Source organism: Argopecten irradians, chromosome 8 (genome assembly GCF_041381155.1).
Source record: "Argopecten irradians isolate NY chromosome 8, Ai_NY, whole genome shotgun sequence".
In the NCBI taxonomy this organism is placed as follows: Eukaryota; Metazoa; Mollusca; class Bivalvia; order Pectinida; family Pectinidae; genus Argopecten; species Argopecten irradians.
The window spans coordinates 18928530-19000618 of NC_091141.1; the positions used below are offsets into that span (position 1 = coordinate 18928530).

The following is a 72089-nucleotide window of genomic DNA, read 5'->3' on the forward strand; positions in this document are numbered from 1 at the left end:
TTATATCAATTATTATGTCGTTGCAATTTTTTAGGTATGAAATACAAATGTATTCTCCTGTTTGTCAAGTGTATATGGTTCCTAAATGGATGTTATTTATTGATTGTGTAGATTAAAAAAAGTATGTAAATTCATAAGAGGGTCATAGTACAATGTACCTGCATTTGATTAATTTGTTCGTTATGGAAACATTTACGTGTACTGTACATGTATACTTTATACATTCTAATTCATGTACAGATGAGAATGGGTTTGCATAGTATACAGTTAACGGTTTTCATGTTTGTACATTTAATTGCTGTATATGTATTAAACGTCAAAACCAAAATCACTGTCTTGGTCAGTGGCCATAATACAGTAAGCAAGCGATTCTAAATACTATATATTATTAGTAATTTTACATTTTTAAAACTCCTCTCCAGAAATCAATTGCAACCATAAAAAACTTCAAAGTTGAAAACATAGAAAAATACTTGTGCATTATGTGTGAGTTGTGAACGATTACATTCAAACAACGTTTGATGACGCCGCCATTTCCTTCTTTGTCTGTAGTAAAATGGCGTCATAAAAATTACATGTCTACACTTAAGATCGACTTATCGATAAATATGGCACGGAATATATTTTAGATAATATATATAGTATGCAAAAATGTTCTTAGTCAGTGCATAAAATCTTGTTACGATTGAATGTAAGACTACTTAATAGTATACAGAAACAAATTCACTTGCGTAGATCGTAACATGTACATTAATAGTATGTGGGGAGATAAATTGTACATTGTAGATACCTGTGGTAGACCATCAGTCGCCAGTGGTTATACAGCATACACATACACACATACCGGTACATATATATATAAATTACTGGTGAACATTGTTTATCGCATCATGCCTTCTGTTCATAGAACTCTTGAAAGTTGTTTTGAGGACATTTGATAAAGTTTACAAAGCCAATACTTACGAGAAACGTGCAATTCAGCATACACTTGCAATGTAAACGGAATAAAGTTTTGACACATGGCCTTGTTCCTAATAATGAGCTATGTATAAGATAAGTCACCAAACCAATTGACGTGACCTGCCATATACATATTGTATCCTTAGGAACGAGACCCTAAGATAATATTAACCGAGAAATAGACTTAAACAAACAAATTTTCTGAAAAGCATTTGGTCATTATGAAAGTAACGATGTAAATAAGTTTGAGATTGAAATTTTTCTCTACGATTTTTTTTAGACTGGAATTTCAATAAAAGGAGTTCTGCTAGCCTAATGGTGTGGTTGTACATCATTACTCAATGACAAAAATCTGATTTTGTGAATTCTAACTTACTGCTATTGCGTCCTTGCATATTATAGAGTTAGCTCCCTTGCGGGTAGGTAGCGATTGTTACGTCATTATTTTGTGAGCTCAATTCACGTCGTTTTCTCCGACAAAGTATGACGTTATGTTCTAAAGCTAGATATATATAAATATAAGTTCTGTTGTTTCTAATTAAGTTTCGCAAACGTACATAGTCATAAACCAAATAAATGTTAGTTAAGTACGTTTTGGCTTTAGTTGAATAAGGGGATAGCCTAGATTTGAACAATTAGGTGTTTTTTGTTTTAAAAAATCGGATTTTGTTGTCTGACCCGAAACATAATATATACAAATGTATACAGTGACATCACACACTGAACAGAATATTACTGTTTGCGAATGTCCTCATATATTTCCCATAGTAGTAAAAAGGAGTACACTATCTTTCGGTTTATGATTGAATCTTTTCCTCCGCATCAAAGAAGCGTCAGCTTGGTTCTCCCAAGTCATGCACAAAAATAAACCCTGTATTGTAAGATACTAACCATATATTCTCATTTATCTGTTTGATTTACCTGATTGATTTTACATCGTACTTGTAATTTTACGATACGCATCATACTTCACAGTATTAACAACTTAAAACGACAAAAAGTTTAAAAATTTTCTTTTCGAAATGTAAATGAAAGAAATCAGAGTGTGAATGTTTATATATAAATATTTACAATTTGCCACTAACGGGCGCTATTCTATTTATCTGCCACCCATATTGCACTTATATCTCCAATAAATGCAATCTTACAATCCTTTAATTGTTAATTAAAAATATTTTTTGAAGTCATCGGAGTTTTAAAACCAACAGAACTGTAGCCTGATACTGCAGGTGTACATATTGCTCACTGAAAACCAGCTTATTTTCACATGCGAGTAAACTTAAAGCATGTTTTGAGTAGGAAATACATGTAAATAAAATAAATATCCCGAAATGTTTCAAATGCGAATAAGTTAGTCGCCGTGAAAATAAACTGGTTTTCAGTGTATAATGAAGACGCCAATATTTCTTTGAAATTTATATTTGCTGCAATGCATTTATCGATATATTTTTCAAGCAATTAACTTTCCAAAAGTAGATATGAAATATATGATCAAACAAATATTGGCCTTTGGAATAAAGAAACAAAAACAACAACATGACATGTTAAAAAGTAATATTTATTGAAAATCATCTATATAAAACGAAATAAATATTTTACATAAATTACACAAAACCTAACGATAAAAAATATCATTGAATCTTCAGCAAATTAAAATATTTTTTAAAACCAACCATGAATAATACAAATGAAATATATAAATTGGAAGTCATGGCATGGGTCTAAAAGTATTACTAATTAAAAAACATTAAAAAACATTGAAACATTAACATGTAAGTAAGGAATATAACCATATATAAGATGATATAATGTATATACATGTTGTATGAACGGTACACATTAAAACAAGAGAGCTACAAAAGTTGTTTCCCCCACAACATTTTTTTTTCTAATTGAAAACGATCGAAAGCATCCGCTACACAAGATATTGACGTGTACCCAGGGCTCGGGAACGTGGACCCTGCTTTCAGGAGCCCCATTTGTTTTTATTTATTTATTTATTTATTCATTTATTTATTTATTTTATTTTGTAAAAGTTTTTTTTCTTTTTTTTTTCTTTGTAAAAGTTGTTACACCGCTAATTGATATTTTCAGTAACAAAGGTTATTTACTTTTACCATTACCAACGTTTGAGCTGATTTTACTTCAGAATACATGTATTTACAAAAATTAAATGGAATCCGAAAAAACATGGCGTGATGCCTTCAATGGAATAAGGTAATAATTGCCAAGACAACAAGAGCAAAACATTCTACATGTATTTCTGTGTTAATTAGACACTATTATGCACACTGTAAATTATCAAATTTACCCAAATATTTGTGATCTGTCGGCGGTGGAGCATCTTATTTATATATTTGATACTAACTGGAAACACATAATAAAACCATTTAAATGTACGAAAATAATTTACAAAAATAGCATATACATATGTACTTTATCTTTTTTAAAGTGAATAGTCGGGAAAGGGAAGGCTAAAGTCATTGAAAAAAGTTTTAAAATACAGTATAATTGCTTAGAAAAATAAAACTTCCTATCAAAATTGCTCTGAATACGAAGAAATTAATGTATGTTATAGGAATCCTAAAACGTCCTCTCTACTGGCTATGTCCACGTTTACATTTCCACACAGCCTTGTTTTTAAAGAGTTATGCGATTTTAAGAACTGTGTGCTAAAGTTTCACGAGGGTTTTCTATAATTTCAATATTCAAAATTGGACATTATAAGTAGAACTTGGCCGGTGTTTCGATATGTAAGGACTTTTGAAAGGCAAATGAATGCATGTAGACTGATTTTCTTTGCCCGACTATTCACTTTAATGTAAAGTAAGTATGTGAACACCTAAACTAAATACTTCTTTACATAAAAATCTACATGACAAACATTTCAAATGTAAGGTTTCAAAAAATAATAGTTGTCCTCTAAATATTTAAGTCCTCACAACTAATAGCTCACTTTCGCCGAAGAAACTCGTTTTTTTCGGAACAACTTGACATTTTCACATTTGATCATACTTCATTTCTGGATAGAAAAAGAGCACGTACCGTGTCAAGTAGCTTTTCCTTGTGGTGTGCAGTTCTTTTTTTTCTCAACACGCCACCTCCAAAGAATGAAAAGTGTTATTTTGCGTTGTCCGCCCTCACTAATTCTGGGTATAGAGTACGGCAAATGTTGTTTTTTTCAAAATTTCCAGGTCCGGAACTATGCCTCTGGATTCTTCCAAGTTCATCTAGGGATATACGAAACTGTGATGGAATGTCTCAAAATTCACTGTCCTCAGCATCATCATTGTCTTTGTACGCAAGACCGTTGTTTTCATTCGTTTCCATTGTTGGCATATGACGACGGGGAACAGGAAATATTTTAAGAAATCTATCTAGCTTGTTCTCGATCCTCGTCAAGGTGATTTCGATTTCGTCCTGCCTCCTATTAAGTGCGTCTAGCTACCTCCTCATGAATTCGTGAAGCCGTCTCTCACTTCGCACCGTGAAGAGTTGTCTTCGAAGTTTGGACCAGACAGCGAGAGTGTCTGGGTATTGTTACTGGTGAAATAGGCTGAGATAGAAGTGAAGTTGGGACGGCTTGGGTAGCAGAGGGTGAGTGCGAAGAGACTGAAGTTATGTGTGGTGTGGTTGGTCTGGTTGGTATGAAGAGAAAGAGGAGGTCGAGAAAGGAAGTAAGAAGCTGGCAAAGTAGCAAAGGTTATGGTAGGAAAGGATGAGGATAAGTGCGAAGAGGCTGTAGTTGTTACATAGTCTGGTTGGTTATAAGATTAGTATGGAGAGGAGGAGGTCGAGAACGGAAATGAAGAAATTGGAAGAGGATTGTGGGTAGTAGAGGATGTGTAGGAAGATGCATACACAATCCAAGTGCAAAATCACGTGCAGTTTGATTGACAGCTGGCGATCCGTCAAATGTGCCAGGGAAACCAGAATACCCGAAGCAAACGACTAATTTATGACCAGTACCTCGTAACAAATCCACGTATGATTCATTCTAAAAATCCACCGTGTGCAAACAAAATGACCAACAATCTACACGTACAGCGTACATATATGGAAGTGCAAATGTACAGGGGAATTCAATAAAATAAATTAGCTTCCTACAGCAAAACTTGACACAGCAGATTTCTCTATTAAGACATGGAAAACCATATTAAATAACAATTTTTAAAGCAATACGATTTTTTTTACTTTTAGGAACTTTCATTGCTTACCAAATGACTTAAATATAAAGAGAATCCAACTTTCCTTAATCAAACATAGTCAAACTTTGATGCATGTATAATTGATAACTGAGATAACTGAAAGTGGATATACATATGTATGCTTAAAACATTAAGGTTATTAAAAGGTTATGGGACCAGAGTTTATAATATATAATTATAATATTCCATAGACAGTGTACGTTTACCATCGCGGCAGATCAGAGTGTTAATTAGATTGCAATTAACAATATGATGTTAAATGATTCTAATCACCACCGAATCACAACCCCTCTATATAACGGGATACACCTACATACATAAGATGTTACTGTATAACCCGCGCCTTAATAAAGATCATTTTGAAAGTCGTAATTACGCCGTTTTCCTCGTAATAACGACTTTTAAAACTCGTAATAACTTTTTTTATCGTAATTTCGACTTTTTTCTCGTAATAACGACTTTTAAAACTCGTAATAACGACTTTGAAAACTCGTAATAACGACTTTGAAAACTCGTAATAACGACTTTGAAAACTCGTAATAACGACTTTTTTTCTCGTAATAACGACTTCTTTTCTCGTAATTACGACTTTTTTTCTCGTAATAACGACTTTTCTCCTCGTAATTACGACCTTTTTCTCGTAATAACGACTTTTTTCCCGTAATAACGAAAAATTAAAAAAAAATATGACGTAAGTATGATCCCAATCGGCTTTCGTACTACACCTAATAACTGCCAAATCATAAAAAGTTCATACATTATCAACAGGTGTAACATATAGGCTCTCCTGTGTACACAGCCTTTCCACGTCATGAAATTTTTATATCGAGAAGGATTTTTAGTAAGCTACCAATAAACCGACTTCTCTCAGAATATCAATACATCTGTACCAAATCTACCCTATCGTATCACACTCAATTGTCATTCTACCCAATAGTGTATTTGTGATCCCAGCCTATTTTAATCAATAATTAAATAGTTCATTATTTCCTTTATTTGTTGGCGTCCCATTAACACTCTATTTAAAGACGGTTTGTGGAGATTGTGGTATGTTCATGGCACGAGCGTAAAACAATTGAAACTCTCCACTTTGATATACCAATTTATGTTAAAACTATATTAAGTAACTTTCTTATTTCAAAAGGATCATGTGTATTATGACGTACTGCACAATGCTGGACTTAGTCACAGATGGACGCAATAGTTTACAGATACGGGGGAATCTTCTTGTGGTCAAACTTGTGGAATTAAAAAATCAATTTCAGTTTGAAAAATACTTAACTAGACCCATATATAGATTCTAAGTATAGTATGTCATTAACATTACGTAATTATCATCTATGTAGAAATAACTCGCAGAACTTATTTCAAAATGGCGGGATAACCTAATTGTAAAAGTGCAATAAAACGTCGATGTATGAGAGTAAAACATTCTTGCACCATAGGGATATTTTACCCTTATGGCACAAAATGCTGTGAAACATTCGGCAAGCCTTGGATTCACAACAGTTTGTGACCCTCGGGTAGAATATCCCTATCCTTTAGATCGACAGATATATAGAATCTTCCATCAGTATTCATTTCATATGAGATTTTATGAAACGAGTCTAAGAAGATTTTATTCAAATTTGTTTTTGTTCAATAGACATATAAATAACAATTATGTTCCTTTCACAGATAACTTGCACACAAATTTCCATATTTAAATAGATTGTTCTAATCTTGAACACAAACTTTAACCGCTTTCACATTGTTTACAAATATATTCATCACCTTTTATTTCACTATGAACGCGAAAATGCAGTCTGAAGATTTCCTCATAAGGTCGTTATCCGCCTGTCCAGTGAAACTATCTCATAAATTCCCTTGTAACAAATTTTGTATGCATTCATTCCACTCTCTGGTGATATTTTCCCATTGCAAATACAAGTAGGCTATCTCCGATAACTCTTTCATTAATCCAATCCAACAACTAAGCGAGGAATCACACTTTTTTTATCCAGCACTCGACTCTTGTTACGTATAATCCGCCATATTGTAATTGATGATGGGTACCTTTTTAGTATACCCGCCCTTACCCGATACTGCACTGGAATTCTGTACCCAGACTTTGTATAAAATTAAGTTTTATGGTTAAGGTTCTTAAACGTACCTTTATTTGAAATTAGACGTATCATTTAATTGAAGAATCTAACATATGTCGAGACTCTAATGTTTTACTTTACCGTTACCACAGCACATTAATATGTTTGTAGCTTTTAGTATACAGGCACTGTGTATATGGGGTTTCCAGTTCGGGTCCGGGTATGGGGTACAATATCCACTCAAACGTGTTTTAACCTAGATTTCAGTGGACAAGCAAAACGACAGTATACCAGGTAGTTAAATATTGCCATCAAATATGTCAGGTAAGGGGAGACAACTCTAATATAAAAAAAATCGTTAGAAGGGAGACTACTCCGTATCACCTATTCTGACATTCTATTACAAATTGATATAAATGCTTCCATACTTTTAATAATTTCAGTGGTACATATATTATGTAATGTTATTTGTTAATTGTTTTTTTTTTGTGTTTATACATTTTTAAATTTAACTTCTAATCAATCCATAATTAGTTTTAAGGAGTATGAAAAATCATCGTAGTTAGCTGACATATAGGGAATCTTATATAGTCTGCCATGCAAACAAGTATTAGGGTAGGACGAATATACCTTCCCGGCCTACTACACCTTTCGGTCGGGTACGAATTGGTCCTTATAGTGGAGCACTGCCTCCGGAAATCACTCGGGCACAGTTTTCTATACTTTTTTTTATGCGAATACATGCATTTACATATTATTTTTGTCCAAAACAAACATACCTACCCTTCTTAATATCTACCGTGCTGCTCACAATACGTCAAATTCACATTTGGTGTACTTACCGTATAAATTCCCTTCAGAAAGACCTTCATATGTATTATGTAAAAAAAATTATGCCTCGATGAGAATTCGATATTTTATGTGGTTCAGGTTCATTGCCTAGTAAGAAACGATATCAAACAAGTACGATAAAATGCAAACAAGTGTTTTATAATGGTTTGCTCCATTAGCAGTAATAGGCACCAATTGTAGCTCTAAAGACGACACCATTTTCTGTCAAAAAGTCTTTTGAGCTACAATATTGCAGCTATTATAACGGTTGTGTAATCTGTCAGTAGGGAATCACCCAATCACACTTCGCTCACCAATCAATTTATGTTGTTCATACCACTATGGTTAGTTAATCATTTATGTCACTACTTTTTAACTTTATCAGGGTATGAACGAAATTTTGTTTGCAAATTGTGTGAACCCGCGTAGCAAACAAAATTTATTTCATAACCCGATGAAGTTAAAAATAGTGACATCAATGCTTACAATTAATTTTTCGGACTACTTGATAAAATAAAATAGGTTTAAACGTACGATTCCATTGATTTTCCAATGGATTATTTTTCCAAATCGATACGCAACGTCGACGTTTCTATTTTGACGTCATGATAACGTCGGGTTTTCGCGCCTTTCTCTTATCATTTTCTTCATAGTAGTAAGATGAAAAAGAATCTGCCAAAGGATTTTTATGGAATTCATGAACTTTAAACTTCATGAATAATTTAGGAAAAATATTTCATGAACATTCATAAATCTTTTCATCCATGAACTCATGAACATTCATGAATCTCTTTTATTCATGAAATCATGAACATTCATGAACAACCCATTCATGAAAATTCATGAATATTTCACGAATATTTTAAGAATATTCATGAACTTAAAACCTTCATGAATTATCATGAATGTTTATTCGTGATAATTCATGAGGTATTCATGAACTACAACTGGCAGCAGTATGCACAAACAATTCATGAATATTTGTGAAACGTCATGAACTGAAACAATTCATGAATATTCATAAACTTGAGTCATGTTCATGAAGTTTAATGAATGCAAGTTGGAGTCAGTGGCATCTAAATTTCATGAACTCTATTGGGGGTCCAAAATTGAAATTTTCTATCAAACCAATGACAATTCTTTTGGAATCAATTCAATATTTGATGAAACAAATTATTAAGACAATAGGTATATCCTTATATTAATATACATGTATATCATCAGAATTTAACATGAAATCACCAACAGTTTTTTTTTGTTTTCAGTGATACGCAGCAATCAATTTCATAAAACATTCCAAGTAAATAAGTATATGTCCAAAATAAACCTATAGTTGTAAAGCATGATAGTTTATATGGGCAATTCAATTCAATAACATTTGACAAAATTTCACAAACCAATATCTATGCATAATCACTATAGCAATGTCAGTGTGCAACAATTTCGTGTTGAAAAAGAACTGCAGATAAATCAAAACTTACTGAAAGTGTTCATCTGTGTTTAAAGAAATCCAGGAATGGAATAATCTTAAACTTCCATTTTAAGATGAATAATGTTTCCCCTTCCACACGCCAGCAGATACAGCAGCCATTTTGGATTGTGACTGATTTGGCGGGAAATATATATAGAAGTCATGTGACACACGTAGTCATGTGACTTTAGTGAGTATTCATTAAAATTCATCAAAAGGAATTAAATAGAATGTCAAAAATCATTCATGAAGTTTTATGCATAAATGATATTCATTAAGATTGTTAAAAATAAATGAAACATTTTCATTAATTTTGAAGAATTTTAATGAATATCAGTCATGCATAAAACTTCATGGACAATTCTTGCTACATTGATCATGAACAATCATGAATTTTCATGGAATCATAAAACTTCATGAAGAGTTCATGAGAGTCATTTGAATCAATATTCATGAATTTTTTTCATGAACCACAATCTGCTGATATTCTTGATGTCATGAATACCATCTCGCAGGGGATGTTTATAATGGTTATATCATTCTATTTAATCCTCTACCACAGTATCTATCCTACAGGCCCATGATCATTCATCATTCTATTTAATCCTCTACCACAGTATCTATCCTACAGGCCCATGATCATTCATCATTCTATTTAATCCTCTACCTCAGTATCTATCCTACAGGCCCATGATCATTCATCATTCTATTTAATCCTCTACCTCAGTATCTATCCTACAGGCCCATGATCATTCATCATTCTATTTAATCCTCTACCTCAGTATCTATCCTACAGGCCCATGATCATTCATCATTCTATTTAATCCTCTACCTCAGTATCTATCCTACAGGCCCATGATCATTCATCATTCTATTTAATCCTCTACCACAGTATCTATCCTACAGGCCCATGATCATTCATCATTCTATTTAATCCTCTACCTCAGTATCTATCCTACAGGCCCATGATCATTCATCATTCTATTTAATCCTCTACCTCAGTATCTATCCTACAGGCCCATGATCATTCATCATTCTATTTAATCCTCTACCTCAGTATCTATCCTACAGGCCCATGATCATTCATCATTCTATTTAATCCTCTACCACAGTATCTATCCTACAGGCCCATGATCATTCATCATTCTATTTAATCCTCTACCTCAGTATCTATCCTACAGGTACATGATCATTCATCATTCTATTTAATCCTCTACCTCAGTATCTATCCTACAGGCCCATGATCATTCATCATTCTATTTAATCCTCTACCTCAGTATCTATCCTACAGGCCCATGATCATTCATCATTCTATTTAATCCTCTACCTCAGTATCTATTCTACAGGTACATGATCATTCATCATTCTATTTAATCCTCTACCTCAGTATCTATTCTACAGGTACATGATCATTCATCATTCTATTTAATCCTCTACCTCAGTATCTATCCTACAGGCCCATGATCATTCATCATTCTATTTAATCCTCTACCTCAGTATCTATCCTACAGGCCCATGATCATTCATCATTCTATTTAATCCTCTACCACAGTATCTATCCTACAGGCCCATGATCATTCATCATTCTATTTAATCCTCTACCTCAGTATCTATCCTACAGGCCCATGATCATTCATCATTCTATTTAATCCTCTACCACAGTATCTATCCTACAGGCCCATGATCATTCATCATTCTATTTAATCCTCTACCACAGTATCTATCCTACAGGCCCGTGATCATTCATCATTCTATTTAATCCTCTACCACAGTATCTATCCTACAGGCCCATGATCATTCATCATTCTATTTAATCCTCTACCACAGTATCTATCCTACAGGCCCATGATCATTCATCATTCTATTTAATCCTCTACCTCAGTATCTATCCTACAGGCCCATGATCATTCATCATTCTATTTAATCCTCTACCTCAGTATCTATCCTACAGGCCCATGATCATTCATCATTCTATTTAATCCTCTACCCTCAGTATCTATCCTACAGGCCCATGATCATTCATCATTCTATTTAATCCTCTACCTCAGTATCTATCCTACAGGCCCATGATCATTCATCATTCTATTTAATCCTCTACCTCAGTATCTATCCTACAGGTACATGATCATTCATCATTCTATTTAATCCTCTACCTCAGTATCTATCCTACAGGCCCATGATCATTCATCATTCTATTTAATCCTCTACCTCAGTATCTATCCTACAGGCCCATGATCATTCATCATTCTATTTAATCCTCTACCACAGTATCTATCCTACAGGCCATGATCATTCATCATTCTATTTAATCCTCTACCTCAGTATCTATCCTACAGGCCCATGATCATTCATCATTCTATTTAATCCTCTACCACAGTATCTATCCTACAGGCCCATGATCATTCATCATTCTATTTAATCCTCTACCACAGTATCTATCCTACAGGCCCATGATCATTCATCATTCTATTTAATCCTCTACCTCAGTATCTATCCTACAGGCCCATGATCATTCATCATTCTATTTAATCCTCTACCTCAGTATCTATCCTACAGGCCCATGATCATTCATCATTCTATTTAATCCTCTACCTCAGTATCTATCCTACAGGCCCATGATCATTCATCATTCTATTTAATCCTCTACCACAGTATCTATCCTACAGGCCCATGATCATTCATCATTCTATTTAATCCTCTACCCAGTATCTATCCTACAGGCCCATGATCATTCATCATTCTATTTAATCCTCTACCTCAGTATCTATCCTACAGGCCCATGATCATTCATCATTCTATTTAATCCTCTACCTCAGTATCTATCCTACAGGCCCATGATCATTCATCATTCTATTTAATCCTCTACCTCAGTATCTATCCTACAGGCCATGATCATTCATCATTCTATTTAATCCTCTACCTCAGTATCTATCCTACAGGCCATGATCATTCATCATTCTATTTAATCCTCTACCTCAGTATCTATCCTACAGGCCCATGATCATTCATCATTCTATTTAATCCTCTACCTCAGTATCTATCCTACAGGCCCATGATCATTCATCATTCTATTTAATCCTCTACCTCAGTATCTATCCTACAGGCCCATGATCATTCATCATTCTATTTAATCCTCTACCTCAGTATCTATCCTACAGGCCCATGATCATTCATCATTCTATTTAATCCTCTACCTCAGTATCTATCCTACAGGCCCATGATCATTCATCATTCTATTTAATCCTCTACCTCAGTATCTATCCTACAGGCCCATGATCATTCATCATTCTATTTAATCCTCTACCTCAGTATCTATCCTACAGGCCCATGATCATTCATCATTCTATTTAATCCTCTACCTCAGTATCTATCCTACAGGCCCATGATCATTCATCATTCTATTTAATCCTCTACCTCAGTATCTATCCTACAGGCCCATGATCATTCATCATTCTATTTAATCCTCTACCACAGTATCTATCCTACAGGCCCATGATCATTCATCATTCTATTTAATCCTCTACCACAGTATCTATCCTACAGGCCCATGATCATTCATCATTCTATTTAATCCTCTACCTCAGTATCTATCCTACAGGCCCATGATCATTCATCATTCTATTTAATCCTCTACCTCAGTATCTATCCTACAGGCCCATGATCATTCATCATTCTATTTAATCCTCTACCTCAGTATCAATCCTACAGGCCCATGATCATTCATCATTCTATTTAATCCTCTACCACAGTATCTATCCTACAGGCCCATGATCATTCATCATTCTATTTAATCCTCTACCTCAGTATCTATCCTACAGGCCCATGATCATTCATCATTCTATTTAATCCTCTACCTCAGTATCTATCCTACAGGCCCATGATCATTCATCATTCTATTTAATCCTCTACCCTCAGTATCTATCCTACAGGCCCATGATCATTCATCATTCTATTTAATCCTCTACCTCAGTATCTATCCTACAGGCCCATGATCATTCATCATTCTATTTAATCCTCTACCACAGTATCTATCCTACAGGCCCATGATCATTCATCATTCTATTTAATCCTCTACCTCAGTATCTATCCTACAGGCCCATGATCATTCATCATTCTATTTAATCCTCTACCTCAGTATCTATCCTACAGGCCCATGATCATTCATCATTCTATTTAATCCTCTACCACAGTATCTATCCTACAGGCCCATGATCATTCATCATTCTATTTAATCCTCTACCACAGTATCTATCCTACAGGCCCATGATCATTCATCATTCTATTTAATCCTCTACCTCAGTATCTATCCTACAGGCCCATGATCATTCATCATTCTATTTAATCCTCTACCACAGTATCTATCCTACAGGCCCATGATCATTCATCATTCTATTTAATCCTCTACCTCAGTATCTATCCTACAGGCCCATGATCATTCATCATTCTATTTAATCCTCTACCTCAGTATCTATCCTACAGGCCCATGATCATTCATCATTCTATTTAATCCTCTACCTCAGTATCTATCCTACAGGCCCATGATCATTCATCATTCTATTTAATCCTCTACCTCAGTATCTATCCTACAGGCCCATGATCATTCATCATTCTATTTAATCCTCTACCACAGTATCTATCCTACAGGCCCATGATCATTCATCATTCTATTTAATCCTCTACCACAGTATCTATCCTACAGGCCCGTGATCATTCATCATTCTATTTAATCCTCTACCACAGTATCTATCCTACAGGCCCATGATCATTCATCATTCTATTTAATCCTCTACCACAGTATCTATCCTACAGGCCCATGATCATTCATCATTCTATTTAATCCTCTACCTCAGTATCTATCCTACAGGCCCATGATCATTCATCATTCTATTTAATCCTCTACCTCAGTATCTATCCTACAGGCCCATGATCATTCATCATTCTATTTAATCCTCTACCTCAGTATCTATCCTACAGGCCCGTGATCATTCATCATTCTATTTAATCCTCTACCACAGTATCTATCCTACAGGCCCATGATCATTCATCATTCTATTTAATCCTCTACCACAGTATCTATCCTACAGGCCCATGATCATTCATCATTCTATTTAATCCTCTACCTCAGTATCTATCCTACAGGCCCATGATCATTCATCATTCTATTTAATCCTCTACCTCAGTATCTATCCTACAGGCCCATGATCATTCATCATTCTATTTAATCCTCTACCACAGTATCTATCCTACAGGCCCATGATCATTCATCATTCTATTTAATCCTCTACCTCAGTATCTATCCTACAGGCCCATGATCATTCATCATTCTATTTAATCCTCTACCTCAGTATCTATCCTACAGGCCATGATCATTCATCATTCTATTTAATCCTCTACCTCAGTATCTATCCTACAGGCCCATGATCATTCATCATTCTATTTAATCCTCTACCTCAGTATCTATCCTACAGGCCCATGATCATTCATCATTCTATTTAATCCTCTACCTCAGTATCTATCCTACAGGCCCATGATCATTCATCATTCTATTTAATCCTCTACCTCAGTATCTATCCTACAGGCCCATGATCATTCATCATTCTATTTAATCCTCTACCTCAGTATCTATCCTACAGGCCCATGATCATTCATCATTCTATTTAATCCTCTACCTCAGTATCTATCCTACAGGCCCATGATCATTCATCATTCTATTTAATCCTCTACCTCAGTATCTATCCTACAGGCCCATGATCATTCATCATTCTATTTAATCCTCTACCTCAGTATCTATCCTACAGGCCCATGATCATTCATCATTCTATTTAATCCTCTACCACAGTATCTATCCTACAGGCCCATGATCATTCATCATTCTATTTAATCCTCTACCTCAGTATCTATCCTACAGGCCCATGATCATTCATCATTCTATTTAATCCTCTACCTCAGTATCTATCCTACAGGCCCATGATCATTCATCATTCTATTTAATCCTCTACCACAGTATCTATCCTACAGGCCCATGATCATTCATCATTCTATTTAATCCTCTACCTCAGTATCTATCCTACAGGCCCATGATCATTCATCATTCTATTTAATCCTCTACCTCAGTATCTATCCTACAGGCCCATGATCATTCATCATTCTATTTAATCCTCTACCTCAGTATCTATCCTACAGGCCCATCTGATCATTCATCATTCTATTTAATCCTCTACCTCAGTATCTATCCTACAGGCCCATGATCATTCATCATTCTATTTAATCCTCTACCTCAGTATCTATCCTACAGGCCCATGATCATTCATCATTCTATTTAATCCTCTACCACAGTATCTATCCTACAGGCCCATGATCATTCATCATTCTATTTAATCCTCTACCTCAGTATCTATCCTACAGGCCCATGATCATTCATCATTCTATTTAATCCTCTACCTCAGTATCTATCCTACAGGCCCATGATCATTCATCATTCTATTTAATCCTCTACCACAGTATCTATCCTACAGGCCCATGATCATTCATCATTCTATTTAATCCTCTACCACAGTATCTATCCTACAGGCCCATGATCATTCATCATTCTATTTAATCCTCTACCACAGTATCTATCCTACAGGCCCATGATCATTCATCATTCTATTTAATCCTCTACCTCAGTATCTATCCTACAGGCCCATGATCATTCATCATTCTATTTAATCCTCTACCTCAGTATCTATCCTACAGGCCCATGATCATTCATCATTCTATTTAATCCTCTACCTCAGTATCTATCCTACAGGCCCATGATCATTCATCATTCTATTTAATCCTCTACCTCAGTATCTATCCTACAGGCCCATGATCATTCATCATTCTATTTAATCCTCTACCACAGTATCTATCCTACAGGCCCGTGATCATTCATCATTCTATTTAATCCTCTACCTCAGTATCTATCCTACAGGCCCATGATCATTCATCATTCTATTTAATCCTCTACCTCAGTATCTATCCTACAGGCCCATGATCATTCATCATTCTATTTAATCCTCTACCACAGTATCTATCCTACAGGCCCATGATCATTCATCATTCTATTTAATCCTCTACCACAGTATCTATCCTACAGGCCCATGATCATTCATCATTCTATTTAATCCTCTACCTCAGTATCTATCCTACAGGCCCATGATCATTCATCATTCTATTTAATCCACTACCACAGTATCTATCCTACAGGCCCATGATCATTCATCATTCTATTTAATCCTCTACCACAGTATCTATCCTACAGGCCCATGATCATTCATCATTCTATTTAATCCTCTACCTCAGTATCTATCCTACAGGCGACATGATCATTCATCATTCTATTTAATCCTCTACCACAGTATCTATCCTACAGGCCCATGATCATTCATCATTCTATTTAATCCTCTACCACAGTATCTATCCTACAGGCCCATGATCATTCATCATTCTATTTAATCCTCTACCACAGTATCTATCCTACAGGCCCGTGATCATTCATCATTCTATTTAATCCTCTACCACAGTATCTATCCTACAGGCCCATGATCATTCATCATTCTATTTAATCCTCTACCTCAGTATCTATCCTACAGGCCCATGATCATTCATCATTCTATTTAATCCTCTACCTCAGTATCTATCCTACAGGCCCATGATCATTCATCATTCTATTTAATCCTCTACCACAGTATCTATCCTACAGGCCCATGATCATTCATCATTCTATTTAATCCTCTACCACAGTATCTATCCTACAGGCCCATGATCATTCATCATTCTATTTAATCCTCTACCTCAGTATCTATCCTACAGGCCCATGATCATTCATCATTCTATTTAATCCTCTACCTCAGTATCTATCCTACAGGCCCATGATCATTCATCATTCTATTTAATCCTCTACCTCAGTATCTATCCTACAGGCCCATGATCATTCATCATTCTATTTAATCCTCTACCACAGTATCTATCCTACAGGCCCATGATCATTCATCATTCTATTTAATCCTCTACCTCAGTATCTATCCTACAGGCCCATGATCATTCATCATTCTATTTAATCCTCTACCTCAGTATCTATCCTACAGGCCCATGATCATTCATCATTCTATTTAATCCTCTACCTCAGTATCTATCCTACAGGCCCATGATCATTCATCATTCTATTTAATCCTCTACCTCAGTATCTATCCTACAGGCCCGTGATCATTCATCATTCTATTTAATCCTCTACCACAGTATCTATCCTACAGGCCCATGATCATTCATCATTCTATTTAATCCTCTACCTCAGTATCTATCCTACAGGCCCATGATCATTCATCATTCTATTTAATCCTCTACCTCAGTATCTATCCTACAGGCCCATGATCATTCATCATTCTATTTAATCCTCTACCCAGTATCTATCCTACAGGCCCATGATCATTTCATTATTTAATCCTCTACCTCAGTATCTATCCTACAGCCCATGATCATTCATCATTCTATTTAATCCTCTACCTCAGTATCTATCCTACAGGCCCATGATCATTCATTCATCATTCTATTTAATCCTCTACCACAGTATCTATCCTACAGGCCCATGATCATTCATCATTCTATTTAATCCTCTACCACAGTATCTATCCTACAGGCCCATGATCATTCATCATTCTATTTAATCCTCTACCTCAGTATCTATCCTACAGGCCCATGATCATTCATCATTCTATTTAATCCTCTACCACAGTATCTATCCTACAGGCCCATGATCATTCATCATTCTATTTAATCCTCTACCACAGTATCTATCCTACAGGCCCGTGATCATTCATCATTCTATTTAATCCTCTACCTCAGTATCTATCCTACAGGCCCGTGATCATTCATCATTCTATTTAATCCTCTACCACAGTATCTATCCTACAGGCCCATGATCATTCATCATTCTATTTAATCCTCTACCTCAGTATCTATCCTACAGGCCCATCATCATTCATCATTCTATTTAATCCACTACCTCAGTATCTATCCTACAGGCCCATGATCATTCATCATTCTATTTAATCCACTACCACAGTATCTATCCTACAGGCCCATGATCATTCATCATTCTATTTAATCCTCTACCACAGTATCTATCCTACAGGCCCATGATCATTCATCATTCTATTTAATCCACTACCTCAGTACTATCCTACAGGTATGATCATCATCATTTCGGATTTTAATCTCTACCTATTGTATAATTCGCTTTAATTCTCCATCCAGGAGGATTCTCCAATCATCTATTGAAGAATTTGTAGCATGGTGGTACAACTGCATATTTCAGTGACAATAAGAGGATTCAAACACATTTAACCTCTTTTCTATTCCTTATTGTATCCATATAAAATGATTATGGATCTTCATTTTCGTGTATGTATAAATTAAGTTAGACCAAAGGAAAAAGTATTATTACGGTGGTTTTTTTTATAAATGATCTGGTTCGGTTAGTAAATAATGGAGATGTTGCTAGATAGGACAAAAACAAACAAACAATTGCAGGTGATGTATGACCTTGAGACCAGGACTATTGTGCATAAATGCCAGGCAATTGTACATGATGTATACAGTTCATGTATATTTGAGTTGTTTGAAAATAAAGATAAAAAGTAGTACCAAGTCCTAGCGTCGTTCCGACTGGAAGATCGGTCTCTACAGACTCTACATATTAACAGCCCGAAGTCACGGGTGTTGGAGATATCAAAAGTACAAAGCCGTTACCGCATTCGAATGTGTCCAACCATTCAGCTTTATATTACCAACAATACCTAAATGATACAGGAATTAGGCATTATCAAACAAATCTACGACAAAAACCGAGGATCTCCTGTAGACGACAACTTCACCTGATGAAAATTTAATTAGAGTTTGTAGCTATCACCCATTTGATCATCGTCACACACAATGAAGCAATCTATATGTACTAATCCCCAGTACGTCTTATCTCACCATGTGGTCTTACATATCGGAACATATGTGAATTTTTCTGTTTTACAAAACCCTCTGTTGACGTCATCCATCAGCCTTTATTGGGGCTTTTCACTTATAGGTGATTTCGGAAATGACATTAGATACGTTTATTAACATGTCACCATTTTTACGGAGTTGAAGGTATGACAGCAGCATTTTTATGTTAGTCAAAATCAAATAATGCCGCTATAACTTCACTTCCGGATAAAACTTACGGCAATATCTCGTTCACAGTTTCACAGTTCACAGTGGAAGCCGCACTCCGCTAGTAGACACCCTAATTTGATAAAGGCCAATTCCTCACGGGTGCTCGACCTCAGCAAAATCATCTAAATAACTGAGGATTTGAAAACCTTCTTGTAGGATCAAGAAAGAATTCACTTATGTGACTCTTTAACAAATATAGGCTTCTGAACGTAGAAGGTTAAGAGGTCGACCAGCTGCTTTGAAGGAATGTTTATTTGTTTAGTTTTACGTCCTATTAACAGCCAGGGTCATGTAAGGACGTGCCAGGTTTGTTGGTGGAGGAAAGCAGCATCCCAGAGGTGGAGGGTTTGTGGTAATATGTCGGGACATCTTAACCACTAGGCCACCGCGGCCAATGAATGTTGTGTTATAGATAATGAGTATTACTTCAAAAAGAAACACTGCTTATAACTGTAAATGATTTACTCACGTTTTAAATGGTTAATAAGCAAAATTTCCAATCGTAATGGCCGCCATTTTGGGTAATTGTACAAAGTAATTGCTTGATCCGGATTGGTATACATTTTCAGGATTTCACTAATAATCATGTTTAAAAAAGGGAAGGGGGTATTTTTCCAGAAAATTGGTTTAGACAAAATATTAATTTAATAATAAAATCAATTATAGTAAATTATAAATTTAGATAAATAAAATTTCAATGAAACTTTACTTTTCTCTCTCTCTCTCAGATTAGATTTTTTCAGTTACATTTTGATTATTTTAACTGTAACAGGTCTTAAACTATTTTCTGAAATTAGTACATGAATGTACTTATGTTGTTTTGAAAATTAAGTACATCGCTTCATTATTCATAATTGTAAAACATGTTAAACTAATTTAATTAAGCCTAGTTTTTTGAGAATTTGTTCAATGCACTGAAATACTCTGCAGCTTTGAAGATAAATAAGCAGAAGACAACAAGTGTTTTGATTTGTTATATTTTAATTGCTGTGAAAACATGTAAATGTCGATAAAATGACGCCGCGCAAAATCTCCAACTTTGAACAAAGCCTCAGTGGGAGATCTCTGGAGGGTGGCAGCCCGGGCCTATGACCCTCCTTTTGGAACGGATTTCAAATGAGAAATAACTGAAGGCAGAAGAAAAGGGTTAACTTCGAAAGGACCTAAAGTTGATTCACTGGCCAATTGGGAATGCGAACTCTAAAAACTTCAGAACATCTTTGTCTTAGCCTTCATGTAAGGTATATTGAAGTAGGAATTTTCTGTGAGTCAAAGTTAAAAATGGGTTATCCTGTGACAACTCCTGAAGTCCTGAACCTACCTTGTGAGATTGTCGAAATTCTAGCAATAGACGGAAAGGACACATAGTCAATATCTTGCCCCTCTAAACTAGCTGCAATTTTGTTAAACTTATAATCTACATACTCAGGACCCCCCGACCTGAGAGACTCGACTCGCCCCTGATCTAACACAGGGGTCGAATAGGCATAAAAAGCAATGGGACATATCTGCGCTGACTCTGTGTGTGTTGTCTTTTAACCTCAACTTTCTGAAACAGATATGCTGCAAATGTCTTTTTGACACCTCGAATGTCCCCGTCATGATTTCCTTTTTTACTACAACGGTTCTTTTGATACATTACACAAAAACAGACCCTACCTGTGTCAGGCTTGGTCAGGGACACAACAACTTTGATTATCATTTTTAGCTGTTAAAACACGTTTGGCTAAATCTGGAACCTCGATACTCGAGGGATCATCTCCTCAACATCTTTCTATCAACTCTATCCTTCGAAGCTCACTCATCAATGCCGATATAATATGCAATCTTCTGAAAGAAGAGATAGTTCCTCCCTATTTCGTCTGAAGCGGCAGCGATGTCCTTATAATCCTAAGCTCTACCGGCCACAAATAGCTTTAAAATTAATATCATGGACGTTAAGGTTTCGACTAAACATATTCTATTTCGCAGGAAGCTGCATGCTTTTTCCCCCTGTGAGTCTCCGTCACTATCGGATCCTGTGGAGTTCGGATTCACGCATGACATCTTCCTATTCGATCTGCCGACCGGCTGACCATTTCCCTTAATTTGCTTAAAAGTCGATGTCAACTGGCATACCTGCACTCGAAACAACATGTTGAGGAGAAACCGGTCGACAGTTTCGCTCCGCTTACATTCCTCCAAATGTTATCGTAATTCCTCTCTTCTTTCCTTGTCACTTGGCAAGTCTTAATAATTCTCTCTCAAGTAAAACAATTTCATGGTCGGTTTCCTCCAGACGCTTATCAATATCCCCTATACTTAGAAGTGGCATGCAAACGTCCTGGTGACTCTGACCGGAACGAGGAATGGTCGATTTACATTCTCGTCTCACTCGAAAAGTCGAGGTCCTCTGGACGTGAAACATCAAACGAAATGTCTGGAGGATCAACGTCAGATGACTCAAATACACTGTCGTTCTGCGTCCCTTCGTGTAACGAGCGCTAGTTAATTCTGGGCTGGGACCTCAAATTCCTTAGCATGGCCCACGCCTGGATTGTTCAAACACAGGTTAGTCGCTGAGGACACAGATGTTGTGCAAACCGATAGTGCCGCAAATACAGGTCAGTCGCTCAGCATACAAATGTTGTGCTAAGTCCACAATTGAAAGGTTTGGACGTATATTCTTTCCACAGAACAATAAAAGGTTGTATTATTGTCCAAAAATTCGTATAATCGTAAATCTACAGAGAGAGTCACTTTTTCGAGTCGTATTACAAATAACATATTTGTATAAAGTAGTGGAATATATTCGGTCGTAGCGCCCCGCTAGCACTCCGAATCTCCTAAACCAGAATAAAAAGTCTTGCTGGTGAGCAGAACATTTCAAACTGACACGCACAAAAAAAACTTGCCTATCCGGGCTGGGACCAGGGAAAGAGTGATAAAGGCGATTGGTCAAGGCAGGTGAGTACAACTTAGCCTGCTTTAGACCAAACTTAGGCCCTGTGAGGACCCCTAGGCTAACGGGAATACCATTTATATCAATTTCACCATCGTTCCATATGAGGTAATACCATGATCCAGACCACTGGTGGTCTCCCATCTGTGACGAGCCACCTCACACAAGTCGGGGATGTTCTGTTGTAGAAACTAAAGACGGTCTGTAGTTGATTCCTTATATTTGTTAAAATTAATACTTTTTTTTTAAGAAATTGAAAAAAAGATCAACTTCCGTGGAAGCGTCCGTGTGATCTGGTACACATTAAAACATATAACGTACTTCTGTTTGCTGTGCGGATTGAAGGAGTGTGACGCCACTACGGAGCCAGGAGGTGAGGTTTTTATCACTAATATAACGAATGATAGATATTTGTATTAATCTGTATTTCTGCTGCCATCTTTGCATAACGTAAACGTATTTGAGTTCGGCATGTTTTGAAAAAGGGACGGGGATTGCCTCGAAGTTTGACATTGTTGAAATTACCTCCTTGTCCTATAATTAACAACTAAAGTAGTTATTATCCAACATGTTTGTAAATGTTATAAAAGAATGGGGAAATTAATTAATGCACTGTGACTAACTATTGTCTAAATGGCAGAAGCAATCTGTCTTTTTTTATCAAATTAATGTCACGTGATAATAACATAAAGGAGAAACCGGCAGTTAAATACTCGTACACAAGTAGCTAAATACTTGTACACAAGTAGCTAAATACTCGTACACAAATAGCTAAATACTCGTACACAAATAGCTAAATACTCGTACACAAATAGCTAAATACTCGTACACAAATAGCTAAATACTCGTACACAAGTAGCTAAATACTTGTACACAAGTAGCTAAATACTCGTACACAAATAGCTAAATACTCGTACACAAATAGCTAAATACTCGTACACAAGTAGCTAAATACTCGTACACAAGTAGCTAAATACTCGTACACAAGTAGCTAAATACTCGTACACAAGTAGCTAAATACTTGTACACAAATAGCTAAATACTCGTACACAAATAGCTAAATACTCGTACACAAATAGCTAAATACTCGTACACAAGTAGCTAAATACTCGTACACAAATAGCTAAATACTCGTACACAAATAGCTAAATACTCGTACACAAGTAGCTAAATACTCGTACACAAGTAGCTAAATACTTGTACACAAGTACTAAATATAGCTAAATACTCGTACACAAATAGCTAAATACTCGTACACAAGTAGCTAAATACTCGTTACACAAATAGCTAAATACTTGTACACAAATAGCTAAATACTCGTACACAAATAGCTAAATACTCGTACACAAGTAGCTAAATACTCGTTACACAAATAGCTAAATACTTGTACACAAATAGCTATACTCGTACACAAATAACTAAATACTTGTACACAAATAGCTAAATACTCGTACACAAATAGCTAAATACTCGTACACAAATAGCTAAATACTCGTACACAAGTAGCTAAATACTCGTTACACAAATAGCTAAATACTTGTACACAAATAGCTAAATACTCGTACACAAATAGCTAAATACTCGTACACAAGTAGCTAAATACTCGTTACACAAATAGCTAAATACTTGTACACAAATAGCTAAATACTCGTACACAAATAGCTAAATACTCGTACACAAGTAGCTAAATACTCGTTACACAAGTAGCTTAATACTCGTTACACAAATAGCTAAATACTCGTACACAAATGTACAGGGATAATTTACTCTATGTAAAGTAATTCGGTTGGTCGTGGTACAATCAAAATAACGAAATTTAAATTGTTCCTTATCTATTAACGAATTTCTGTGTAGAATCCTTAGTCCTTATAGGTTCTGAATTTAAAAAGTTCACAAACCACAGAGGAATATGTATAAGCATTTAATAGATATATCCACACAAAGTTTTGTCAAGGCTCGTCTGAAAACAAAATAAAATCATCGATTCATAAACGAACACCTTCAAAAATGTAGGTATAACCAGTCAAACCGTATGATCGAAAAAGGTCATGATGTCCATTTGGCGATTTCTCCAGTTAGGAATCCCGTTTTTGGTTCATACAGTGCCTATATTCTTTTTATTGTAATGCCATTGTGCCATGCCACTTGATCTCATAGATATAGTTTGCTAAAAGCTGGCATTGTCAAGTCCAATAGCCCATAAAGTATTTCTTTTATTTGTATTCCAAATTATATCCTGATCAGCTATAGGGTGTCTTAGTCTAACAGAGCTACTAATGGTTCTAGTGTTTTAATAATGTTTTATGTCTAACCCAGCAAAGTGGCCCTCCTTCAATCACTTTGCCATGTATGCGATACGCAATAAGTAAATAGATTGAAGTGAGCGAGGTGTCGAACTAGTTTTATGCACGGGCATTTGTATAGACTAAACATTAATCGGTCTTAGTAATATAATGTTTCAAGTACCTGTGTGCTAGGCCTAGTCCAAATACATAATAAGCCTATCGCCTACCAGGTGTCTGTGACATCTATAATATATGTTTCTATGGCCTATTAATTATAAAAATTCCTATCAACGTTGTCTTCGATATACATAAAATCCACCAGTCGAGTGTATGCTAAAGGTAGGTTTCGCCCAATGAAATACATGGATGAAGACTACAAAATTTAAATTTATCCTGTACATAGATATAATCTTCAGATCATTTCCAATGGCAATGCACACAGCAAAAGTTAAAGGTGGCCATTTGCCTAGCTTGATCAGGAAAAATACTCCTCTAAAAATAGTGCGACGTCAAGATTTACATAGAACATGACGTATTATTTCCCAAAACGAGGTCGCATCAACAAACGGAAGCGTGCAACAAAATGTCAGATAGCAGTGACAGTCTTGACACGGTATGTTTAGTGAAACAACAACAACAACGAATCGATGTGCGTTGGATTGTTTATACAGATCATATAATCTAAAACACTTCATGTTACTCGCTTGCTTAGTACACCAAACATATATGCAGTTAGTCTTCCACTGCATGTCCGCTGGCATATTTGTTGAAATTTAACTCACCACGTGCAACACGAGTCCAACAGAATCCGGGCAAGTTCCGCAGGAAATGTGCCATCTCTGACTTTCATTCCCTAGAGATAATGTAGATTGCTACCGATTCAATTCTAATTTCCTCCTCTTTATTGCCGATTCAGATTCATTTTTTTCTCACACGCTATTGTTCAGCCATTTTGTTTACGTTTAGTGCGCAACAATGCACATGCGCGAAACTTTATCAACCCAATCCATCGCAACTTCATTTGCAAACTATCCAGTCAGTCTGACATCGTAAGAAATCAAGAATTTCCTTCAATTTTGTATTCAAGACTCATTTGTTCTATCTCATACGCATATAATTAATTTTTCTTTGTTTTCATACCAAATCTGGCTTTCTGATTGGCAAATATTTTTTTTGCATACCACTATGAAAAAAAAATCCGAGAATGGCGCGAAACCCCGACGTTTTCGTGACGTCACAATAGAGACATTGACGTTGCGTATTGATTCGGAAAAAAGAATCCCTTGAAAAACCACTATAACGTTACATTTAAACATACTTCATTTTATCAAATAGAGTATAAAATTAATTATAAGTATCGATGTCACTGTTTTTTAATTTTATCGGGTTATTTTCATACCCCGATAAAGTTCAAAAATAGTGACATAGTCACACTATACGTAACTATCAACAAAAAGTCAAGTTAGATTCTACCCCGATATTGTTAGTATTTGTAGATGTAGTTGAAATTAAGTTATATCAAAGAGTATTTAAAATGATTTCTTAATAACTTTGGTACAGCAGTTGTTGAAAAATTTTATACTGGTAAACATACCTTCATTTTAAACTGGTCGCCATAGAAGTTACGATTATTGCCGTACGGAAGTCGGAAAGTACATGACCCGTTCTCGGAAGACTTCGGACAGACGTTACGTAGTTACAGTAGTCACATGACGTTCTCGGCAACGACGTTACAATGTCGGCTTACTTCGGCTCGTTTGACTAAGTGGGACCCACCTAGCGATGTTCAATATTTATTTGATTTTTATCAAAAGTTTCCAAATCATTATCACTCATCTTGACTTCGATTTAGTCCTATCTCTGCATGATTTATAAGAGGATTTGTTTTTCACCATTCTTCTAAATCATGAACAAAATAAGACAGATACGGATAGTGGGGCTTTAAAAAGAAATTAAATTGAGGCCTTTTTAAATCTTTTTTTCTGTTTATCGGATTTTACCAAAAATATTTAGATTATCTATTTGGTTGGACGAAACCTACCTTTAATTCTGTGCTATTTTCTTAATTACGCATACAAAATCGTACATAATTTATCTACAGCTACCACATGCGCTCGCAGGTTATTATATAAAGTTGCCCACATAGACACTATAAATTTTTATCAGAATTTTTAATCAGATGGCTTTAATTCGATCGTAGTGTCATCTAATTTTTTTTTTTTATCCTTCATACCTCTATAAACATCAAAAATAGTCTGTCTTAGGTCACACTGCTGGTAAATACTATCAACAAAAATGTAAAGTTAATCTTCTACCGACCGATATTCCGTTATGTATTTGTAGTTATGTAGTTTGAAAATTAAAGTTTATCAAAAGTCCATATTATAATGATTATTAATAAATTTGGTTACCAGCGAGCTTGTTGAAAAATTTTATACAGGTAAACATAACCGTTCAAATATTAAACATGGTCCCGCCATAGAAGCAATACGATTAGTTTGCGGAAACAAGTGAAGTCGGGGAAAAAGCTTCTTCATTGACCCGTTCTGTGTATAAGACTTACGGACAGACGTTTAACGTAGTTACTTTTAGTCACATGACGTTCTCGGCAACGTACGTTACAATGTACGGCTTACTTTCGGCTCGATCTTTGACTAGAGTGGGACTCGCCTTAGCGGATGTTTCAAATTTCTAGTTGGTGATTTGTTATAAAAGTTTTCCCTATCACTACTTCGTAATTTAAGAGTCGAGATGGTAATACGATTCTGGTTTTATATACCATTCGTGTAAATCATAACAAAGTAATACAGGAGTACGGATAGTGCGGGGCTTTAAAAAAGACAATTAAACTTGAGCCTTTCTTAATATCTCTTTTTTTGATTTAATAATTTTACCAAAAATATATTTAGATTATTCTCATTTGGTTGGACGAAACCTACCCTCTAATTCTGTGCTATTTTCTTAATTACGGCCATACAAAATCGTACATTTAATATCTAACAGCTACCACATGCGCTAGCTTGATTATAGTATAAAGTTAGCCCACATAGACACTATAATTTTTATCAGAAGATTATAAAGAATTAGGTGTTCATTTTTGTCATAATGTGGCTTAAATCGTCTTTATGACGGCCATTTTAGTATAAACGTTGTTTAGCATTTGAGAAGGCATGTTCCACTTCACTTCAAAAAAACGTATTAAAATATTCAAAACGTAAATTTTCATCACGAATTGGCGTAATATGTTTCCCGACGTCGCCCCAATTACCCACGCGTCAGTTGACTGTCACAATTGCGCCTTGACGTGACCCACTGAACAGATTTGAAAATAGAGTGTAAAATTAATTATAAGTATCGATGTCATTGTTTTTTAATTTTATCGGGTTATTTTCATACCCCGATAAAGTTCAAAAATAGTGACATAGTCACACTATACGTAACTATCAACAAAAAGTCAAGTTAGATTTGACCCCGATATCGTTAGTATTTGTAGATGTAGTTGAAATTAAGTTATATCAAAGAGTATTTAAAATGATTTCTTAATAACTTTGGTACAGCAGTTGTTGAAAAATTTTATACCGGTAAACATACCTTCATTTTAAACTGGTCGCCATAGAAGTTACGATTATTGCCGAACGGAAGTCGGAAAGTTCATGACCCGTTCTCGGAAGACTTCGGACAGACGTTACGTAGTTACAGTAGTCACATGACGTTCTCGGCAACGACGTTACAATGTCGGCTTACTTCGGCTCGTTTGACTAAGTGGGACCCACCTAGCGATGTTCAATATTTATTTGATTTTTATCAAAAGTTTCCAAATCATTATCACTCATCTTGACTTCGATTTAGTCCTATCTCTGCATGATTTATAAGAGGATTTGTTTTTCACCATTCTTCTAAATCATGAACAAAATAAGACAGATACGGATAGTGGGGCTTTAAAAAGAAATTAAATTGAGGCCTTTTTAAATCTTTTTTTCTGTTTATCGGATTTTACCAAAAAATATTTAGATTATCTATTTGGTTGGACGAAACCTACCTTTAATTCTGTGCTATTTTCTTAATTACGCATACAAAATCGTACATAATTTATCTACAGCTACCACATGCGCTCGCAGATTATTGTATAAAGTTGCCCACATAGACACTATAAATTTTTATCAGATGATTTTAGATTGACCAATCAAATGAATCTAGTGTAATGTTTGTCATAATGTGGCTTAAATCGTCTTTATGACGACATTTTGTATAGACGTGCAGGAAGATTTTGAAAGGAAAGTTATCGACCTTGCCAACGGTAGTAACCGTTTTTATGAAGATGTGCTAGAAATGTGTTTTTATAATCGCTAAAGGTAGGCGGGTTAGAAATTTGAAGTATAGTACCATGTAAAGTATGATTTTATCTTTTTTCATCTAGACCTCTAAAACATCTTAGAAAAAGGTCTTAGGAAACGCTGGTGGGGCCATACTTATATACATGTAATCTGTAACTAATTCTCAGATTCCCGTGATGGGTCAGGGAGTTATTTAGCAATATTTTAGCTTGCGATACAAGTATGGGAAATCTTGCTTCTTGTAAATTTTGTGTATAAAATTATCAGTGTTAATTTTAAATGAACATGAAAATGATGTGGATGTACGGGAGTACCGGAGTCTATGGTAACTACACTCGCCTGCTGCGAGTTGGTGTCTAAAAACCTATCAATATGCGGAGTCGAGAGGTAATACGGCTATAACATTAGTGTAAATAATAGAGTAATATAACAAGTTTAAAGGCCCGGTCCCCACTGAAGAGCGGGACTAAAAGTTTACAAATTTTGGCCGTTCGTTGTCATCCGCGCAACAAAATTGGCGCTAAAAGTAACAAATTTTTCAAGTATAGATTACGGATATGTTGATAACAAATGCGGAATATTTCACGAATTAAAACGAATGCGATAAGCTCTCCCCGTGAGGGGTACAATCGGTATATATTTGTTTACACACTGTCCCCAGTTCGCTATAAAGCCGCAAAACCCTGTCGGTTGCGGATATCAAAGAATAACAGCGGATATACAGCAATCAAAATTTTGTGCAGTTCAAAAATCCTGGGAACGGAAAAAAAAAAACACACCATTGCGAATAATTGCGGACGTGTGCGGATGTTTGACGACAGATACAAGTACGATTTACGAATATTGCGTATGTTCAGCGAATATCAGACAATTTTGTGCGCAATGCATTCGCAAATCTTCCTAAACGCCAGTGGACCGGCCTTATCTTCTGATCAATCGTCCACTGTGGTACGAATCTACTCACCTATGTTACACCATAGCGGTATTAGCACGCTGGTAAGTCAAACACCTACTATAGGACTAATATAAAGAGAAAGGTAAGGAACTCCTCCGTGACGCAAAATTGGGTAATTTATTTCAAAGTGTTGTAAAAAAAATATCCAGACCAGATATCTCAACAGTTTCCATCTTAATTAAAAGTTAAGATGTTAATCTTCAATATGATAACAAAAAGTACTGAAGTAGTCTACTTGTTTCACAGCCACGAAACTTGAAAAATTGACGAATTTCTCTTAGTCGATCACGATCGAGAACTTCTTTTCGCAAACCAGAATGTCTATTCGCTACACTGTAAACACGACAGCCTACAATAACATGCTTTGATATAAACAAACATCAGGTAAAAACAAACATATTTACTTGTTTAACACTTCGTTCCAATCCCCCTCTCGTGGTCCTTATGTCGTTTTTCAGCGCTAATAGTTATCCGGGTCAGGTTGTCAGCCATTTTGCTTCTATCTTGAAAGGTAGTGGCCCTTTAATTAATCTCATTGGTCGGTTGGTTTTAACTCTTTCGTGGCTGTTTGTGAAAAAGGTAGATTAGTTAAGTATGACTTCTTGTTCTCATATTGAAGTTTAAGTTTAACATCTAACCTTTAATTAAGACCGAAGCTGTTTAGATATCTGGTCTGGACATTTTTTTACAACACTTTGAACTAAATTATCCAATGTTGCGTCATGGAGGAGTTCCTTACCTTTCTCTATATATTAGTCTATAGTGGGTGTTTGACTTACCAGCGTGCTAAATACCTATGGTTACACTGTTTTAGATGACGGATATGGTGATGCCTTTTGAGAGTTATGTGCCCCGGGATGTCCTGACACCTGACCAGGTATGTGGGGAGGTGGTCAGTCTACTACACCAGGTTTCCTTACTGACCTGTGCTGTGTACTGTTGGGGACAAATCAGCATGTGTTTCATGTACGTATTCAACAGTACGACCAACGCGTGCCTGCTGTTTTCCGGCCTGACCTATCAGAACACCATAGGAACAACACTAACCGTACCGTTTATAGCGTTTAAGGGGGTTTCAAGTGAGTATTTTCTAAACACGAGTTCCGGAACAGAATGTTAACATCTTTAAGGAAATTGTATGTACACGTAACATATCCAGTATTTGTATCCATATAACTTGACAAATAACCATGTTTTATATTTATGACATAGGTATTTTATTCTCTCATCCCTTTGCATCTTAATTCCACACAGACTGTGAACGATCTGGGTATACACACGCGATCGACGAAGGATTTTGTTATAAGTTGTTGATGACGCCAGTGACATGGGCTGAGGCCAGAACTGCATGTGAAGATGATCATGGCCAACTGGCTGTATTTAAAACCTATAAGCAGGTGGCCTATTTTATGAACAACTACGGAGGTAAAATATAGTTAACGCGATGCTTTTTGGTCTCGATATTAAATAATTTCACTGATTAATAAAATCGCTCACGTCACATACATTTATATGTTATTGCTACCATCCTGGCATCCCAGATTGGTAGCCATTATAATCGGTCGCTTTGCCTGCCATGCTATTTTTCGCATGGTTGTAAATAATGTGTTCACTTTGATTGGTTGGTCAAAACGAATTTCGTGTGTTGATAGGTTTCTTGTTGTGTGTAAGGGGTACCAGTGGGGAGATTATTGAAAACAAATTATCATTAGATAAACCCAGAGAAGTCCGAATGCTTTTTCTTGATGTCGGACATTGGTCTCAGAAATTGCACAAGGCGGCGCTCCATGTACTGTATAGAATGTGCCGAGTATTGTTCATCTATAGCCTAACTGTTAGCTAGCTGATTATTATCTACTTGAAGTAACTCTCCGTACATGGGAGATGCTGAAACAAAATGTTAGGCTTTACTTAAGGGATTTTGTGGAACTATATGCGCTTAAGTAAAGTGCAGTTTTAACCGGAATATGACGCTGGTATATATGCGTACGTATTTCACCAACTAGTCCCAAGTATATCCGTACTTCTTACATTGTATATTAGACGGAAAACGTGTTAGCATTAGGAAAAGGTCCACTTCACTTTCTTAAACAACTTATTAAAATATTCAAAACGTTAATTTTCTTCACGAAGGTCGTACTATGTTTCCCGACGTCGCCCCAATCACCACGCGTCAGTTGACTGTTATTGCGCCTGACGTGACACTGAACAGATTTGAATTTATTTGCTGTTTTAAACCTCATCTTTGACCATCATTAACAATATTATGATGTTGTAATTGTTTTAAAGTAACTATTAAAAAAATCGGAAAGGTAGCCTCGTGCCCCTTTCATGAAATCATGAAGTGGATTATCTTTTACATAGCCTTTATCATTGAATGAATGAAAAGCATTTAAATTATCATTCTTTCAAACATGAATTGTCATAAGAACTACGACAGCTAACTGTGAACAGAACAATGCGTCAACCTTTCCTATCATTGCTTCCTAATAAATTATGATGTTTGGCAGCCAAGAATTATCCCTTAGTTGTTTTGTGAAAGCTGACTACTTGTGAACAGAACAATGCAACGCGTCTAATAAACCTTTCTATCATACGATTGATTTGCATTAATTTTTTTTGTTCTAATAAATCTGTCAAAGTATGATGTTTGGCTGAGGAATTTACATCCCTCTAGTATAGCAAACGTATTGTCCACTTATCATTAGGTAGGTATAGCAAACGATAGATAATAAAACAACCATTGGATTATATTACCGTTACATTTCATGTTGAACTTCATTATTGTTTACGTTATAACAGGAACTATAACTGGGTCCTATTGGATAGGGCTGTATGACCCTCACAAAAACAGTACCTGGGAGTGGGTAGATGGCAGCACTTTCAACTACTCGGTTTGGCAGGCGAACCTAATTGAGTTCAATAAGTGGGACACTGGGGTTGGTAATGGCGATCAAAGCGCTGACTGCGTGATAGCCTATCCCTTCATGGAAATGCTTCTCGACGTCAACTGTAGGCAGACCACTATTGGCGTGTGTGAGCGGCCACAACTACTTTGATTGATTCCAGTCAATAACATCTATCTACAAAGGAGAAGTGTCAATTTGGGCCCTCTGGTGGCCATGACCGATAAGCATTATTTTTTGTTTACAGATAACCGGGATTTAGGACATCATGATATATATATATGACTAATGATTAAGGTCAGGTCGAAGTCCCTTGTCAGTTATGTTGGGTTAAAAAATAGGTTACAGTGACCTAATTTTGTAAAATGACAATTTTGAAAGAATAAGGCCGCAACCTATTTTTTGACACTAAAATCATTCAAAAATATCGTTTGCTTCCAGCAAAACTGGACAAAACAGAAAATTGAACTCCCCGTTTAACCCCCACATAACTGACAAGGGACTCCGACCTGACCTTGATCAGTGTTCAAATAATGATGTCCTAACCCGCGGGTGTCTGTAAACAAAAAATAATGCTTATCGGTTATGGCCACCAGAGGAGGGCCCAAATTGACACTCCTCCTTTTGACGACGTGGATCAAAATGCAGCCTAGTATTGGTACATCGACTCACTTCAACAACCATACAGGGATTTAGTACTTAGCTCGACTCTCAAGTCCTTTTACAAACTGCCTATGTTCTGTGTAGGTTTATTCATTTGTCAGTATTTTCCCATGTCCCTTTTACAAGCTGACTATGCTGTCTATAGGTTCATTTATTTATCTGTTCCGTATTTTCCCATGTCCTTTTTACCAGCTGACTTTGATCAGTGCAGGTTTATTTATTTGTCTGATCAGTATTGTCCCATGTACATATGTACTTTTTACAAGCTGACTATGCTCTGTGTAGGTTTATTTATTTGTCTGATCAGTATTGTCCCATGTCCTTTATACAAGCTGACTATGTTCCGTGAAGGTTTATTTATTTGTCTGATCAGTATTGTCCCATGTCCTTTATACAAGCTGACTATGTTCCGTGAAGGTTTATTTATTTGTCTGATCAGTATTGTCCCATGTCCTTTATGCAAGCTGACTATGTTCCGTGTAGGTTTATTTATTTGTCTGATCAGTATTTTCCAATGTCCTTTTTACAAGCTGACTATGTTCTGTGTAGGTATTCCCCAATGATTTTTTCACTTCCGGTGTAACGGACTGTCGTTGCTGTAACCGGAAATTGTAAGGTTTCCGCGCCAATGGATCTTGTTTCTGTACCAGTTTAATGTCAGGTGGAGGTCGGGCCCACCACTGCTCCTGGCCTGGAATGATCAATCCAATGTTTATAATGTATTGTTCTTATAAAAATTGATCTATAATTAATACGGTCGCATAAAATTTAGTGTTATTTCACATCGCTATTACTTCATAAGTATATAAATATGGCGTTTACGTAAATCTGGTGGGTTTTTTTATAAAAAAAGAATACAGATAATAATTTAAAAGAAACATGCATTAGGAAAAAAAACTAATGTGATGTTTCGATACATATTTAGTGATGGAATGAAAAAAAAATAAGATTATGATATACAGTAAAGATTCCTGAACTCGGATTTCACGATGTGTTTAAATTGAAAAGGACATCGTACTTACCGGAACCAAATATTAAATAGGTGACGAGAGCTGTTATAACAATAGCTTTAGTTATATAGAACAAGTCATTCCAACCAGACATCTCCTGTAATTTTAACCAAAATTAAAATCACAAACTTAAACTTTTTAAAATGCATATCCTGTATATCTTGATGCTACTTGGCTATATCCTGTCTGTGATTTTAATAAAGATTTTAATTATAGCAACCGTCGGCAATATTCCTGTTTTCATTTGAGGGCCAATTGAAAAACGGGAGATGGAAATGGGTGATAAATGAGCTGATTGAATGTAAGGTGGATGTTATGATCAGAACATATACAAACATAAGGAACACCGAGAATTTTATTAAGACGCGCCAAATTAGCATTTAGAACTTTCCACTTACGTTATTAATAGTAAGTTCCCCTGCTACAATTGGAACAACTACTGCCGCTACGGCGCCACAAGCGGAAGTGATGCTAACCAGAACGCCTGCGTAACGAGGGGCAAGGTCATAGTGGTTGATCTGCCATCCTGGTGTAAATATAAACTCAGGTTTAACGTCTGTTAGGATACATGGTTTGTTTAACACGAAACGTTTACTGAAGTAACACATATATTTGGACACACTGGTGATGTGGTTTATTGAAAATACCAGAATTCATCGAAAGTAGATGTGTCGCCTGCACAGCACCACGAAAAAATATTTATTTACAATTGAAAATATTGTTCATAACTAGGTGAAGTTATCAAGTCCCGCAACTCTTGCAAATATTGATGGATTTTGACCAGTATCAAACCACTCATTAATATAAAGCAATATACCAAATTTGGTTGAAATTGGACAATAATACTAAAGTTACCGAGCAGAAACCATGGATTTATCTGTTTAGACGAATTTAAAGTCCTGTAACTCTTGTAAATATTGACGGATTTTGACCAGTGTCGAACCCATATAAGATCTCATTGATATAAAACAATATACCAAATTTGGTTGAAATCGAGCTATCTAAATATTTAAGTTATCGAGCGGAAACCGTGGATCTATCTGTTTTGACAATATTCAAGTCCTACAAATCTTGCAAATATTGACAGATTTTGACCATTATCAAAGTCGTTCGAGATCACATTGATATAAACCAATATATCAAATTTTGGTTTAAATCGGACGATAAATATTAAAGTTATCGAGCGGAAGCTATGGATTTATCAGTTTTGACGATCGGGATTGGACTGGGTCGATGATCGGTAACCAGATAGCTCAGTCGGTATAGCATTCGGCTAGTGTTCGGAGGGTCCCGGGTTCGACTCCCGGTCTGGCCGCTACATTTTCTCCTCTCCTGCTACAAAATTGGCACCCAACTAAATAACCCACGGTGGTGGTGTTTGGAAGGGTCGCGTATGTCGATCATCGGTGACCAGGTAGCTCAGTCGGTAGAGCACTCGGGTGGTGTTCGGAGGGTCCCGGGCTCGAATCCCGGTCTGGCCGCCACATTTTCTCCTCTCCTGTTACAATATTAAAGTCCCGTAACCCTTGTAAATATTGACAGATTTTGAACATTATCATAGTCATCCGAGATCACATTGATATAAAGCAATATATCAAATTTGGTTGAAATCGGACAATAGATACTAAAGTTATCGAGCGGAAACCATGGATTTATCTGTTTTGACGATATTAAAGTCCCGTAACTCTTCTAGATATTGAAGGATTTTGACCATTATCGAACTCATCCGAGATCACATTGATATAAAGCAATATACCAAATTTGGTTGATATCTGATAAATAAATACTAAAGTTATCACACAGAAACCATTTCCAGGGCGCCGACCCCGACATAGTGATACCTAAAAACGACGTAAACTTGATGAGAGAAAATAAAGAATTTATCAGAAGATTAATATCCTCTGAACAAATATTTCACTAGAAGAAACTTACCTGATACGGAGAGTCCGAACATGCCGACCCCCAGTGTTAGGAAGATCACAACACAGGCAGGCGACACGGTGAAGGTCAGAATCAGGAAACAAATCGACTGACCACCAAATCCTGAAGAAACAAAAGAAGAACAAAGTAGCAAAAGAACTGAGCAAGCAGCAATATGCAGTGAGTATTTTCAGAGAGTTCTGCCTGGAAAATGTATCTAGACGCCTTCGACCATGATAATTCTACCATAACGTAAGACGTGGCCGCACTCGTTAATATAAATTGTTGTTGTTGATCGTACACAATTGTTTTTTTCTATCAATTTTCAATTTGTTATGTACAAAAACATTTTTACCTTCTTTTGATGGCACTATTGTCTTTTAGTACATCACGTGACAGAATACTTGATTCTGATTGGCTACACACATGGGTACTATTTGCAATAGTGTCCGGGCAAACGGGCACTATTTGTATTGTGACGTCACCATTACATGACGTCAGTATAACGTTGCGCTTCGACCAAGACGTCAAGATGGCGGACAGGCTGTTGTGTGCGGGGATGGAAGCAAATGTTGCTTTTCTACAGAAGACAGTTCACTAATGTTCTATATTGATCTACTTTTAATTTTCATGAAGCTGAATCCCGTTTTTATAGAATCCCATATTTCTGCGACAATTCATGTGTTGTACTTTTAATGTAACAACGTGGTGTGGAAATAAAGATAGCGTTACGTGGTATCGCTTGACGTGCTTCTATTACGATGACATGAAAAACGGTCTCATGTCAGGGTGATGTACTAAACCCATTATGGCCTGGTTGAGAGGGCACTATTGCCTCATAGTATTGTCTCATGATGGGATAGTGCCCTCGCCTTCGGCACGGGCACTATTCCATCCCTCGACAACACTTTTAGACTTTAATGCCCTCAAAAGAAGGCAAAAATATATAAATATGGCTGTACATAGTATAATGAGTTATTATATCTTCTACAACCAGTGCCGGATTATTTTCTCTCCAATAACGCTTTAACAAAATGAAAAATAACAACAACCCTGATTAAGGATGTACAAGGAACAAAACGAACACTAATTAGATATCCAGATCTTTGATAGTCATACACAGTACATTTGAAACCTTTCAGTAAATACTAGGATTTGTTTGATGACAATACTTACGATAAAAAATGAATATATCATCCACCTATATAGCTACTCACCCAATGTTGTCAACAGCTTACGGAGAGATGTCGTGCTGAGGCGTCTTCGGGCGATTACAAAATCAGCAATAAATCCCCCGAGAATAGAGGCTAAAACTTTAAAGACGTGGGGTATCGAGGATAACACTCCATTCTGTGTAAAGGAGAAACGACTGGTTAGATTAATATAGATTAAAACAAACGGAACCAGGGGTTACAAAAGAGTAAGTCACAAAACCAGATGTAAGAACAATGATCAAGCTCTATCCTGGCGGAGGGATACATCATTGCTCTCTAGATGTTACTAACGCTATCGTTATTTCCATCTCTCCGTGACCTGGTTGGGAGAGACTCACAGTAGTATAGATGGTGGACTAGTCCATGCCGTCAGAGACTATGGAGCAATAATATACTCTTTAACTAGGTCATTATGGGGTTACTACATCACATTTGTATAACGTTCACATTTTATTTCTTAATCTAGAATAGAAATATTTTGCTTCGCAACGGTATCTTTATTTCCAAATAACCTTTTCCAGTGATGGAAGGGAGGTATCTTTATTTCCAAATAACCTTTCGATGTGATGGAAGGACGGTATCTTTATTTCCAAATAACCTTTTCCAGTGATGGAAGGACGGTATCTTTATCTCCAAATAACCTTTTCCAGTGATGGAAGGGAGGTATCTTTATTTCCAAATAACCTTTTCCAGTGATGGAAGGGAGGTATCTTTATTTCCAAATAACCTTTTCCAGTGATGGAAGGGAGGTATCTTTATTTCCAAATAACCTTTTCCAGTGATGGAAGGGAGGTATCTTTATTTCCAAATAACCTTTTCCAGTGATGGAAGGGAGGTATCTTTATTTCCAAATAACCTTTTCCAGTGATGGAAGGACGGTATCTTTATTTCCAAATAACCTTTTCCAGTGATGGAAGGACGGTATCTTTATCTCCAAATAACCTTTTCCAGTGATGGAAGGACGGTATCTTTATCTCCAAATAACCTTTTCCAGTGATGGAAGGGAGGTATCTTTATTTCCAAATAACCTTTTCCAGTGATGGAAGGGAGGTATCTTTATTTCCAAATAACCTTTTCCAGTGATGGAAGGGAGGTATCTTTATTTCCAAATAACCTTTTCCAGTGATGGAAGGACGGTATCTTTATTTCCAAATAACCTTTTCCAGTGATGGAAGGGAGGTATCTTTATTTCCAAATAACCTTTTCCAGTGATGGAAGGGAGGTATCTTTATTTCCAAATAACCTTTTCCAGTGATGGAAGGACGGTATCTTTATTTCCAAATAACCTTTTCCAGTGATGGAAGGACGGTATCTTTATTTCCAAATAACCTTTTCCAGTGATGGAAGGGAGGTATCTTTATTTCCAAATAACCTTTTCCAGTGATGGAAGGGAGGTATCTTTATTTCCAAATAACCTTTTCCAGTGATGGAAGGGAGGTATCTTTATTTCCAAATAACCTTTTCCAGTGATGGAAGGGAGGTATCTTTATTTCCAAATAACCTTTTCCAGTGATGGAAGGGAGGTATCTTTATCTCCAAATAACCTTTTCCAGTGATGGAAGGGAGGTATCTTTATTTCCAAATAACCTTTTCCAGTGATGGAAGGACGGTATCTTTATTTCCAAATAACCTTTTCCAGTGATGGAAGGGAGGTATCTTTATTTCCAAATAACCTTTCGATGTGATGGAAGGACGGTATCTTTATTTCCAAATAACCTTTTCCATGTGATGGAAGGACGGTATCTTTATCTACAAATAACCTTTCCATGTGATGGAAGGGAGGTATCTTTATTTCCAAATAACCTTTCCATGTGATGGAAGGGAGGTATCTTTATTTCCAAATAACCTTTCGATGTGATGGAAGGACGGTATCTTTATTTCCAAATAACCTTTTCCAGTGATGGAAGGACGGTATCTTTATCTCCAAATAACCTTTCCAGTGATGGAAGGGAGGTATCTTTATTTCCAAATAACCTTTTCCAGTGATGGAAGGGAGGTATCTTTATTTCCAAATAACCTTTTCCAGTGATGGAAGGGAGGTATCTTTATTTCCAAATAACCTTTTCCAGTGATGGAAGGGAGGTATCTTTATTTCCAAATAACCTTTTCCAGTGATGGAAGGGAGGTATCTTTATTTCCAAATAACCTTTCGATGTGATGGAAGGACGGTATCTTTATTTCCAAATAACCTTTTCCATGTGATGGAAGGACGGTATCTTTATCTACAAATAACCTTTTCCAGTGATGGAAGGGAGGTATCTTTATTTCCAAATAACCTTTTCCAGTGATGGAAGGGAGGTATCTTTATTTCCAAATAACCTTTTCCAGTGATGGAAGGGAGGTATCTTTATTTCCAAATAACCTTTTCCAGTGATGGAAGGGAGGTATCTTTATTTCCAAATAACCTTTTCCAGTGATGGAAGGACGGTATCTTTATTTCCAAATAACCTTTTCCAGTGATGGAAGGACGGTATCTTTATTTCCAAATAACCTTTTCCAGTGATGGAAGGGAGGTATCTTTATTTCCAAATAACCTTTTCCAGTGATGGAAGGGAGGTATCTTTATTTCCAAATAACCTTTCCATGTGATGGAAGGACGGTATCTTTATTTCCAAATAACCTTTTCCATGTGATGGAAGGACGGTATCTTTATCTCCAAATAACCTTTCCATGTGATGGAAGGACGGTATCTTTATCTCCAAATAACCTTTCCATGTGATGGAAGGACGGTATCTTTATTTCCAAATAACCTTTTCCATGTGATGGAAGGACGGTATCTATATCTACAAATAACCTTTCCATTTTAAAATGCACCAAAAGAAAACGGCTTATCGAAAAACATTGTACTGCACTGGCTCCGAATTTGGTGATCATTTCTGTAATCTTTAAATAAGACTCTGCAGGGTTACAGTAAGATTGTTCTCCTCAGCTGCCTTTAAGTTAAATATGAAACAGTGCTTTGAGGGCTTTATAGATTTTCACAAAGAGTGGTTGTTGGATATGGAATTCATTTCACACGAGTGAGTTATTTTTTAAAAGTTATAAATGACACGAGCATTAAAATGTAACGAGTGTGAAATAGTGAAATAGATTCCATATCCAATAATCCCGAGTTGTGTGACTTGTTTCTTTAATAGAATTTCACTAAAATGTGTTGTTCATGTTATTGAAATAATGATACCTGCTATTAGGTCACTATATGTTTTCTTGTATTCAATACTTTTGTACGATTTCAATATTTCCTTTACTATAACTTTACCTATATGATGTAGCTCAGTACACGTTGGAGAATATTTTTTTTCTCCCTCCCTGAAAGCAATTGTCTTTAGGACGGAGTTGTCTAAGGCATTTTATGTGTTATATACATGTACACGCCTCCTTTTTATTTTATTTTAAGTTATGCTATATCAAATACTTTAAATAGTTTCATTTATTGATTTTATAGATTATATTTAATAATTTAATTCTCGCCAAATTGATTTTCACAAATCTGCACTCTTGCTTCTAGAACCATTATCACCATATACAACATAAAAAACATACATTTTTTCTTCGTATATACATATTCTAAAGTATTCAAATCAGTTTGTCATACCTCGGCAACAGAGAAATCGTAGTTGTTTAAGTAGTAGGGCTCGTTGGTAATAATCATGATGAAGACCCAGTTTCTGGCAGCGTTACACGCGCAGAGCGCGAGGACAGACGGTGATGTCAAAATGCTCCTCCAGGGTATTTTCATGTTCTGTAAAGTTATGAGGTTAATGTCATAACAAGAACGAATGGTTACCAAAGAAGACTAGCGAAAAGCATTATACATAAATAAGGAAAATATTAAATTGTAAGTGTATATTACTGTCTGTGTTATAATGATGCCTTCTTAACTGTGTTGTTTGAGTGTGATTACCTCATAATCTAACGAACTATCCCCTTGTGAAGTGTTCAGGAAGTCCAGCTCTGAATCGCTGATGTAGGGGTCATGTGACGGTTTTTCAAAAATAAGGCACATCCAAATCACATACCAAACGATGCATGCGCCTCCTAATTTTAAGAGAAGCATAAAATGTAAGTCAATGGGAAAGTATCTATGGAAATGTTTCATGATTCAATATCAGCAAATACTTATTTATATATACATGTACACCGTTACCGCTGACGTAGAACACACACTTTTTGTAGATAATGACTTACCACTGACTATAACACATATATAATGATTTACCACTGACGTAGAACACAAATATAAAGACTTACCATTGACGTAGAACACAAATATAAAGAATTACCACTGACTATAACACATATATTAAGACTTATCGCTAACGTAGAACACAAATATAAAGACTTACCATTGACGTAGAACACAAATATAAAGACTTACCATTGACGTAGAACACAAATTTAAAGACTTACCATTGACGTAGAACACAAATTTAAAGACTTACCATTGACGTAGAACACAAATATAAAGACTTACCATTGACGTACAACACATATATTAAGACTTATCGCTAACGTAGAACACATATATAAAGACTTACCGCTGACGTAGAACACATATAAAAAGACTTACCGCTGACGTAGAACATATATATAAAGACTTACCGCTGACGTAGAACATATATATAAAGACTTACCGCTGACGTAGAACACATATATAAAGACTTACCGCTGACGTAGAACACATATATAAAGACTTACCGCTGACGTAGAACACATATATATATAAAGACTTACCGCTGACGTAGAACACATATATAAAGACTTACCGCTGACGTAGAACACATATATAAAGACTTACCGCTGACGTAGAACACATATATAAAGACTTACCGCTGACGTAGAACACATATATAAAGACTTACCGCTGACGTAGAACACATATATAAAGACTTACCGCTGACGTAGAACACATATATATATAGAGAGACTTACCGCTGACGTAGAACACATATATATATAGAGAGACTTACCGCTGACGTAAAACACACATATAAAGACTTACCGCTGACGTAGAACACATATATATATAGAGAGAGAGACTTACCGCTGACGTAGAACACATGTATAAAGACTTACCGCTGAGGAAGAACACATATATATTATATAAAGACTTACCGCTGCGTAGAACATATATATAAAGACTTACCGCTGACGTAGAACACACATATATATAAAGACTTACCGCTGACGTAGAACACATATATAAAGACTTACCGCTGACGTAGAACACATTTATAAAGACTTACCGCTGACGTAGAACACACATATAAAGACTTACCGCTGACGTAGAACACATACTCCCACCCGACGTAGTGGGTTATGAATCCAGCGGCTGGAAAGCCAATGATTGGCGCCGCATAGGATCCTGTAAAGAGATACACAAACCAAACAAAATGGTCATAATTTTATGTCTGACTCATATCACGACTTTAATTTCAGTTATATCAAAAAAGATCTAATATGCATTTAAAGTTTATTTTGTTATTCATTGAATGTTTTTTCTCAATGTAGCACTGCATAGCTATTTATAGTTTTCTAGCATCTGTAATGCCAAGCACCATTTTACTCTTACTTCATGGTATTCAAATAACGATTGATTCAAATATCTGCTAATGTTTCTCTTCATTTAGTTATTGAGGGTACATCGACAGAAGAGATGTTGCTGTGGTTACGATGGGGGTAAAGTGAAGGCAAGGGTGTTGCTATGTCTACGATAAAGAAATAACTCTTTAGTTAGATACACTTAAGATAGTTACTAGTTCAATAAAAGTTAAAGTGTTGCTAAGGTTTTATTGTGAATACCTGTTAAAACCGCTGATACGACTCTGCCTCGTTCTGAAGGCGAAGACCAGTGACGTAATATACCGTAACAGGAAGGATATACAAGTCCCTGTAATTAATATATAATAAAAAATTATACAATAATTTCATATTTTATATATTTCTCAAAAAGTCTCAATATGTTTGTACCAAAGACTGGTGATGTCAAAAACCAATATATATCAATATCAGACGAACAATTTAGTTTATAAATTTTCACGTTCATTTATTTTTGTCATTGAAACAGCAGACAAATCAAGAATATTTCAAATAACTTTACATTCATACAAAAGAATGAATAACTGAGCCGAAACCTTTAATTGCGCTAAGAAAGAGGAACCACATTAAACTACATGTACATCAAATGATTTGGGCTTACCTCACTTAAACCTTGGATAAATCGAACTAAACACGACACCCAGTACATCTCGTTGTCGATGGTGTAAGGTAACAGGAAATTTAGTGAGGCAGATATTAGGATACAAATCCCATAAATTCTAGAAAACAGAAAGTAGGTCACTGTGACAAAATTTGGTCTCAAAAATAACACTGCATATCCTATAACAGAAAGTAGGTCACTGTAAGAAAATTATGTAGAATTGACAACAAATATCTTACTTGCAAATAGAATTATACCTAGGAATGTATTTTGTGTAAAGTACAATATAGCAATGATGTATTTATATGAAGCCTATTGTTTTATCTTTCATTGTCTAAGTTTACATACTATTAATACACGTACTTCACAAGAAGGACCTGTGAGTTAAAAGTGAATTAAATGATTATGTTATGTAATCTCTAGTCTGAACTATAAAAATAAATTAACATTTAGGTATGGAACAATGATCATATGATATGTTACCTACCTGTTGCATGGCCATATCACGGTAAGGTAGCCCGCGGGGATGTGTGTAACGAAGTAACCTAAATAAAATGACGAGTGTAGCAACGCCACACTGCGGGTAGTCCAGAACGAGGTCGGCAACTGAAATTCAAAATAACAGTTGACATAGACTAAGGTATTCCATCTAATGCTTACGTCATTAAAACAAATCACCTCTCCCTGCAAATCATCGATTTTCATACCCAATAAGGTTGTTTTCACGCTCAATATTAGAATTCTTAAACAAAAATGGCCATTGTTTGCCCATACCTATAATACTCTATTTGAAATCGCTTAAAAATGTTAAGGGAAGGTTGTTATCAATTACAAACAAATTTTTACGTTTTAACATGTAATTTTTCGGAGTAACAATGACATACAACGTGATGCAAATATCATCTTTATGCAATAATTACATTGAGTTTTGTTGGAAATTTCTTAAGAATCGAAATATATACAATACAAATACTCCTTTACATTTTGAACATGTTTTGCCACGTTTTGCTTCCTGATCTCGAATGACCGTTTTAGACAATGACTGCTTCATTTGAACTAATTGTTTACTTTGATGAAATTCATATTGCTAGAAAACTGTCTGATTTCTTCAAGATATCTTTCTTTGATAAAAGCTGTCGGGTAAAAGTTGTGTCTAACACCTTTGTTAAACCTTGCACATAATGAATCATATGAACATGTAACAGAGTTACTGGTGGCCAGTGTTCAGGAAACGTTTATTACTTTTTTGGATATATGTTATAGGTATCTGTCCATTTTTATAATCCAAAGCCATTGTTTCACAATCATCGAAACATTTATGTATGACAATTGAATGAGTACCTAGTCACCTTCATCAGACAAACGATTCCATAAAACCCTATACTATAGCATTACAATGTGTAATGTTGTGTTACATACGCTGCCTGGACATTTGTCTGATGAAGTATACACATCGTACGAGTCATCTGTCTGATAAAGTATATACATCGTACTAGTCATCTGTCTGATGAAGTATACACACCGTGCTAGTCATCTGTCTGATGAAGAATACACATCGTACTAGTCATTTATCTGATGAAGTATAAACATCGTATTTGTCATCTGTCTGGTGAAGTATACAAATCGTACTAGTCATCTGTCTGATGAAGTATACACATCGTACTAGTCATCTGTCTGATGAAGTATACACATCGTACTAGTCATCTGTCTGATGAAGTATGCACATCGTACTTGTCATCTGTCTGATGAAGTATACAAATCGTACTACACATCTGTCATTGTCATCTGTCTGATGAAGTATACAAATCGTACTAGTCATCTGTCTGATGAAGTATACACATCGTACTAGTCATCTGTCTGATGAAGTATACACATCGTACTTGTCATCTGTCTGATGAAGTATACACATCGTACTAGTCATCTGTCTGATGAAGTATACAAATCGTACTAGTCATCTGTCTGATTAAGTATACACATCGTACTAGTCATCTGTCTGATGAAGTATACACATCGTACTAGTCATCTGTCTGATGAAGCATATACATCGTACTAGTCATCTGTCTGATGAAGTATACACATCGTACTAGTCATCTGTCTGATGAAGTATACACATCGTACTAGTCATCTGTCTGATGAAGTATACACATCGTACTAGTCATCTTTCTGATGAAGTATACACTCCGTACTAGTCATCTGCCTGATGAAGTATACACATCGTACTAGTCATCTGTACTGATGAAGTCGTACTGTCATCTGTCTGATGAAGTTATATACTACACCGTACTATCATCTGTCATCTGCTGATGCATATACACATCGTACTAGTCATCTGCTGTCTGATGAAGTATACACATCGTACTAGTCATCTTTCTGATGAAGTATACACTCCGTACTAGTCATCTGCCTGATGAAGTATACACATCGTACTAGTCATCTGTCTGATGAAGTATACACACCGTACTAGTCATCTGTCTGATGAAGTATACACATCGTACTAGTCATCTGTCTGATGAAGTATACACATCGTACTAGTCATCTTTCTGATGAAGTATACACTCCGTACTAGTCATCTGTCTGATGAAGTATACAAATCGTACTAGTCATCTGTCTGATGAAGTATACACATCGTACTAGTCATCTTCTGATGAAGTATACACTCCGTACTAGTCATCTGCCTGATGAAGTATACAAATCGTACTAGTCTGCATCGTCTGATGAAGTATATACATCGTACTAGTCATCTGTCTGATGAAGTATACACACCGTACTAGTCATCTGTCTGATGAAGCATATACATCGTACTAGTCATCTGCCTGATGAAGTATACACATCGTACTAGTCAGTCATCTGTCTGATGAAGTATAAACATCGTACTAGTCATCTGCCTGATGAAGTATACACATCGTACTAGTCATCTTTCTGATGAAGTATACACTCCGTACTAGTCATCTGCCTGATGAAGTATACACATTGTACTAGTCATCTGTCTGATGAAGTATAATTATCGTATTTGTCATCTGCCTGATGAAGTTTACACATCGTACTAGTCATCTGTCTGATGAAGTATACACATCGTACTAGTCATCATCGTCTGATGAAGTATACACATCGTACTAGTCATCTTTCTGATGAACTATACACATCGTGCTAGTCATTTGTCTGATGAAGTATACACATCGTACTTGTCATCTGTCTGATGAAGTATACACATCTTACTCGTCATCTGTCTGATGAAGTATACACATCGTACTCATCATCTAAATGTCACACGAAATATCTTCACTGATTGTTTGTCAATACCATTACATGAAGAAATAAATACTTTTTTCTGAGAAAAAAATGTTTAGAAGAATATCTAGTTTAATAATTTGATATCTATCCAAAATGATTTTAAAAACTCCTTTTTAAATTCATTACACAAGTGGATAATTATTTCCTTTTTAAGCTCGTGTCACATGTTTATTACACAACACTCAATAATTATCCCACTATCTTCCCATTATCATCGTCATTAGTCATTTATTGCTTGAAAATAAGTGGAAATGTTTGTAATTCTATTATTAAATGACATTTTATAGTATCAACAGGTGTTACTATAATCAATAGAAAGAATAGAGTTGATGCACTTTGAACATGATGCTATTTAACCATCATTGTCGACTTAAGCTTATTCTGTAATTTCCTCTCTTAAAGATGATTGTATACCTGGTGCTGGTCTGTTTTTAACATTTCCTGAGTGTATTAAACTCTGCATTTCTTCCACGTTCAATCATAAAAAAATTGCTTCAAACGAAATTCACAATCTTCGACAAGCTGTGTTTTTATCACTTTATTTTGATTATCTGGTTTATCACCATACTATTGAAGTAGTGTCATTCAACACATACGAATGCAATAAACCTTGAAAAAAACCATCAATTCTGTTTCCACTTTGCCATCTGTGTTTATCTACATATTTGTTTTAGATGGATGTAGGGAAACAACATGGCTTTAAAATAATAATTTCGTTTTGGCATTTTATTCTCACGATTTCATATCCCTTCCAAAATATGCGACGTCAAATCGCACGCGAAGTTTATTGTATACGTGATGGTTTCGCTCTTGAATACAATGCCCTTTTAGTTTTGTAACAGCAGTTTGAAAAGAAACACATATAAGATTTCTTTAAATGAAATATTTCTAAATAAAATATGTCTATAACCCTATTCAATATTAGGCTAATAGCCGGCCATTAATATTGTAAAAGTTACGTATCACAACATGCTGTAACTCATGTAATACGCTGATTGTGTCGGAGGCTGTATAACACAGCTACCCGTACAAGAACGTGACGGTGTCAACAAAATTACTATATTTCTGTAAAATCAGAATGTCTAATTCTGACACCAGGGTCGTATTATTGTAAAGGACACAAACAGTAGGATATACGTGGTATAAGTATCACACAATTTTCATGGCTGGAGAACTAAATTATACTAATCACAAAAGAAACATACCCTCTAATATGCGAATCGAGGAAGGATAAGAAAATTCTATCCTCGGGATCATAAACATTGTGTAAACTCGGAGGTTTCTGTGACTATCGGATAGAATATCACTATCATACTACTACGGTACAGAAATAGATAATTCACTAATTCGTTTCCATATCCTGGTATCAAACATCTTGGTAATTGATCCCTGTGAGTTCAGAACGACGTTGTAACTAACTTTGAAGTCTCCACGCTGCTTTTTAATGTAGTAATCAAAGGATGAATACCACCGTATTGTATTAATAGGTTTATTTTAGAATGCGAATTATTGTACTTGCTTCTAAAACTTTATATCAAAGTACCCTATGTTGATGCTATACAATTTTATCTTGATTATCAGTGACTTATGCTCCCTTTTCTCTGTCTGGTCATGGATTCGCGTATGGAAACGTTTTAATTAAAACTTTTATTTCCTAATTAGTCAGTATTTCGTGAGCGGCGTTTGGACACATTCGAATAGATGTGGATTACGGACGCAGTGAGACGCCGGATACATCATACGACAATCAAAATGAACACATCTTGCTGTCTAAACTAAGAGGATATATAACGTGAAACCTAACTTGGGGAGGCCAATCTGTTCACCAGTCGATAATTAGACTTGGTACGGATACATCACGTAGTTAACAGTCATAATTATCCGTGAACTCGACCTTGGCCACTGAGGAAGCGTCACGTGATTAACAGACTTACATTATTGGTGGCTTAGGGAAATACCTTTGCCACGGTGGAAACGTCACGTGATTAAAAGACGACCTTTGCCACTGTGGAAACGTCACGTGATTAACAGACTTACATTATTGGTGGCTTAGACCTTTGCCACGGTGGAAACGTCACGTGATTAAAAGACTTACATTATCCGTAACCTCGACCTTTGCCACTGAGGAAACCTCTCGTGATTAACAGACTTACATTATCCGTAACCTCGACCTTGGCCACTGAAGACGCATCCAGAAGGGTAATAGCCGTTAGACCAATATTTGTTCTCATAGCATAAACCAGTAACATCCCGACTCCTGTGAAAAATGACGTGACGTAACGCCGAGGCAGGTAACATGTACAGTGCCCATTCTCCTTGTGGGATTCATATTCCGAAACATTACCATTGTCTTTGGTTTGCACTTTATTCACAGCTTCTGGATGACCATTTTCGATTTGTCCCTGATAAGTATCCTCGTATGTAGTATCCTCTGACTGTAGTTGTGTTGTGTCTGTCGTACTGGCCATGTTTAACCCTCCACCACTGGTATCTAGTAATGAATTAATCCACCAAATGTAATCAAATACTGCTGTTTAGGTATTGTCCTCCATCACGGAACATTTCACACTTGTTTGCATGACATTGTATACATTTGTTCGCATTCCATAATATATTTACATTTTCCAGAGATATGTATCATGAATACATATTGTTTCATAATTCCGCTAAATATTTATCATCATTCCAACAAATCTTTAACACATTTCCATACCCGGAACTGTCACAACAACTTCAGGTTGAACTCTTACAAAATTGTATGTAAATGTAAGCATTATTTAAATCTTTCAATCCTATCTGGAGTTAGGAGTGTATCCACGGCTTTGATTCAATTGGTAGATAGTGTAAAGATGATTCCATATTAATTTGTGCACATAGGTAAAAAAATCTGCCCCATCAGAACTCTGGTGATCACTTTCCCTGTGAGTCATCCCTCCTACACCTACAGAGGTATAACTATGGATGACCCAGCTTTATGTTATCCATACCAACAAAGCTGTCATCAATAGACTTACATATGTATCGATAATAGGCGCGACAGATGTAAAGATAGTTTTACAGCTAACTTTCCGATCAATACAATGTTAGGTCCAATCAACTGTATGTTTAACATTGTATTCTGATTTGCTCATGAGAATAACTTCCTCTTCCCAGTGAAGAAAGCGAATAAAACTTGACCAGACCTTGAAGCGTTCTGAACTTTTTATGTCTTCATTGTTCTTGTTGTCGTTAGTAAAGTACTCTCGAAGCGTTTGCTTAAACCAATATATGGCTGCCCGGTCGACGTTTGATGCTTGAGGCGAAGCGTTTACACTTCTGGCAATGTTGACGAAGAAAGAAACTGACCGAACACCTTTTAATGTATATAGTAGACATATAGATAAACTGATAGTGTTATTGAAGTGCTGAGTGATTACGTGTTTGTTTGTTTAATTGATTAATTAACTTTCTATTAACAGCCAGGGTCATGTAAGGACGGCTGAGTGAGTCCGGCTAGATGTTATTATAAAGCATAATCGGACACAAATACGTCACATATCAAAATAAGTCTAATCAGGAATATTTGCCTGTAATGCATCATGTTGAGTTAGCAAATCTTATAAAAAATAGTTTTTATTTGCCAACAATGCGTCATGTTGAGTTAGCAAATCTTATGAAATAGTTTTTATTTGCCAACAATGCATCGTGTTGAGTTAGAAAATCTTATGAAATAGTTTTTATTTGCCAACAATGCATCGTGTTGTTGCAAATCTTATGAAATAGTTTTTATTTGCAAAATACATCGTGTTGAGTTAGCAAATCTTATGAAATAGTTTTTTATTTGCCAACAATGCGTCATGTTGAATTAGCAAATCTTATGAAATAGTTTCTATTTGCAACAATGCGTCATGTTGAGTTAGCAAATTTTATGAAATAGTTTTTATTTGCCAACAATGCATCATGTTGAGTTAGCAAATCTTATGAAATAGTTTTTATTTGCCAACAATGCATCGTGTTGAGTTAGCAAATCTTATAAAATATGATTATGAACGCCTAAAGCCTTAGATATATGCATTTGAGAAACATTAAATATGAAATTACAAAGACATTATCTGGGAATTACAAAAATGAAGTCATCACTTGTGCAAGCAACACATGTATATGGTTCACTAAAAATCGCATACCTTTAAATTTGCGACAAAATTCGATACTTTAATACAACAGGAAAGGAAATATCGTAGAGATGCTTTCAACATCAACTTCAAGCTATCAAATGGTTGACAAAGGAAATGAAAAATGAAAGTATATTGATTTAAGTAAATGATTAAGTCGCCTTTTTACAGACACTTGTAACATCCTACCTACGGTGTAGGTGTTGCTGGAAATTCTTCCATACAACTTAAATAACTCAAACTTTAAGTTTTTAACACGGAAAACCCAGATGATGTTTAGTTGACAGACGATACCATTAAGCAAGTATGACATAATTTAGGAGTGTTAAACATAAATCTCAAGCCATCAAATCGTTGTAATATGAGAGTTTGCATATCTGAAATTCACAAACACATCATCTGAAGCAAAACTGCATAATATTAAAATTTCTATCTGGGCCCGGTTGTGCAAAGAATGACTAGCTTGATTACACGATTAATGAAATGTATAATTCTCATTTGTTGTAATATGTTTTATTATGTCTTCACAAAACTCAGCAAGTGATTAAAGAATGGAGTTAAGATTCTTATAAAAATGTTATATTTATTTTATTTTATTTTATTATATTTATCTTGATTTGAAAATTGTCGGCCCTAATTGATACCCCTCCTTTGACAAAAACACTTTACCAAGATGAAGTAAATCACATCCCAATCATGTTTCCGATACTTGTTATGTTTACTGGTCCAAGTCAATAGCCTTTCTGCGTATTCTTGAATAATATTCATAATATTAACCGACTCTGTTTCACATAATTTGCAATATTCATAATACAAGATTATGAATATTATAAATTGTGTTCCTTTTGAACGATTATGAGAAATTTTATACTTAGAATAATAACTCTGAACGTAATAATGAACATTAAATCATGAAGTCTAAATTAAGACAATAAAAATGATGGAAGAAAAACGCTTTCAGGAGGAATGATAAACATGGCGGTTACACAAAGGGAAATCTAGTACTCAAACGGTCACTGTGGAATCTGGTAGATATGTGAACACCGAACCATAAAGTGTTCTTTAAGACAGAAGACTTTGACTACAATATGTGTAGGTAATGATGAACCATGGCCAGTTCCCGTACCGTTCTTATCGTGGGTTCATGCGTTCAGTGTCATATGGCAAAGTTTAAGATGTTATTTCCGCGTCTTTAAATCACTAATAGAAATAAAAGAATTAATTAGCTCTTTAATTAGGCTGTAGATGATGATATATGATATTTACAACATACAGATAGGAATGACTGCTCTACCTCACAATGTTACAGAGATAGGTATTAGAGCTGTGGTCGATACGGTAACATGTGGGTATATATTTATGATTGTGGTGTAGTACATGTAGTGTGTTATCCCTTGTCATAATAGACATCGCTTATGTAACATTTGTAACATTTATTGATTACTACAAGCACTGACTGAACAGACAGAAAAAAAAGAAACTTAGATAAAAAATAAACGAAAAATAAAAAAAAAACCACAAACACCAAAATCGATATTGTTTAACATTTGAGCTATTCGATATATTAATTAAAGCATTCAATGTTGTTTATTTCTCTGGCTACATTCAAATATCCACTTGTAATCAATTTAAAAGAGAAAGTATCATATGTAACTATTTTTGTATTATGAAACCTTGTTTCGATAAAAAAAAAGAAGTTAAAATCTAAACCAAACATCAGTATTATTCGGAATATGATTCGAGTTTCATCTTCAAAATCATCTACTCTAAATGTCATGAAAAGGTGTGAGAGCAGGGATCAGATGTTGATGGAGAACAAGCGTCCTCGTCGACAATACAAATTTACAACAACTTCACGTTTTGTACTTTAAGTCTGCTGGCTCATTAGTTGGATGTGCATAATACATTAATACATGACATTCAAATGGTGTATCATATAATACATACATGTAGACAGTACTACATTCAGATGAGAATAACTAATTAATTGATAGATCTTTTTTGCGTTAGCAGTTTTAAGGTATTTTGCTAAGTTCTGTAATTCTTTTACATTTGTTACATTAAAAAGTTGTATTAGTTTATACATACTTGGTTTTTTGTAATAATGGATTTTCATGATTTTTTACGGATATCAGAGTTACATGGACATTTTAATACAAAATGAAGTTCATCTTCAAGATCATTTAAATTACACAAAGTACATATTCTTAAATGTTTTGGTGTATTTTGATAAAGACACTTTTCTACATTAAGAATATGCGTAGAGATTGGTCTTCCTTAAATAGAATTGTAAACCAAAGCCGTGATCAAGACACGAATAAAATAATCCCTTTGAAGATGTTCTAATCTGTTAAAGACAATCTTGTTTATATATATATTAATTAACCTTTGCTTGATTATACAATAAGAGCCGTTATCAATATTATCTGTTTGCCAAAGGTAACCTAAACTTTCTATACATTTTTTTTTGTATTTACCACCCATATATCAGTGTATTCTAACACTTGATAACATGATTTCAAAACGCAATTGTAAATCATTTTACGTTCAAAAGGGTAAAAATTATGGTCCAACATTTTTTAAATATATAAAATGGTTTTCTGTTTGTTTTATTTTCCGTGGTACCTGTAGAGATTACACACTTTGGGATGTGTAATAGTGTCACAGTAATGTCATTTGTAACACCAACGTGAGGCAAAACGTCAGATTTTGATTTATCTCTCTTCTGTGTGAAATATTTCCAATATCATCTACCATAAGGACAACCACATTGTGTCGGGTAGCCGATCTACATCACCGTGGAGAAGGTTAACGGAATTGGGGTGCGCAGGAGGTGCGTACCTCTGACTTAGGGGGCGCTTCGGCGGCATTGGGGGAGCTCGACTTACATATTATTGTAATTAAATACCTGAATGAAAGAAAGATATGAACATAAAACATACATGTATCGAATAATTGTAATGTCTTAATGAGACTTGACTACATGGCAATAGTTAATGCTTTATAAGGCTAACAAATTACAAAATTGCGGCGATATAACTCTCGTTTCATCATAATGAAATTCATGGACGTGCTCACACAGGCCTCCTGCGCATTTAACCTTCTCCACGGAGTACATGAAAGTCTTCGAGTTTGCTCCCTTTATACAAACAATGTTTCGCTAAAGGTGCGCTTGTCACTTATATACAATGCAGGATGTTTATTAATGTGTTTGAAGTATACAGTATAGTCATGTTCTATCTAAATTTCCCTGTAACATTTAATATATTTAATTAATGTATGGATTGTTGTTTAACCATTAAATTAGTTAACTAGAATTACGGCATTTGTCTTTTTAACTCCCCTGATTTGATTGATCCTCACCCTACTTTTTACTTGCTTTTTGAACAGGTAGAAATGCTGACGAATTATTTACTTAAATTCCAAAAACCCGTATAAACTGTGGTATGTAATTTGTTTGATCTAATTGTAATCAAGAGGACGTTACGACACTTCAGGGTCCAGTTATTAACAAGGTGTTCAGACTTATCACAATTTAATGGTAATGTACAAATCAAGATAAAATCACTTTTTATGAAACAAACCTGACAAAATTTTATGAAATTCTGATGTATCTTATTCTTTACCAACTTGACTATTTCTAAGACGATATAATATATAGGATTTAGAGCAAATGACAAATTAAACATCCACTTATCGTGTGATTAAGTCTGTTACTTTTTGAACAACCAAGCCCAGGAGAGTTCATTCACGAGAATGATTAAAGAGAAAGTCTTATTGAGTTTAGTTACCAAATATTTTAGTAAGCAACTGGTGCTTTCATTGAAAGTAATTTTGCCTCTTGTTAATCGACTTTTATTTTTTTTTCTTGTGTATATCGTTCGTATTTGTCAAATATCTTCAATACCCAAATTCTCGGGAAAAAACTATTACTGATGAATGTTTAATAGCAAAACTGAATGTATTTCAGGAATAATCATTGAGAGTTGGAGAATCAAAAAAGCTATGTCCAATATGAGATCAATTTTTATATTGTGTTGTTCATCACTAAATCAAACCAGCCGGTATCATCTGATAACAAACCGTCTCACAAAGGGCCGCCTTCAGCTATGACATAGTCCTGGGGAGATTGAACATTAACATATTAGTTTAATTTTAAAGACATAAATTATACAGGACTAAGGGATGAGTGTAGAAGTCAAGAGTTTCTAGATAGCTTTAGGATGAAGGAGTTATTTCCCTTAGTTACTAATAATTCAAGTAGTTTTACTAGAAATAAAAAATGCTGCATATAAAACAAAAAACACCATATTGTATGAAAAAGTGAAAAAATGCTGCATTTACATAAAACAAAAAACACCATATTATATGGTAAAGTGATAGGGTGCTGCCTAGGACTTCTTTTCAGTTCTAATTTATAAGGTCAATTAGCATGAGACTCAAACAGAAGAAAATCCATCCAATACGTATGTACTGTAAAAGTGTTGCAGAATACTGACCTACCTTATGTCTGATTCCAAAAAGTCAGTCATTCCTTGTAAATATAAGTTTGTATGTGAATAAAGTTACTATGGTCCTTTAGAAGTCGTTTATAGATGCACTTCCTTCATAAGTGTATTAATCTTATGAAAATGTATCTAAAACAAAAGAAAAACAGATTGGGCTTACGTTTGAAGAAAATCTCTGAAAGAACTCATGATTTCTGGTTTAATTACCTCATGATTTGTTTACAATTTTTAACACTCCACATTTGTTTTTTGTGGCAGATGATTTCTCTTTCAGAAATGGCGACGAAATAAACATGATAGAAATATATGACAATGTTTTAATATGTAATTGTCTATGTCAAGATCTTTGTGGAATTAATTACCATGCTATAATTATAATTCAATTTCTTGCTTAATTCGAAAATCAATATATATATGCTTATTATCATGACAATCTAAACAGTTTCTGAAATGCGGTTGCCTTTTTAAAATTTGTATAAAAATCATATCTATCCTGCATTGGATACAAAGATAATGGTAATAATAAGAATGGTACTGATTAATTATCAGAGCACGTGTTGTTTCCATGTGGTATGGTTTTATGGTAGGCGTTTTATTTTCAGATATCTGAAGTTCGTTCTAAATCGTCAATGGCGTTAAAATTAGAAATCAATAACAGCTACATTTTATACCAATGGAAATGAAAGAGCCAAATAATGCTTCCTAAAAGAATAATTATTTATGAGACCAAGTACAAGGCCAAGTAAAACAATGAGTTTAAGGAGACTTTTCATCCACATGAGCTGCAGACTTTTAAACCATGATATCAATATTTGTTTCATCAGTTCTCCATTGTGAAATGATCGGAGCCAACGGAAAATTCAAAATTAAACATTGGATGCTTTTATCAGAGCGATCACATGTTATTTGATGATTCCGACTAAGGTGTGTGCGTCCCAGAGCACGTGACAGATGGCGATGTGTCGGTATGTTCTCGGCCGGCTTATAAAGCGGGAGGTTCAAATCAAGATTTCAGATAGAACCGCCCTTTGTCTTACTGCAGGTGATGTCGGTAGGCTAATCAGTGTGACCTAAACCCTCACCTGCTGTACAGGATCAAACGTTAACGAGATCTCAGGTATTTCTTTGAACTGGTGTCTAAAATCAATATTGGTAATTGGTTTTTTTTACCCGGACAGTCACCAGTGTTTAACCTTGTTTTGTACCAACTTTTTAAAGACAATATATAAACAATATTATTTGTTGTTTATAAAATCCTGTCATAGTTAGTGATTTAGATGACGTCAATAATAAAACAATACAAATGTCCTTACTATCTTACATTGTCTTTACCATAGGCATTTGTTTACACTGAAGCATAAGACGGTAAGGAACCCTCGATAGTATAGTATATCATGTGAGGCTTTCGTAAAGAATAGTATCTTCATAAGGCATGCTAAATGGCCAGATTTTTTAATTTTGTTATCCATTTTAGACATTCTGATGAATACAGAAGACGTTGTCAGAATGTTGTGGTTGTTCTGTATATTTACAATGTATTTGCTAATGAACTATATGTCATCGGTTAGTATCTATCTAAAAGATTCCCTTCCAGATGCCACTGACGGGAAACCATTTCACGAGAGTCGCGAGTTTTATCGAAATAAATTAATCTAAATAGATTATCTTAAAACATAATAATTTTATTTTTATTTGAAATTTCAACAGTCGACATCAATTTTCTGTTTTGAAAGTCATCAAAATCTTTATAAGATATTGCCTTCACTTGAAAAAGCATAAAACGAACAATGATATAATAAAAACGTGTTTAAACTAGAGAAGTTACAATGTATCAGAGTTCAATATGAGTTTTACAGCATTGACAAAAATTCTACAGTGCATTAATAAAATGAGTACAAACGGTCAACATAAGGCCAGACAGTGATGGACAAACAGCTTTAGTAGACGTAAAGTGATTTGATTGTTATCTAGATACATATAAAACAAAAATAACGAAATCTACATTGTGCAATGATTGTGTTGTTACAAATATTTGTAAATTATCATACGATGTTTGTGGTTCCACTAATAAAATATTGTGGATCTCAATGCATTACTGAAGAAAAATGATAATTAGGACAATAGTTTCGACTAGTTGTGGCGAATATTACTTTTAACAAGAATGGAAGCTAATTTTACCCTCTACAGGAACATCTGGCAGTGTTCTTCTTTAAATTTCTCTACCAGATAGTTAGTTTATAGAGTTCCCAATATATTTACGGTTTTATTGTTTCATACAATATGAAGCCCAACAGACCTGTTTCAAAATTTTGTTAAGCAATTTGCCAAAAACATTTTACCGCGATATCCTTTTGAGGTTTCTTGTTCGAAAACTGGTGGTATTATTTGAAGTAACACGCAAAAACCGAAAATTACATAGAAATTCGCCAACAAACGATACCAGTTAAAGTTATAGGTGCCATAAATGGGCAAAAGTTTTGACATGCTATTTTTTCTTCCGTAATCTATTAATTTGATGAATTAAGCTGTAAAAATTCTTCAAATGAGCAGACAACCATGTATGATGCCTTGGAAACATTAGTTACAACACAGAATTCATGAAGTGTAAAATTTCTCGTTTTTGATGCCTTATTTACCTTTAGATGGAAACATACTTGCAGAAATCATATTACAATTACTTAATGAAATTGTAGACAACTACTAAAGGTTCATGGTCTGACCGAATGTACTCATTTCACTGCATTGTAGATGTAAATATAATGATTTTTGGCAGTACCGAAAAAAACTCAGTCTCAGCCCTTATGTTTACCTCTACAATTCAAACCTATGTATTCTAAGTATTATATTTCTCAAAATGTTGGTAACTTTTGGTGGTGAATACCATATTAAAAACGCTTCTTGATTCGTACTTATGAAAATTACAACACATATATTTTAAAAAGTTAATCGTTTATGGTGCATGACATTGTTAAATATATTTTATTTTCGGTTTATGACTTGCTAAACAGACTATTTTAATCAATAAAAAATCACGTTACAGCTAGAATAAACTAGGTAGGATATAATAATGACTTCATTGTCATGCCTAATGCTTAATTACGACCGTTTTGGCAGCTTGTGAGTTTTCGATGTCTTATTTGTCTATTTTTATCCGAACAACTTTTACCTCTGATTATCCTTTCACCAGCTGACATTGTGTTATAGGTAATTATTTATCTGACAGTTTCTCGCCTGTTTATTCGCCGTTCCTACCGACTCTCGTCAATAGCCAACATATGGCTTCAATGTCATTCATTCAATGGTCATTTTCCACCTGAGAGGTTTAGGGGGCGACCCCGGCCGGTCCCCTGTTGGCCGCCATTGTTCCGGAAGCTGATTGTCCCACATGGACCGGGACAATTCACACAATGATGAGGATAATATCTGGTAATATCGTGGACGAGGAGGTTTGATGGACGATTGTATCGCGAACTAACTCAGTGGTCAGCTGTTTGGAATCATGACCTGGTCTAGCTTTGACCAATTGATGGTCATCTCCATATGTCCAACAAAAATGTTTATTGAATTCATACAAAGATTTAAAATTATATGACTGTATAATAGAAAAAACGGACGACGTTTCATTATACCCGGATAATTATTTCTTTTGAGGCGGTATCGGGTTTCAGTGATGTCCTTTAGACACTATGGTGATGGTTAGACTGTTCATTCATTTAGGACTAGGATATTGTATCGAATGAGGTTTTGTTCTTTACGTGTGGACGAAGATTTTATTACTGACCATAATTAGATTTAAATATTTTTTTTCTGACAAATATCCAGTAGTCTGTACTTGTTCCCCCATTAAAGTCGTACGTAAGATAATTGTATCAACGGGACTACTACACACAATCTGAACCATCCCACTAAAACGTAAAGCAATAAACAATGACAGATTGGAACCATTGGTCATCAATAGAACGAATAATTTCCGAGGAGCTCTGATCAGCGTAGACAATGGATTCTGGTCGATGTCACCTATTGTTATTTACATGTGATATAGAAGTAATGAAAGAAAATGAAAATCATTACATTAAAAAATACCTTGTATTACCACGGACATGATAACGAAATAAATTAAAACAAGAGGCCCATGGGCCTTAACGGTCATCTGACTCATGGCACAAAACAACAAAGTCACAGTATAAAGTATTGGTTAACGATTAATATAAACAATACAAGGAACTCCTTAGTTGAATATGTAAGTTTCTGAAAAAGGTAAATGTCATTTGTTGAACAAACTTGGTAGCCCTTCATCCAAATATGGTCGAAACCAATTCAAGGATTAATATAAGGTCCCATTTTGGACCTCGGTCATACTATCCCCATGGGTCTTACCTCGCTCCTTTATAAAATACGATTGTCCTTACCTAAAGTTCCCCCTACTGAATCAATTAAAACCACTATAGACCAATTTTCATTGAGATCGGAGAGTGAAACCTTAAAACAGGAAGTGGGCCAGCGGCCATCTTGGAATACCAAAATCTTTACGAAAATGTTTGCATGTTATTCGGCATCAATTAAAACCCCTACAGACCAATTTTCATTGAGATCGGAGACTGAAACCTTAAAACAGGAAGTGGGCCAACGGCCATCTTGGAATACCAAAATCTTTACGAAAATGTTTGCATGTTGTTCGACATCAATTAAAACCCCTACAGACCGATTTTTATTGAGATCGGAGACTGAATCCTTAAAACAGGAAGTGGACCAGCGGCCATCTTGGAATACCAAAATCTTTACGAAAATGTTTGCATGTTGTTCGGCATCAATTAAAAACCCCTACAGACCAATTTTCATTGAGATCGGAGACTGAAACCTTAAAACAGGAAGTGGGCCAACGGCCATCTTGGAATACCAAAATCTTTACGAAAATGTTTGCATGTTGTTCGGCATCAATTAAAACCCCTATAGACCAATTTTCATTGAGATCAGAGACTGAAACCTTAAAACAGGCAGTGGGCCAGCGGTCATCTTAGAATACCAAATTTTTTACGAAAATGTTTGCATGTTGTTCGGCATCAATTAAAACCCCTATAGACCAATTTTCATTGAGATCGGAGACTGAAACCTTAAAACAGGAAGTGGGCCATCGGCCATCTTGGAATACCAAAATCTTTACGAAAATGTTTGCATGTTGTTCGGCATCAATTAAAACCCCTACAGACCAATTTTCATTGAGATCGGAGACTGAAACCTTAAAACAGGAAGTGGGCCAGCAAAAATTAAGAATATTTGCCCTTTTGGGTCCCCACCCCTCAGTTCCTAGGGTTCAGACCAGACTCATTTATACAAAATATAATTGTGTTTCCCCAATGATGTTCCACACCAAATATGGATGAAATCCATCCAAGGATGAAGGAGGAGAAGGATTTTAAAGCTAAAATAAAGAAAATTTCCCCATATGGGGCCCCACCTCTCAGCCCCTAGGGATCGGACCAGGCTCATTTATATAAAATATGATTGTCCGTCCCCAATGATGTTTCACATCAAATATGGATGAAATCCATCCAAGGATGAAAGAGGAGTAGGATTTTAAAGCTAAAATTAAGGGCCCATCCCTCAGCCCCTAGGGGTTGGACCACGCTCATTTACATCAAATATGATTATACTTCCCCAATAATGTTTTACACTAAAGATAGATGAAATCCATCCAAGGATGAAGGAGTAGGATTTAAAGCTAAAATCAAGAAAATTTGCCCTTTGGGGGCCCCACCCCTCAGCCCCTAGGGGTTGGACCACGCTCATTTATATAAAATATGATTGTCCGTCCCCAATGATGTTCACACCAAATATGGATGAAATCCATCGAAGGATGAAGGAGGAGTAGGTTTTTAAAGCTTAAATTAAAAAAAATGCCCTTTTGGGGCCCCACCCCTCAGCCCCTAGGGGTCGGACCAAGCTCATTTATTTAAAATATGATTGTCCTTCTCCAGTTATGTTTCATACCAAATATGGATGAAATCCATCCAAGGATGAAGGAGGAGTAGGATTTTAAAGCTTAAAATAAGAAAATTTGCCCTTTTGGGGCCACACCCCTCAGCCCCTAGGGGTTGGACCAAGCTCATTTATATAAAATATGATTGTCCTTCCCCAATAATGTTTCACACCAAATATGGATGACATCCGCCTAGTGGTTAAGGAGGAGTAGCGTTTTAAAGGAAAAAGTTTACGCACGACGGACGGCGCACGGCGCACGACGACGGACGAATCACGATGACTATAGGTCATCCTGACCCTTCGGGTCAGACATCCTCGATACTCCAGGGGTTCCGATCACTTACGATCTCTACACCCCTGGACTATCTCATTGTAAAAATGAAGGCAGCTCAGGTGAACAGATCTGAACCAATCACAGACCTGCAAAGATTTCCTTTGAAGACTACAGAGAGAGCGACGCCCAACTTCAAAGCCACACAGTCAACCACAGTGTACCGTTATACGGCTCTTTTGATGTACATCAAAGGACTAAATTACCTGTTCTGTTCTGTTGCCTCCAGTTTTACTACGAGATAGTCCAGGGGTGTAGAGATCGTAAGTGATCGGAACCCCTGGAATATCGAGGATGCGGGTCAGATGACCTAAAAACATCAACAAAATAAATATTGCAATGGCAGTGTGGAGTGATAAAGGATAAAAATAGAACCAGGGACAACAAAATAGGAAGCATTCTTTGTCTGGTGAAGGGGATGCATCAAGTTATCTTTACAAGGATTAAGTTCCCGACATGGACCTGGATATTAACTCAATAGAACTCACTGATGGAATCAGAACCGTGGAAAACAGACCTTGATATTGCTGACAAAATACACAGGCAAATATACAATGCAGTCGGTTTTGGTAAAATTGAACTAGATTATTAAAAGCAGGACCGTCCATCCGAGTTTCCATAAAAACTGGAGCTGATGATAAAAATGATATGGTATCTAAATAAATTTTACAGCACTGATGGTTACTGCGGACTTCAAAGTTAGAGCGACAATAAACTGATGCAGGTGTGTGAGGTCCGCCATGTTGTACAAATTACTGAGGATTTATTTCATTCAACGACACTGTTCATGGGGGGTACGTTCTGAAATTGGAAGTTGAAATATTGCTTTCTATAAGGAATAATAGTCGCGGACCACATATGCATTGATGTGTAATATCTTACAATTTGTAGTTTATTGAATTTAAAACTGTGACATATACCATAAATTGAAATCAATTCTGAATCAGTTGGTTTTTAGATTCAAATGATTTTGTCGCAAGCAATCGCATTCCAAACTTTAATAAAAAGGGTACACGAAAAGAAATTTGAGTAATGGACTAACGATAACGATGTTTATTATGTGTATATATAGAACGAGTCGTTTGATTGCCCATAATGTAACCAAAATGCTAGGTAAAGAAATAGTATACGATGTATTCTTGACTTCCTGACACTTTTTACACAATTTGATGACATCTTAAAAAATATTCCACGCAGTAATATAGAAGATTGAAGGGTTTCTTCTTGACAATGTCAAAAGAATCAAGCAATGAGGATTAAATAATAACAAACGAAACGTTGAGAATCAAATGATGAAAAACATGCCCTATTTTAACTGGGATGATTTCGTATGTTCAAACAGGCACACCCCGCCAGCCTTCTGACAATTTTTTTTATAAAACTAGGAAAACATTGTTCACAGATCAAATATGACCATAGTGCCTTATTTGATAATAGCGTATTTCAACCTCATAACATTTAAAAGGATTGTACATATTAAACATAGAAAATTGAAACATTTTAAAGCTTTACCTTGTATGGCTCACGGGCAGGCCAAACCGTAAATACAACCGTAATACGATTTTTTTATCATTTTAATCTTTCCCCCACCATTTATCATTTTTTCTGTATCCCTTTTGTAATAAAACAATAACGAATTTATAATTAAACTAATAAATGTTGGCTATTTACGAAATTTTCGATTTGCGAGGAAGTAAAAAGGTTTATTGCATTTGTTAGTTCGATTGTTTAAAGTGTCGACTTTTCTCCAGACACTACAAAAAATGTAGTTCTCTTCTCGGCGAACTGGTGGTGTAGTTATACCCGTTATTAGACAGGGATTAGGTCAGCTATAAAATACATTTCTGGATGATAACTTCTGTCCGTCCTACTGGATGTTGTATACAGGTCATTATGCTCATTCCCCCTCAATCCCACCAGCCCTTTAAGGGATTACAAAAAATCCCATTTCAGTACAAGCATATGTTTGTATCCTAACACATCAATGAATATATTGCCCACATATCACAATCAACCAACGAGCATTTGTCCGATGTTCTTAATATGAATTTCGTCATAAACTATTATTTTATTATTTTCATATTTTACGCACCTTGATCGATAACTGTCAAATGTATTTGTCAGATGGTCCAGTGACAATGGCTCGGCCATAAAGATAGCCTGCTATAGTTTAGCTATCGGTGCGGCTTTACGTAATAAAACTTAGGAGTGTTCGACCGTGAAATCTGCAGATGTGAGGTAAGGATGCAGAATCAAAAAGTGGCCCCTCGTGGACCATTCTTATAATCTGTAAGCCATTCACCAAATTTACTATACTATAGTGTTTTTGAAGCACAGAAGGGACCATGTAATAGTGAGCAAGAATACATGTATCTTAGTAATTTACTTTATTTCAAATGATCATTTCTACACTGTATTCATATTGTAGTGGGTATGTTTTATTAATTAATGCAATTTTCCCATAAAATGAATACGCACTTGAAACGAGAAAAGTTTGTTATAAATATAAGAATTCCTAAATGAATTTTACCCTTTATAGCAAAATTATCTTCATAGGTTATTAAAAGGCAGAAATACGACCGATATTCACCAGTGGGTTAAACTATCTGAGGTGATATCTTAAAATTTGGCGCAACTATATACGTACATTTATATGGACCATATCATTCAGGAGCTGTTTGTGAAACAGTAACGTTCAAATGTATTCAATTTCTTCCTCTGAGTAATTGACGTATCAGCTCAAAGAAATGGAAATAACTCGTAAGTAAATTGACAAGCAATAAAAGTTTAATTAAAGAGAACGCTGTGAGATGTCACGTGACAAGTGTCCAGGTATCCCCATCCCCGTCAGGGAGTCGTTGAATCGGTTATTGGCAAGGTGTGATATACCCGACGCTCGCAAAATTTCTAATTGGTGAAAATGTCATCACCTGGAATTCCTATTGTTCCCACCTGGACTATTTCGCCATATTGGGTGTCGTCCATACGAGAGTGTCCCGCACGCGCCCAATAGTGGCAGACTCCGAAGACATATGTCCTAAAGAACAAAGCCACTATCAGCTGTCTGCTTCCCAAACCTTGAATTTCCCGCCGTTTCTTCGAGGTGTCGTCTGCCTCGCTACATCTGTCGATTGTTTAAAAACAAACATGTCGGTTTTCTGTGAAACAATTTCGACGATATGCTTTTGTTTGTTCGCTCTGAGAGTGAAGTCATGCGTAACATATAAAACAGGTTTTTGTTTTTAATGAGGAGATGTAACTTACGATCCAGAGAGAACGGGTCTCCTGTGATACTTTAATATTGATTTTTTTTTCTTCATTTGGAAGAAATTTGATCAATGCCTTTTTAATCGTATGCGATAGCGAGTAAGATGTTAATGATAAAATGTTATTATTTCTTTGTGCAGAGATTTGTGGAAATGGCGGGACTATTAAACAATGATCCACCTTGCCAGCATCTTACATGTAGAATAGTGGATGCTTGTGGATAAGTATATCAAAATCTCTAACAGGAACAACATACAAATGATTTGAAAATTACATTAACTTTGGCAGCTAGTAAACATCTTAGTAAATTGATTCGTAAATACACCTTTTATAAGATTTTCGTGTGATATTTTATTCTGGATTTATTCACTTAGATGATAGGGAAGATACTACATAATGTTTAGACATCGTACATTAGACCATTTCTTGAAAAAATAGCCTGAAGGATAGGCAACAGTATCATACATTTAAGTAATAGATAAGCGTGGTAACGTTAAGTAGTTCTCAATTCTTGTTTTATCTGATGAAGCGTTTAAAAAAGAAGTAGTTCATGTTCAGTCTTATATCGCGCTACCTCTTACTGTATTCGGCCTACTTTGTATTGATTATTTACATCTAGAATTAGTTCAAAGTATCCTAATACCTGACAGAGTAGGCGATCCATTGACTCCCAGGGAACAATTGGACGGGTTCAATTGATGAATGAACGAACACTAAAACGACTGAATGAACGAAAACTAAACGAGACAATGAATGAACGAAAACTAAACGATGACAATGAATGAAGGCGGTGAATTATGTCAGTATACTGCTGACACCATGACCCCATTTCTCAGACGCATCAATCTAGTGGTCACGTTGGGTTTTTTATACAGATGTCCGGCCAAAAAATGTCAAGGTCATCTTGAAATGACCACTGATACAGCTGACAGTGCCCAGCTGTTGGTTGTGGCCTTGGGAGTAGTGGACACTGGACCATCCGTCACCGGTCATCCTTCAGCGCGTGCTTTTATTCCACAACTGTCGTCTGTCCTCTCAGTATCGTCTGCTCGGGGTTCCATCTGCAGACGACAAACAGAATAATTTAATACTATTTGTTCAATTGACCAGTAAAAACTATTGCTGTGGCGACATTTGGTATTTTTCACACCGATTTTGTTCCCGAAGACAATGGCCACATGTTTGTTAGATTGCGACACGCCCTCTGTCCATCACCCTGTCTCTCTAGTATAGAGGTTTGTACAGGTCGGGTAGTTGTACCAACAGAAGGAACAGAAAGATTGTGGATCCCAACAACTTCATGTTCATCTAAAATAAAGAACACTTTTCTCTCTGGTGGCTCTGTCGCTTTAAAGTTGACATTGCGGCTCTTAGAAAGTTTATAGAATAAATAAAACATGAAATTACACTATTTATTTACTAATACCGTTATTTGTTCACATTTGCAGCAGAGACAACAGAAAAGAGAGTATTGATATAAGTTCATATGCTTTCACACAATAGCTAAAATATTCAGGTTAAAGGATCAATTGCTCATAAAGATGCTCCCCCACCGACAGATCATCAACGATACTCATCATTTGAACAATAATTGGTGTTAAATCGTTTACATATATGTCTAATTAACACAAAACATAATATAAAATAACTTATTTTGCTTTTGGTACATGCGCATTCAGTACTTCAATCCATATAGAACACAGTGCTATGGAATTTTTTCGGGATGCAATTAATTATTTTTAATATTTTTATGTTGAAGTTAAATTTAAAGCTGAAACTTTTTCATGATGATAATGGCGTAAAGTAAGTAACTCTTGTAACTGAAGAAAAATACTTAATCATATTCTCCTTTTTTGATAGAGAAAAGATACTATTTGTCAGCGGTGGAACATCTTTAAAATATCCTTACCGTGCAATCAAGTACTAGTACCAATATACTGATGTGCGAGACCTAGCTAAAGATGTGTGTTTAACAGATAGATGTTATCATTGCTGAGGTTTACGGTAATTTTACATACTAAATATCATATTTCATACAATGAATGAATTAAATGTCCTCGTGCGCACGCTATGACTTACCAATCTGACGTCACACAACTACAAACCTGTTAATGTAACAGGTTGAAAGTATCTGCCAAACCAAAGTGCACTTATAACGAATCATTTTTTTTTTTTGTGATATGATATATATTTATACATACACCGTATTGTTTTCACGTCAAAATGAATGTGTACTTGAACCAGATTTTTAGACAGAGTTGGTTTGCTGAACAGTTTATGAATGTAAAAGTTGACAATGCTCGTGAACCTCGTTTGCCTCCCATCAATGACCCCGTGTACAGAGGTCAAACACTGATAGATTTGTCAGCTTCATTCAGTTTAATCAGACAATAAAATCACAACAACGCTAAGTTAATGGACATAATTTCATTTGAATCTCTTGATGGATAATATATACGATTCAATATAAATGAGTGATTTACGTTAGGAGGAAGGCCAAGCTAGTGTTACTAGGTGTCACAGTGTTTGAAGCTGAACTATCGCTCTGCGTGATAAATATATATGTATTATTTACCGTTGTTCCGTCCTAAATAGGACTGAAAAAACTAGGAACACACGAATAACGCTAGGCCAGTACAGACTGACACATCTGTAGGTATAACGCTACACATTTGTTTATTTCAACAGGATTTTATAATTCTGATCAAAAAAACAAAAATCTATCACCTAAAATATGCTTACCTGTGGATGTCGAGTTTTGTATGTTGATGTTTGATGGTTGTATTTTGAAGTTTGCGGACATGTGGTAAGTCGGCCTATTATCGCGTTTGTCTGGCGACCTTGGGCGATGAAGGTCGTGATAAGACCTTTAAGTCAACAGAAAAAGACAAATATTATGAGGTGTTTAGCGAAATGTATACCTCAAATTTTGCACCTGTGTATATAATATAAATATCTTCGAACATCTTCATGTTCACGTGGTTAAAACTAACAAGCTTTAACGACAGATACAATATGGATGAACATCGACAAACGAAATGAATTTATTCTTCTGCTGTTGGGATCCAATCAATGCAATTAGACCAGTGACACAATGCGCGCCCGACAGAAGCGATTATAAACCTTCTGTGTAAGATATAGGGGAACCTTTAAACAATCTATAGATACTAGATATAGTAATGACACATGTTTAAACTATAGAGATGAGTAAGTGCTGGAGTAAATCGTAGATATGAAATATCACAATTATAGCTAAACGGTAGAATATAAAATGGCAAAGTAGTTATTTAATTTTGAAATCATTTTCGCAGTTGATGGACATGTGATAGTTTTGTCACTACCAGTGCAAGTGTTACGGTTATATACACGTGCGATCATTTTAAACATGCCAGTGGATTCATTTCAATTTTAAATATGCTGTTTAAGAGAGATGAAATATCACTCGAGTTACATAAATTACACCTCCACAATGAGATGAGGCGAATCTACAGTAGCATGAGTTATGTTTTTGCCGCAGGAGACGGACGACAGGAAGTTGTAAATTTAATATGGTTCACAAGTAACCGTGTATCATAAAGCGATATCCTAACAGATAGAAAGGAAAAGGTGGAGAAATGTAAACACACATATTTGTTTTCGGGACAATATTTACAACTAATGTTAACACAAATAAAGGTTTTTTTAGATATAATATATTTGTCAGAAACACATGTTGAATAAATACTGGAATTACCAAAAAATAAATCATACTTATAGACTTTGGTAGGATTAGCTTTGGAAATAATAATAATAAAGTATCATGTTAGCAAAACATATGGAAAATTTTTGCTTCGTAGCATTTCTTATATCACACTACGAGTTTTATCATTTCTGTCCTTAGTATTGGATTTTTTTACAAAATATCTATTAACATGCCATCATTACAATATCTTTCCTTCGATATTTGATAGAACTTTCCCCCATGACAAGACGACGTTTGGGCCTCGGAAAAGCCTTCCGCGGGTCAGTGGCTATTTAATCTCAGCACTGGTGGAAGTAAAACGAGTGATACTTTTAATAGCGTTATCATATTATTGTGTTCTGGCGGTTTCAGTTTCAACAGTTTATTTGGTTTCCTCAGATACATGAAAATGTATAACAAAAGGTATAAAATTATTATTGTAAATTAAATAACAAAAAATGTGATATAGAAAATATGTTTACAATTATATAAATTTCTTAAGTTTTCTCAAAAGAATGTATATGCCATGAAGTAATACGTTATGACAACCTGATATAAAACCTTTCATATTGTCTATCGATGGATTTGTAACGACGAGACATCCTTCTCGCTTATTTCATAATAATAATACACAAAAATAGTTAACAAAATAATTTTTTGGGTTTTCTCTGAAAGGCGAGTAAGATACACTTTGTAAGACTCAAGTTCTATTTTTTCAAGCTACCGTAAAATTCTCCCCTTAAAGCATTTTCGGATTTCCGAATTCCACCGTATTCTATATATCCAAATATTTTCTAAGTGGTATTTTTGATATAGAATTTGTTTCGGTAAAAGTTTTACTTTGCCATATAGACTTATCCTAGTAGGCACGTCACTCGTATAAAGTCTGTCTATCTCTCTCTAGTAAGACGTTCAACTTGCAAGGAAAACTTCCCCGAAGAGTACTTAGTAATATTGTTTCACTGGTTTTAGATCAGGAAGAAGGAAACGTCGTATGATATTTCAATAGGAGCCTGACATGTTTAGTCACACAAGGAAGGTCTTTATAATATATCATTGCAGTTTTGTATTTAGATTCTGATAAAAACACAAATGTTGTGCAAAAGAGTTTAATAAACGTTGTTGATTATAATACATGTGGTCATGCTCGATTAATATGATGTAACATAGGTAGAGTATCGTATTAACGAGGCGCCATATGTATGTAAGTGTTAAGTATGATTAGTACAATATTTCAGTAGGATTTTGTACGATTAGTTTAAAAACAATTTTATTTCATGAAGATACAATACAACAAACACAATAGACCAAATCATCTGTTTCTAAAAATAGGCCGCTTTTACATTTTGTTTATTGATATAACTATTTAATGAATTGTAAAATGTTCATATCAATTAACAAAAAGTAAAAGCGGCTCATTTAATGAATTGTAAAATGTTCATATCAATTAACAAAAAGTAAAAGCGGCTCATTTTATTGGTCTACGGAAACAAGTACAATGTACAATGTGACAGTATTGGATAGTACTACAGTTAGCTAAAATATCGCCTACTGCAAAGTGTTGGGGCTTGGAAAGGTAATAGGGTAAAGGGGTTGAGAAAAGGAAATGACTGATGTCATTTTCCAACAATACTAGGTTAAAACAAACAAAATATGTTGAGAAGACGAAATTGGTCGTGGTGTAATAAGTCATTACACTTATCAGGTTTGAACGAGGAAACGATATATATAGAGACATGTTACACTAGCAATAATGAAGCACCAATGTGTACAATTACAATGTAACATTACTTACATATCACGTAGTTATAAACTGTACACGTATTAAGATACTAATATATAAAATATGAATTATCTTCGGGCAGAATAGTTTTTCTAACGTAATTATTGGCTTAGATGTTTGATGAGGCTCTGATGCTAACCGCTGCTGTATTTCCTAAAACTATGTTTTACCCTGGTCGTAACAAAGCTGTGAAAAGGCCATGTTTTTCTGAACGACAGATACATTTTATACCATTCCAAACCAATATGTCATTATATCCATATCAAACACTTTCGCAGTTGTTTCCCTGTCCGTATTTTCAACCGGGTGGGCCGTCGATCACGTGCCGTTGTTCTGTGCCATATACACGCGACAATTGTAGGCCTATAACACGGCCTAGCATTTCCCCAACACAGCCAGTCAGACCGTTTATTCTATCACGCACTTGTAAATGAAGATTAACACCTCAAATTTAAAGCTGTTCTCTTACAACTTTATTATCTTCAAGTGAATCTTTTAACTTTTCAAAACTGTAATGGCCGCGGACACATGTACTCATTCACTTCCTGCACGTGACCTCACGTGCAAGGCATGCGCGCGACTGGGACTTCCTGTGTATGTGCGTGAGAAGAGAGCAGTTGTAGCAGTACAGATGGTAGGCGGAAATATACTGTCTGAACGTGTGGAGCCCAGCAAACCAAGATGTTACCATGGTCTGATGGAGGTCAAACTTCGGAGGGTGTGTCAGTGGTCAGATATCATAGGTTTTATACCTTTATTAATGTGGAATTAGAGACGTAACCAAAATGATCGTAGTCTTAATACCCAGCTTATTTATATATGACAGAAAAAACATATCGTATGATTACTT

The 72089-nt window shown here is 35.6% G+C and overlaps 2 protein-coding genes across 2 annotated transcripts; one reads left to right on the forward strand and one right to left on the reverse strand.

The window, feature by feature from the left end:
* The first annotated feature begins 30223 nt into the window (after positions 1-30223).
* On the forward strand, positions 30224-33355 carry LOC138329769 (uncharacterized). The gene is made up of 4 exons (XM_069277060.1): positions 30224-30337; positions 31111-31375; positions 31551-31721; positions 33099-33355. Exons 1-4 carry the CDS (start codon positions 30224-30226, stop codon positions 33353-33355), a joined length of 807 nt encoding a protein of 268 aa, XP_069133161.1.
* A 579-nt stretch (positions 33356-33934) lies between these two features.
* LOC138329590 (vesicular glutamate transporter 1-like) lies at positions 33935-50579 on the reverse strand. The gene is made up of 12 exons (XM_069276675.1): positions 49653-50579; positions 44696-44814; positions 44209-44326; positions 43812-43899; positions 43288-43374; positions 41914-42047; positions 41605-41751; positions 38013-38145; positions 36808-36918; positions 35274-35401; positions 34888-34972; positions 33935-34556 (listed from the first exon to the last, which is right to left on the reverse strand). Exons 1-12 carry the CDS (start codon positions 49965-49967, stop codon positions 34351-34353), a joined length of 1671 nt encoding a protein of 556 aa, XP_069132776.1. The 5' UTR covers positions 49968-50579; the 3' UTR covers positions 33935-34350.
* Between the last annotated feature and the right edge of the window lie 21510 nt (positions 50580-72089).

Bases quoted from the DNA above. Each gene is read 5' to 3' on its own strand.
- LOC138329769 (XM_069277060.1), top strand. From the start codon at position 30,224: ATGCATTCGCAAATCTTCCTAAACGCCAGTGGACCGGCCTTATCTTCT. The intron at 31,376-31,550 runs GTGAGTATTTTC...AATTCCACACAG, and splicing joins AGCGTTTAAGGGGGTTTCAA to ACTGTGAACGATCTGGGTAT. The intron at 31,722-33,098 runs GTAAAATATAGT...ACGTTATAACAG, and splicing joins TTTTATGAACAACTACGGAG to GAACTATAACTGGGTCCTAT.
- LOC138329590 (XM_069276675.1), bottom strand. From the start codon at position 49,967: ATGGCCAGTACGACAGACACAACACAACTACAGTCAGAGGATACTACA. The intron at 44,327-44,695 runs GTAGGTAACATA...TCTGTTTTCTAG, and splicing joins GTGATATGGCCATGCAACAG to AATTTATGGGATTTGTATCC. The intron at 41,752-41,913 runs GTAATCACACTC...ATAACTTTACAG, and splicing joins ATAGTTCGTTAGATTATGAG to AACATGAAAATACCCTGGAG.